The sequence below is a fragment of the Anomaloglossus baeobatrachus genome, chromosome 12 (assembly GCF_048569485.1).
Source record: "Anomaloglossus baeobatrachus isolate aAnoBae1 chromosome 12, aAnoBae1.hap1, whole genome shotgun sequence".
NCBI classification, from domain to species: Eukaryota; Metazoa; Chordata; class Amphibia; order Anura; family Aromobatidae; genus Anomaloglossus; species Anomaloglossus baeobatrachus.
The window spans coordinates 31,040,203-31,112,291 of NC_134364.1; the positions used below are offsets into that span (position 1 = coordinate 31,040,203).

General features: G+C 44.9%; 1 protein-coding gene across 1 annotated transcript; it reads left to right on the forward strand.

The window, feature by feature from the left end:
* Positions 1-2,818: 2,818 nt before the first annotated feature.
* Positions 2,819-60,032, forward strand: CFL2 (cofilin 2). The gene is made up of 4 exons (XM_075330734.1): positions 2,819-3,053; positions 47,886-48,193; positions 53,377-53,453; positions 58,267-60,032. Exons 1-4 carry the CDS (start codon positions 3,051-3,053, stop codon positions 58,380-58,382), a joined length of 504 nt encoding a protein of 167 aa, XP_075186849.1. The 5' UTR covers positions 2,819-3,050; the 3' UTR covers positions 58,383-60,032.
* Positions 60,033-72,089: the final 12,057 nt, after the last annotated feature.

A 72,089-nucleotide genomic window follows, 5' to 3' on the forward strand; every position in this document is an offset into this window, starting at 1 on the left:
CGGACGGTCGTGCGAGCCCGGGTCTGGTCACCACTCGAGCCGCAGCAGCGAACCCGGATCCGAGCGGCAGCGGCCCCCGCCCGAATATGTATACCAGAAGAGGAGGGCGTATAAGAAATTTGAGGACCTGTGGGCTCCGTGACTGGAAACCCCTAACCTGGCACCAACGATACTGACGTGGGCCAGAGCCTTGCTAGCGGGCCTGTTTTAGACTGTATTTATGAAATGGGACTTGTAAGACTACACAGACGGACCTTATGCGTTCTAGTCAGATAACATAAATGTTGCTGTTGGTTGTTGACCTACTCCTCGATTTATATACGAATATAGATGTACATCTTAATATATTTGCATGCTAAGCCGATTTGGGGAACTTACTGGGTGGGGGGAGTGAGATTGTTTTTCATTCGTTTATGTAATAGCATTCTATTTTCTGTACCAAGAATGTTTAATAAAAAATTATCTGATTTAAAAATGACTACAAGTGCACTGTGGGTGGGCCAAAGCATTTCGAAGAAGCCGTCCGATACATTGACACTCCCCCACTGCACTTCTATTCTGATTTACATATGGATCTACCCTAGATTACTCATGACAGGCACATCGGATACCATACCACAACTTCCATATATAAAACACTGACAGATTTCCTTTATATGGCGGTAAGTATCTAAAAAAGGTGTTGTTGAAAAAGCAGTTAAGGGTCTTTGTCTGAGATGTTTTAGTGAATCCTGTGTTCAGCAGGGGGTTGGACACAATGACCCTGGAGGTCCCTTTCAATTCTAACATTCTATGATTCCTTACTAGAGCTGGGCGGACTCGCAGAAAACCAGGACCTGGTTTCAGTCCGGAATCTGGTAATTAAAAATATTGGTGGAAGGGATAGGGGGATAGGAGTGCGCACGGTGTGGTCACCGAAGCTCCGTGTCATGGCGGCAAGCTGCTTCCAGGTCGCACATTCACTTCCGGAGATGTGCGCGCCTAGGTAGAGGTAAAAGTGTACAGGTTCCTTCCAGGGTATGACATAATTTGTCCCTTGCTTTGTTTAAAATGCAGCCCGGTTTAGCATAAACATTCTTTTACTAAATTCACGTGGGCTTGGAGTGATAGAAGCAGGGGTCTTGGTGGTAAGACTCCTAGATTTGGGGAGGGGGGGGATGAGCAGATGATGTGTACTGCTCTGCTCATCCAGGGCCACCTGCTGTATGCAGCAGGAGACTCAGGATGAGCTGCGTCCGCAATCATGTGTCCACCTCTGCATGCAGTAGGAGGCCCAGGATGTGCTGCACCCGCGATGATGTGTCCTCCTCCGCATGCAGCAGGAGGCCCAGGCCCAGGATGTTCTGCACCCACAATGATGTGTCACCCACTGCTCATACTGGGCCTCCTGATGTATGCAGCAGGTGGCTCAGGATGAGCTGTGTCCGCGATGATGTGTCCTCCTCTGTATGCAGCAGGAGGCCCAGGATGGTCTGCTACAATGATGTGTCCTCCTCTGTATGCAACAGGAGGCCCAGGATGTTCTGCGCCCGTGATTATGTGCCCCCCACTGCTCATCCTGGGCCTCCTGCTGCATGCAGCAGTAGGTTCAGGATGAGCTGCGCCCGCGATGACATGTCCGCCTCTGCTCATCCTGGGCCTCCTGCTGCATGTTTCAGGAGACTCCAGATGAGCTTTCCCCCAGCCTGTGTCTGACTGCAACCAATCACAGACTCCAGGACGGCCGGTGTGCGGGGAAAGCAGTCCAGGGAGGCCGCAGGAGCAGCATACAGCCATGCGGGAGTAGTTCACAGCTGCGCCGAGCCTCGGTAAGTATGAAGCGCTCACTTCATTCTTGTTTTCTTTACTTTTTCTTTCTTTTTTAATTTTTCGAGCGCTGTACCCGGATCAAACACCCAGAATTCCGGATTTTGACACCGTGCGGATCCGGAATTTTAAGGGGGCTTTACACGCAGCGATATCGCTGGTGAAAGCACCCGCCCCCGTTGTTTGTGCATCACGGGCAAATCGCTGCCCGTGGTGCACAATATCGTTAGGAGCCGTCACACGTACTTACCTGCTTAGCAACGTTGCTGATGCCGACGAACCGCCTCCTTTCTAAGGGTGCGGTTCGTGCAGCTTCACAGCGGCGTCACTAAGCGGCCGCCCAATAGAAGCAGAGGGGCGCAGATGAGCGGCCGTAACATCCCGCCCACCTCCTTCCTTCCTCATTGCCGGCGGCCGCAGGTAAGCTGTAGTTCGTCGTTCCCGAGGTGTCACACATAGCGATGTGTGCTGCCTCGGGAACGACGAACAACCTGCGTCCTCTACAATCAGCGATATTTTGAAAATGAATGACGTGTCAACGATGGACGATTTGGTAAGTATTTTCTATCGTTAACGGTCGTTCGTGCTTGTCTTACGCAACGACGTCGCTAACGATACCGGATGTGCGTCACGGAATCCGTGACCCCGGCGATATATCGTTAGATACGTCGTTGCGTGTAACGGGGCCTTTACAGTCCGGGTCCGACCATCACTATTCTTCACAAGTTTTTAGAAATCCCAATGCAGTGTCATACTTCCTTGTGGGTGCAATAAAACCAGTTGAACCACATAGGTTTGCATTCAAGAATGTGTGGGATGTTAAATGCTACAATTATTAGCTATTAGAGGAACATGCTTTTTCGACTATAACCTACCCATAAAGAGTTAAGCGTGTCTTGGTGTAGATGACCTAGGCACGGTGCAGCTGTCAGTACAGCATGTGTGCTATGAGCATGAGCAGGGCATTGAGTGACTGGCTGCCTGCGTTCTCCGATGACCCACCCTCCTCTGAACTATATTACACTTGTGTTCATCAGGCTAGCCTCTCTTTGCCTTTCTTACTCTTCTCTGAGGCTGTCCTTCTCCTGCGACCCTCTACGTTTCCCTTCTGCTCCCCTATCCTGGTCGTCTCTTCTTAGCACAGCTCTGATTCTGCCCTCCACATCATATACTCAAGTTCTTGGCAAGTTTGGAAAAAGTCGCAAACTCCGGATACACAGAGCACTCCTTAAGCAAAGCCCAGTATGGTAAGCAGCTCAACAATGACCCTTTTCTTTTATTTTTAGGATTGAAAAAAAATATATATATATTTGGCAGGATGATTCTTTGTCCATCTCTATTCTCTATTATTTCAATGCAATTTGTTGATCGGCTCAAAATGATTTTTACCTCTTTTGCTAGAAACATCCCACATGGAGAGGTGACGTGAAATGTACACATTCCCTCATGACATTCTGTGACATTTTCCGGGCCACCCCTCCCCCTGTCGTTAGTTAGTCCTGAACCCAGAATAGTTACTATTTGTTTCACTCGCCATTGATATCTGTTTGTTTTACCTTGTAATTCATGTTGTATTAAACAAACAGACGTTTAGGAAGTTCGCTTTTTAAATACAATGACTCAAAATGCGTGTGATCAAACTTTCCTGATTTACAAAGTAGCAGGGAATGTAAGAAAAGAGGATCGTTGTATGAGTGTAACGCTCACAATGACTACAGCATATGTGAGAACGCCTTAAAAGGTCAAGTAATGGAGAATAATCCTTACCATAGTTATTGTTTGACAGGTGGCGTAGACAGAGGGAGAGACACAGAGAGAGACAGAAAGAGAGAGAGGGAAAGAGGGAGAGAGAGAGAAAGAGAGAGAAGGGAAGGGATAGGGAAAGAGAGAGAAAAAAAAGAGGCAGAGAGAGACGGGGAGAGGGAAAGAGAATGAGAGAGCGAGAAAGAGAAGGGGAAAGAGAGAAGTAAAAATGGGAAAGAAGGAAAAGAGAATGAGAGAGCGAGAGAGAGGGGGAAAGAGAAGGAAAGAGGATGAAAGAGAGAGATAGAAAGAGAGAAGGAAAGGGATAGGGAAAGAGAGAGAAAAAAGAGGCAGAGAGAGACTGGGGGAGAGGGAAAGAGAATGAGAGAGCGAGAAAGAGAAGGAGAAAGAGAGAAGTAAAAAAGGGAAAGAAGGAAAGAGGGAAAAGAGAGCGCAAGAAAGAGAGAGAGGGAAAGAGAATGAGAGAGAGAGAGGGGGAAAGAGAAGGAAAAAGATGGAAAGAGAAAAGCAAACAGAGAAAAAGAGAGCAAGAAAGGGAGAGGGAAAAAGAGAGCAAAAGAAGAAGAGAGGAAAAAGCGCAAGAAAGGGAGAGAGGGAAAAAGGGAGTGAGCAAGAGAAGGAAAGAGGAAGAGAGAAAGAGAGGAAAAGAGAAGGAGAGGGAGGGAAAAAGACAGCAAAAAAGGGAAAGAGGAAAAGAGAAGGAAAAACAGAGCGAAGGCGAGAGGGACAGAGAGAAAGAGGGGAAAATGAGAAAGAGAAAGAAAGAGGGGATAAAGAGGGGGGAAAAGACAGCAAAAAAGGGAGAGAGGAAAAGAAAGGGAAAAACAGAGGGAAAGAGAAAGAGACGGAGAAAAGGAAAAAAGAGAGGGAAATAGAGAGAGAGGTAAAAAGAGAGGGAAAGAGATGGAAAGAGAGAGAAAGATGGAAATGGAAAAAGAAAGAGGGAGAGAGAAGGAATGAGAAAAAAAAAGAGAGAAAGAAGGGAAAGAGAGGAAGAGATAGAGAGAGCGAAAAGAGAGAGAGGGAGAAAGAGAGAGAGAGGCTGTTCAATTCATTTCTCCTGTGTATAAACTTTATAAGATTTGTGTATTGATAAATACTAAACAATATATTTATTGAGATACAAATATGTGTATTTATACCAGCATGGTGCTATATACTTACATGAATATCTGTGCATACCTACCATGTATAAGGAGAGGATATTAGATGACGATCTGCAGTAGAACAATGGATTTTCGTGCAGGACATATTGGTGAATTACATATACATAAATGTGCTCTCATTCTGTGACACCTATCGATGGTAAAAAGATCCCTTTCTGATCTAACAGAATCTTATATGCCTTGTTCATACAGAAGTTTACTTCTTAAAGACTTTTTCCATTAAAACACGTGGCAATAACGTGTGATTAGTACGGTCTGAGTGCTGGGACTTCAACCGGTCTTGAGAACAAAGTAACATTCACTTTGACTATTTCTGTGTCATTCATTTCAATGGAGTGGGATTTTGCAGACTTGAGCCCCTTGCCACCAAGTAATTAAAAAAAAAAATAATAAATAAATAAATAAAAAATAAAAAAAAAATTATATATATATATATATATTTTACATATATATAAATTTTTCACCATATATAAATACTTGCATTTTTATGGAATATTAAATAAGGGGGTTTTATTAGATTTTTTTTTATTTTTTTTTTTTAGTTTACCTCCCCCCATCTTCTTGCTTTTGTAACACATTTCTCATGTCCTCTATAGAAGACAATGGGAAAAAAACATTAAAATTCTACTTGTGTGCAGCCTTTGTGAGAACTAGAATGACCGCGATTTCTATTGAAACCTCATGTGTGATACATATTTAGTAATTGTTGGTTCTGAGAGTAATAGCATTCAATTCATGAACAACGTTGAGTGAGTACCTAACTAGTCATACTCGCTATGCTCATAACCGAGAACTGTCTAATACTCGCATATGCATTCCGAATAGCAAGTGCAATGCAAGTCAATGGGGAAAACTCGCAATGTAATGAGTAAGGCCAGAGTCACACTTGCGACTACTTTGCGTGTAACTCGCGCAAGTCTCGCATCACATCACCCGGCACGGCCGCACACTCTCCTGACAGGAGCGGGTCGGATGCATGTATCTCTATGCAGCTGAGACGCTCCTGTCTGGAGAGTGTGCGGCCGTGCCGGGTGATGTGATACGAGACTTGCGCGAGTTACACGCGAAGCACTTGCAAGCGTGACTCTGGCCTTACCCGAATTCCGCACTATTTGTGCAAGTAGTGGATAGTATGGCATTCAGGTTACTCTTTACATTGCGAGTATTCCCCATTGACTTGCATTGCACATGCTATTCGGAATGAAGACGTGAGTATTAGACAGTACTTGTTATGAGTATAGAGAGTACAAATAGTTAGATACTCGGTCAACTCTATTCATGGATGATGGGCGATTCAAGATGCAGGATATGTGACTAATGCAATGTGTGAATGATGACTGGCATTGCACATATTGTCAATGCAGCAAAATACAGCGGTAGAAAAAACGACCACAAAGTTATCCTGTGTGGATATAACCTATGGGTAAATATAGGATTCTATGTATAGCTGTGAGATTGAGAGTTCAAAAGTGTAAAGGCCCCATTACACGCAACGACGTATCTAACAATATATCGCCGGGGTCACGGATTCCGTGACGCACATCCGGCATCGTTAGCCATGTCGTTGCGTGTGACACCAACGAACGGCCGTTAACGATCAAAAATACTCACCTTATCGTTGATCGTTGACACGTCGTTCATTTTCAAAAAATCGTTGATTGTTGCAGGATGGAGGTTGTTCGTCGTTCCCGAGGCAGCACACATTGCTACGTGTGACACCTCGGGAACGACGAACTACAGCTTACCTGCGGCCGACGGCAATACGGAAGGAAGGAGGTGGGAGGGATGTTCGGCCCGCTCATCTCCGCCCCTCCGCTTCTATTGGGCGGCCGCTTAGTGACGCCGCTGTGACGCCGCACGAACCGCCCCCTTAGAAACGAGGCGGTTCGCCGGTAACAGCGACGTCGCTAGGCAGGTAAGTCTTGTGACGGCTCCAAACGATTTTGTGCGCCACGGGCAGCGATTTGCCTGTGACGCACAAACAACGGGGGCGGGTGCTTTCACCAGCGATCTCGCTGCATGTAAAGCACCCTTAAGTCATCCACAGAGATTTCCAAAAGATCTGCAAATACCTTTTTTTTTTTATATCAGCTTCATCCTTTCTTCTTAGGCCTCTGCTCTTTCTTGGGCTATGTTCACACGTTTTGGAAAATTTCTGCTGCGATATGGTTTCAAATCCACAACGAATGGTGAAATGGTGAAAGCCGCATTGAAATTTCACATGAAATCCGCACCATGCTTTGATTTTCAGGCGGATATTTTTCTGCGACGTGACACTCAGATTCTGAAAAACCCATTTGGGTCCTTGCTATGCCAGGACCCCATGTTATGGGATATATATTGAAAAATACATTTGTTTATTACTAAAAAGTATTTTTTTTTTCTTAACAGACCTAGTGGTAAAAACTCTTAAATGCTACATGGACCTATGGAACCATTACAAATATTGTTGTGTACATAGCACCTGTGTGTTGAAGGTTGATGCAACCATTGCTCCATGGCTACAAACAAAAGCCTTTGTGTAGCCATAAATTCTATTTTGTATGGTGATCATGTATTACTCCCCTCCCTTTCCCTTCTTGTTACTTTCTTACTTAGCAATGATCAGAGCAGGTTGGTGTTATTCATACAGGGCATGTTATATATTCCTGAAATATCAGTGCAGCAGAGGGATGATAAGGAGATACAGGCACATAGGCCGCAGCATACATGGAAAAAAGGGGGGGAAAGAAACACCCACTGGGCACTGAACCTGCAGCTCCTGAAGCATGGCAGAAAATCAGTTTTTAAAGATAAAAAGGCAGCACAAAAGAGAACATAAAGTACAGAATAGTGCAGCCAAGTCCACCACACATACACAATAATGTACAGTTAGGTCCAGAAATATTTGGACAGTGACACAATTTTCGCGAGTTGGGCTCTGCATGCCACCACATTGGATTTGAAATGAAATCTCTACAACAGAATTCAAGTGCAGATTGTAACGTTTAATTTGAAGGTTTGAACAAAAATATCTGATAGAAATTGTAGGAATTGTCACATTTCTTTACAAACACTCCACATTTTAGGAGGTCAAAAGTAATTGGACAAATAAACCAAACCCAAACAAAATATTTTTATTTTCAATATTTTGTTGCGAATCCTTTGGAGGCAATCACTGCCTTAAGTCTGGAACCCATGGACATCACCAAACGCTGGGTTTCCTCCTTCTTAATGCTTTGCCAGGCCTTTACAGCCGCAGCCTTCAGGTCTTGCTTGTTTGTGGGTCTTTCCGTCTTAAGTCTGGATTTGAGCAAGTGAAATGCATGCTCAATTGGGTTAAGATCTGGTGATTGACTTGGCCATTGCAGAATGTTCCACTTTTTTGCACTCATGAACTCCTGGGTAGCTTTGGCTGTATGCTTGGGGTCATTGTCCATCTGTACTATGAAGCGCCGTCCGATCAACTTTGCGGCATTTGGCTGAATCTGGGCTGAAAGTATATCCCGGTACACTTCAGAATTCATCCGGCTACTCTTGTCTGCTGTTATGTCATCAATAAACACAAGTAACCCAGTGCCATTGAAAGCCATGCATGCCCATGCCATCACGTTGCCTCCACCATGTTTTACAGAGGATGTGGTGTGCCTTGGATCATGTGCCGTTCCCTTTCTTCTCCAAACTTTTTTCTTCCCATCATTCTGGTACAGGTTGATCTTTACTCATCTGTCCATAGAATACTTTTCCAGAACTGAGCTGGCTTCATGAGGTGTTTTTCAGCAAATTTAACTCTGGCCTGTCTATTTTTGGAATTGATGAATGGTTTGCATCTAGATGTGAACCCTTTGTATTTACTTTCATGGAGTCTTCTCTTTACTGTTGACTTAGAGACAGATACACCTACTTCACTGAGAGTGTTCTGGACTTCAGTTGATGTTGTGAACGGGTTCTTCTTCACCAAAGAAAGTATGCGGCGATCATCCACCACTGTTGTCATCCGTGGACGCCCAGGCCTTTTTGAGTTCCCAAGCTCACCAGTCAATTCCTTTTTTTTCAGAATATACCCGACTGTTGATTTTGCTACTCCAAGCATGTCTGCTATCTCTCTGATGGATTTTTTTCTTTTTTTTCAGCCTCAGGATGTTCTGCTTCACCTCAATTGAGAGTTCCTTAGACCGCATGTTGTCTGGTCACAGCAACAGCTTCCAAATGCAAAACCACACACCTGTAATCAACCCCAGACCTTTTAACTACTTCATTGATTACAGGTTAACGAGGGAGACGCCTTCAGAGTTAATTGCAGCCCTTAGAGTCCCTTGTCCAATTACTTTTGGTCCCTTGAAAAAGAGGAGGCTATGCATTACAGAGCTACAGTTAGGTCCAGAAATATTTGGACAGTGACACAAGTTTTGTTATTTTAGCTGTTTACAAAAACATGTTCAGAAATACAATTCTATATATAATATGGGCTGAAAGTGCACACTCCCAGCTGCAATATGAGAGTTTTCACATCCAAATCGGAGAAAGGGTTTAGGAATCATAGCTCTGTAATGCATAGCCTCCTCTTTTTCAAGGGACCAAAAGTAATTGGACAAGGGACTCTAAGGGCTGCAATTAACTCTGAAGGCGTCTCCCTCGTTAACCTGTAATCAATGAACTAGTTAAAAGGTCTGGGGTTGATTACAGGTGTGTGGTTTTGCATTTGGAAGCTGTTGCTGTGACCAGACAACATGCGGTCTAAGGAACTCTCAATTGAGGTGAAGCAGAACATCCTGAGGCTGAAAAAAAAGAAAAAATCCATCAGAGAGATAGCAGACATGCTTGAAGTAGCAAAATCAACAGTCGGGTACATTCTGAGAAAAAAGGAATTGACTGGTGAGCTTGGGAACTCAAAAAGGCCTGGGCGTCCACGGATGACAACAGTGGTGGATGATCGCCGCATACTTTCTTTGGTGAAGAAGAACCCGTTCACAACATCAACTGAAGTCCAGAACACTCTCAGTGAAGTAGGTGTATCTGTCTCTAAGTCAACAGTAAAGAGAAGACTCCATGAAAGTAAATACAAAGGGTTCACATCTAGATGCAAACCATTCATCAATTCCAAAAATAGACAGGCCAGAGTTAAATTTGCTGAAAAACACCTCATGAAGCCAGCTCAGTTCTGGAAAAGTATTCTATGGACAAATGAGACAAAGATCAACCTGTACCAGAATGATGGGAAGAAAAAAGTTTGGAGAAGAAAGGGAACGGCACATGATCCAAGGCACACCACATCCTCTGTAAAACATGGTGGAGGCAACGTGATGGCATGGGCATGCATGGCTTTCAATGGCACTGGGTCACTTGTGTTTATTGATGACATAACAGCAGACAAGAGTAGCCGGATGAATTCTGAAGTGTACCGGGATATACTTTCAGCCCAGATTCAGCCAAATGCCGCAAAGTTGATCGAACGGCGCTTCATAGTACAGATGGACAATGACCCCAAGCATACAGCCAAAGCTACCCAGGAGTTCATGAGTGCAAAAAAGTGGAACATTCTGCAATGGCCAAGTCAATCACCAGATCTTAACCCAATTGAGCATGCATTTCACTTGCTCAAATCCAGACTTAAGACGGAAGAAGGGAATTTTGTTTACTTACCGTAAATTCCTTTTCTTCTAGCTCCAATTGGGAGACCCAGACAATTGGGTGTATAGCTATTGCCTCCGGAGGCCACACAAAGTATTACACTTAAAAGTGTAAGGCCCCTCCCCTTCTGGCTATACACCCCCAGTGGGATCACTGGCTCACCAGTTTTAGTGCCAAAGCAAGAAGGAGGAAAGCCAATAACTGGTTTAAAGACCAATTCAATCCGAGGAAACATCGGAGAACTGAACCATACCACATGAACAACATGTGTACCCGAAAAAACAGAAAAACCCCGAGAAAACAGGGCGGGTGCTGGGTCTCCCAATTGGAGCTAGAAGAAAAGGAATTTACGGTAAGTAAACAAAATTCCCTTCTTCTTTTTCGCTCCTAATTGGGAGACCCAGACAATTGGGACGTCCAAAAGCAGTCCCTGGGTGGGTAAAAGAATACCTCGTGATAGGGCCGTCAAACAGCCCTTTCCTACAGGTGGGCAATCGCCGCCTGAAGGACTTATCTACCTAGGCTGGCGTCTGCCGAAGCGTAGGTATGCACCTGAAAATGCTTGGTAAAAGTATGCAGACTCAATCAGGTAGGTGCCTGACACACCTGCTGAGCCGTAGCCTGGTGCCGTAATGCCCAGGATGCACCCACGGCTCTGATAGAATGGACCTTCAGCCTTGAGAGAACCAGAAGCCCAGTAGAACTGTAGGTTTCAAGAATTGGTTCCTCGATCCCCCGAGCCAGGGTGGATTCAGAAGCTTGCGACTGTTTACGCCGACCAGCGACAAGGACAAAGAGTGCATCCGGGTGGCGCAGGAGCGCCATGCGGGAAGTAGAACCTGAGTGCTCTCACCAGAACCAACAGATGCAAATCCTTCTGAAATTGATGGACTGGACGAGGACACAAAGAAGGTGAGGTGATATCCTGATTGATATGAAAGTGGGATACCACCTTAGGGAGAAATTCCGGAATCGGACGCAGAACTACCCTGTCCTGGTGAAGGACCAGGAAGGGAGATTTGTATGAGAGCGTTGCTAGCTCGGAAACTCTCCTAAGAGACGAGACCGTTACTAGAAGGCCACTTCCCGAGAAAAGCGGGAAGGGAGACCTCTTTCAAAGGCTCGAAAGGCGGCATCTGGAGAGCAATTAGAACCTTGTTCAGATCCCAGGGCTCTAACGGCCGCCTGTACGGAGTGCTGAGAAGACAAACTCCCCGTAGGAACGTGCGTACCTGAGGAAGTCGTTTCTGAAAAAATACAGATAGCGCTGAGACTTGTCCCTAAAGGGAACTGAGCGACAACCCTTTTTCCAACCTAGATTGCAGGAAGGAAGGAAACATAGACGATGCAACCGGCCAGGGAGAAACACCCTGCGCCGAGCACCGAGATAAGAATATCTTCCACGTCCTGTGGTCAATCTTGGTGGACGTTGGTATGCTAGCCTGTCTCATGGTGGCAACCACGTCCTGAGGTAATCCTGACGACACTAGGTTCCAGGACTCAAGCCACACCATCAGGTTGAGGGCCGTAGAATTCAAATGGAAGAATGGCCCTTGAGACAGCCAGTCTGATTGGTCTGGTAGTGCCCCCGGTTAGCCTACCGTGAGGCACCACAGAACCGGGAACCACAACATCCTCGGCCAATCTGTAGCGACGAGGATGGCGCGGCCGCAGTCGGTCCTGATCTAATGCAGCACTCTGGGCAACAATGCCAGAGGTGGCACATAAGGTAGCTGGAACTGCGACCAATGCTGAACTAAGGCGTCTGCCGCCAGAGCTCGATGATTGTGAAACCGTGCCATGAAGCTGGCACATTGTTGTTGTGCCGTGACGCCATTAGATCGACGTCCGGCCTCTGTCAGCGGCGCCAGATCTCCTGAAACCCGTCCGGGTGAAGAGACCATACCCTTTCGGCCACACCCCGGCGACTTAGGAAGTCAGCTTCCTAGTTTTCCACGCCTGGGATGTGAACTGTGGATATGGTGGATGCCGTGTCTTCCACCCACATCAGAACCTGCCGGACTTCCTGGAAGGCTTGCCGGTTGCGCGTTCTTCCTTGGTGGTTGATGTATGCCACCGCTGTGGAGTTGTCCGACTGAAGTCGGATTTGCTTGCTTTCCAGCTGCTGTTGGAAGGTTTGTAGGGCAAGATACACTGCTCTGTGTTCAAGAACATTGATCTGAAGGGTGGACTCTTGCTGAGTCCACGTACCCTGAGCGCTGTGGTGGAGAAAAACTGCTCCCCACCCTGATAGACTCGCGTCTGTCGTAACTATCGCCCAGGATGGGGATAGGAAGGACCTTCTTTTTGACCATGAGGTGGGAAGAAGCCACCACCGTAGAGATTCCTTGGCCGCCTGAGAAAGAAAGACGACTCTGTTGAGGGAGGTCGACTCCCCGTCCCATTGGCGGAGAATGTCACATTGTAGTGGACGCAGATGAAACTGCGCGAAAAGAACTGCCTCTATTGCTACCATCTTACGTAGGAAGTGCATGAGGCGTCTTAATGTGTGCGACTGGTTCTTAAAGAAGAGATTGCAGCCCGTAGTGAATGCTGTTTGTCTAGCGGAAGCTTCACTATCGCTGAGAGAGTATGAAACTCCATGCCTAGATATGTTAGCGATAGGGTCGGGGTCGGATCTGACTTTAAAAAGTTGATGATCCACCCAAAACTCTAGAGAGTCTCCAGCGCAACGTTCGGGCAGTGTCGGCATGTTTCCTAAGAGAGTGCCTTGACAAGTAGATCGTCTAAATATGGGATCACAGAGTGACCCTGAGAGTGCAGGACTGTGACTACTGCTGCCCTGACCTTGGCGAAGACCAGTGGGACTGTCGCTAGCCGGAAGGTAGAGCTACGAACAGAAGGTGTTCGTCTCCTATAATATCGCCAAGGCGGGAGAGCCTGCTACCGACCGAGGATGTGGAGAGAGGAGGCCGCAAGTCATGAGGAAGCCGCCTTGGAAGCGGGTTTTCAGACTGTCTCTTTTTTGGGCGTGACTGAGCCCGCCAAGAATCTGAGCTCCTCTGATCCTTTTGAGTCCACATTGGACGAGGAAAAATGGGACCTGCCCGAGCTTCGAAAAGACCGAAACCCCGACTGCCTCCTGCTCTGTTGGGGTTTGTTGTGTCCGGGCTGAGGAAAGGATGAATCCTTACCCCTGGACTGTTTAATGGTTACATCCAAACGCTCACCAAACAGTCGGTCAGCAGAAAAAGGCAACTGGTTAAGCACCCTTTTTTGGAAGCAGAATCTGCCTTCCATTCACTTAACGAGCAGACCAGGCTCTGCTTAAAAACACGGAGTAGCGGAGGCTACTGCCGCACGGTTCGCAGAGTCTAGGGCAACCTGAATCGCGTAAGAAACAAATGCAGACATTTGAGAGGTTAAGGATGCCACCTGCGGCACAGATGTACGTGTAACCGTGTCAATCTGTGTAAGACAAGCTGAAATAGCTTGGAGTGCCCCAAGGGTGAGAATGCTGGAGCCAACGGTGCGCCGACAGCCTCATAGATGGATTTAGACCAGAGATCCATCTGTCTGTCAGTGGCATCTTTAAGTGCAGCTCCATCTCCCACTGCAACTATGGATCTAGCTACAAGCCTGGAGATTGGAGGATGCCGCTTGGGACACTGGGTCCAGTCCTTGACCACGTCAGGGGGCAGGGATAACGTGTATCCTAAGCCGTTTGGAGAAGCGCATATCTGGATAAGTGTGGTGTTCCTGGACTGCCTCTCTGAAGGCAGAGTGGTCCAGAAAAATACGTGAAGCTGACTCCTCCACTGGAGGAGCTGGGTGAGAAATAACCAACATTCTATTGATGGACGCTATAAGATTATTCACTATGGCGTCACCATTAGGTGTATCCAGATTGAGAGCGGTCTCAGGATCAGAATCCTGAGCCGCTACTTCCGCCTCATTACACAGAGAGTCCTTCTGCTAGGACCCTGATGAAACCGAGGGCCGCTCATAGTGAGCCCGCTTAGGCTGTCTGGGACTGACGTCTGTGCAGAGCCGTGACTCTGGGATGCGTGTGACATTCCCGGAGCTGTTAGTTGTTCACACTGAGGGGGGCCATGGATCAATGATTCAACAGTGCCCATATTGTGAGAGACATGTCCGGACTGCTAGGCTTCTAGTATCATAGCCATAGTCTCAGAAAATCTGTCAGTAAATACTGCAGACACCGTCCTCATCCTCTGGCCATTAGCAGAGACTCCGGCTGAGTTGGATACAATGGGGGTCTATGTAACCTGCCGGCCGTATAGCCGTACATGCTGTACCGGCTGCATAGAAAAACATGTGGTTCTGCACCTTTGTTTTACACAGAGAATATGCTGATAACTCCTCCGCACAATCCAGGAGGGTATATAGAACGTGCGACCAAACAGTGCAATGTATATAGTACAAGCATATCTATAAGTGCACTTCTGCACTAGTGGGGTTAGCACCACAGGTGCTGCTTAACGCCTGTTGCAGCGATTGTGTGACTATCAGAATGCCAGGGTCTTCCACACTTGTCTCTGTATCGTACAGAAACTGACACTAATGGCTGCCGGCGTCCTGTGTAGAGAAGGAAGCCGTGGGCGTGCCTGAGAAAGTGCGGGAATCCGGTTTCACAGTGCACACAGTGAGAGGGGTGGAGTATGCAAAACATACTCCAGCTCTCAGCGCTGCTGTGCTATGCAGCGTCACGCCCCTACCCTGACTGTCAGGCCTGTGGGCGGTAACGAAGGGAGACTAGGCCCAGAAGCCGGGGACTCGAGTTAATAAGCGCGGCCGGCATATCAGTGCTGGCCGGCGCGGAAGTTCCCGGCGCACCACAAATCCCAGCGGCGCCTTAAATAAAAACGGCAGCGGCGGTTAGCGCGGTAGTCACCCAATACACTAACACACCCAGCAACGCTGTGGTGTGCGATGGCACTAGTGCGGACAGCGCCGCTGTCCCTGGCGCACTAACACACCCAGCAGTGCTGCCGTGTGTCTGCGCGGTCCCCACAGGGACACAGAGTACCTCCATGTAGCAGGGCCATGTCCCTGAAGATACTCCGCTCCATGTCCAGCAGATACCAGGGGCTGTGGATGGAGCACGGCCTCAGTGCCTGGAGACCGATAGAATCCCACTTCACCCAGAGCCCTGTAAAAAGGGATGGGGAAGGAAGCAGCATGTGGGCTCCAGCCTCCGTACCCGCAATGGGTACCTCAACCTTAACAAACACCTCCGACATGAAGTGGGGTGAGAAGGGAGCATGCTGGGGGCCCTCGTATGGGCCCTCTTTTCTTCCATCCGACATAGTCAGCAGCTGCTGCTGACTAAACAGTGGAGCTATGCGTGGATGTGTTGCCTCCTTCGCACAAAGCACAAAACTGGTGAGCCAGTGATCCCACTGGGGGTGTATAGCCAGAAGGGGAGGGGCCTTACACTTTTAAGTGTAATACTTTGTGTGGCCTCCGGAGGCAATAGCTATACACCCAATTGTCTGGGTCTCCCAATTAGGAGCGAAAAAGAAAGACCCACAAACAAGCAAGACCTGAAGGCTGCGGCTGTAAAGGCCTGGCAAAGCATTAAGAAGGAGGAAACCCAGCGTTTGGTGATGTCCATGGGTTCCAGACTTAAGGCAGTGATTGCCTCCAAAGGATTCACAACAAAATATTGAAAATAAAAATATTTTTTTTGGGTTTGGTTTATTTGTCCAATTACTTTTGACCTCCTAAAATGTGGAGTGTTTGTAAAGAAATGTGACAATTCCTACAATTTCTATCAGATAGTTTTGTTCAAACCTTCAAATTAAACGTTACAATCTGCACTTGAATTCTGTTGTAGAGATTTCATTTCAAATCCAATGTGGTGGCATGCAGAGCCCAACTCGCGAAAATTGTGTCACTGTCCAAATATTTCTGGACCTAACTGTATGATTCCTAAACCCTTTCTCCGATTTGGATGTGAAAACTCTCATATTGCAGCTGGGAGTGTGCACTTTCAGCCCATATTATATATATAATTGTATTTCTGAACATGTTTTTGTAAACAGCTAAAATAACAAAACTTGTGTCACTGTCCAAATATTTCTGGCCCTGACTGTATATAGTGTGTCCACCCATATCCTGTCCACCGCCATTAACTTGAGAACGGTGGCAGCTATAGGCATAGAGGTGGTGTCTAGGTATAGTAAAGTAGCCATGCACTGCGCAATGAAACCACCTATAGCGCCACCTGGTGGAAAACAACGGAGTTAGCATTTTTATCTCGAAAACGAAACGAGATACAGAAAAAAAGTGAATTACAAAGTCGTAGGGCATCATCAATTCAATACGAATCGACACCTTGTATACAGAAATGCTATGATTAGAACGTGTAAAACTCACAAGGCGGCGGACGTGAAGCGATACCTCATGGAGAGCTTCCTACAAGTCATTGGGTATGGTGGCTGTGTGGAGTGGCCTCCACGCTCACCTGACCTGACCCCAATGGACTTTTTTGTGTGAGGTCACATCAAACAGCAGGTGTATGCGACCCCTCCACCAGGAAGGTCTCCATGAGGTATCGCTTCATGTCCGCAGCCTTGTGAATTTTATATGTTCTAATCATAGCATTTCTGTATGCAAGGTGTCGATTCGTATTGAATTGATGATGCCCTCCAACTTTGTAATTCCCTTTTTTTCTGTATCTCGTTCCGTTTTTGAGATAAAAATGCTAACTTCATTATTTTCCACCAGGTGGCGCTATAGGTTGTTTCATTGCGTAGCGCATGGCTACTTTACTATACCTAGACACCACTTCTATGCCTATAGCTGCCACCGTTCTCAAGTTAATGGTGGTGGACAGGATATGGGTGGACACACTGTATTTGTATGTTTTAGCTTCTAAAAACTGATTTTCTGCCATGCCTCAGGAGCTGCAGGTTCAGTGCTTAGTGGGTGTTTCGTTCCCTCTTTGTTTGATGTATGATGAGGTCTATGTGCCTGTATCTCCTTATCATTAGAAATGAGTGAACCTAAGGTTCGAGTTTCGAACCGAAAACCAACTTAATAAAATCAAGGTTCAAATACTTTACATGTGAACTTCACTCTCGCAAGCATCACTGTGCTCAGGTCGCTTGGTGCTCAGTCCTGTGCAAGCCGCTTGCAGTGTTTGAACGGGGGTAACATCAGCACGATTACAAGTAGTGTGCAACCCAAAAAAATTGTTTAAAAAAGACCTCCCACCCTCCCCCAGATGTGATCTGCTAATGGCTGGCTGTTTGTTCGGGTCAAGCTCGAGACAGTGGAGGCTTGGCTCCTTGGCTTCTGGCGAACCGAACCTTCATGGAACCGCTCATGTCTACTTATCATCCCTCTATAACCATGACATGTCCCCTGTTATAAAATAAGCTTGCCTTATGGTTGCTAAAATTTAGGGTTAGTTCCCCCACCACACCCAAAATCTTACCAGCAGGGCCGGATTATAGGCGGGGCAGACGGGGCTTCAGCCCAGGGGCCCCCACCACAAAAGCCTCTAAGGGGGCCCCCACCACCATCTGTGTGTCCGCCATTTTATTAATGTCGCAGTGGTTCAAGACCGCACTGTACCTTTAAGGTATTTCAATCCCGGCCATCACTGTACTGCAGACACGCCCACTGCACGCTGTGTGGGCTGCGTGTGCCAGGATGACGTCACCGCGCTGCTGTTTCTTCCTGCCGTAGAGGAGCTTGTGGGTGGGAGGACCGGAGGTCTCAGTGGATCCCGGTAAGTATGATGTTATTAATCATGGTGCCGGCCGGGCAGGAGACTGCAGTGAGGAGGGAGCAGACGCCGCTGATAACTCCAGACCGGATTCCATAGTGTCAGCGGCCACTCTGCTATCAGTGTGAGATATTGCAGGAGTGTGAGCTGCTGCAGATCAGGTCGGGCTGTCAGTGCCGGGTCATCGGCCTGATCCCTCCCCTGCAATAACTCACACTGATCTCCAGCACAGACATCACTACCCAGATCCTGCACTGATCACATCTGAGCCTGCAGCACACATTACACTATATGGCCCATATTAGATATAGAATATGTTACATCCTGTCCTGTAGGCCCAGGTGTGATCAGTGCAGGGGATTGTATATCTGTGCACATGGTATACCACATCCAGCGTACAGAGAGAGTAGTGTGATACACTGTGTACACACATCAGATGGTATATAATAATGTGTATATTGTATAACCTCTGATGTCTGTATCACAGTATATTGTGTACCAGTCATGTATTCTCCTGTACACTGTACAGGGGCGTACCTTTGGGGGGCATGCGGCATATGTTCCCCTGCACGGCAATCAGGGGGGCACCATTAAAAAGTGTGAGGCAGCAGTATGGTGGGAGAAAATTGTAAGTGGAGAGTATTGGTGGAGAAAAGTGTGAGGGGCATAGAATAGAGACTGGTTAGTGGGGAACATAAGCAGTATAGAGAAGGGTCAGCATGGTGGCCAGTGTGAGGGCACAGTATGGAGGGCACAGCATGCTGAGGAGGGGGAATGTGAGACTGAGGTGCAGTATAGTGACTGTATAGTGAAGGAGGTAGGCAGTATAGAGAAGGGGCAGCATGGTGGCCAGTGTGAGGGCACAGTATGGAGGGCACAGTATGCTGAGGAGGGGGAATGTGAGACTGACGTGCGGTATAGTGACTGTATAGTGAAGGAGGTAGGCAGTATAGAGAAGGGTCAGCATGGTGGCCAGTGTGAGGGCACAGTATGGAGGGCACAGCATGCTGAGGAGGGGGAATGTGAGACTGAGGTGCGGTATAGTGACTGTATAGTGAAGGAGGTAGGCAGTATAGAGAAGGGGCGGCATGGTGGGCAGTGTGAGGGCACAGTATGGAGGGCACAGTATGCTGAGGAGGGGGAATGTGAGACTGAGGTGCGGTATAGTGACTGTATAGTGAAGGAGGTAGGCAGTATAGAGAAGGGGCGGCATGGTGGGCAGTGTGAGGGCACAGTATGGAGGGCACAGTATGCTGAGGAGGGGGAATGTGAGACTGAGGTGCGGTATAGTGACTGTATAGTGAAGGAGGTAGGCAGTATAGAGAAGGGTCAGCATGGTGGGCAGTGTAAGGGCACAGTATGGAGGCACAGTATGCTGAGGAGGGGGAATGTGAGACTGAGGTGCGGTATAGTGACTGTATAGTGAAGCAGGTAGGCAGTATAGAGAAGGGGCGGCATGGTGGGCAGTGTGAGGGCACAGTATGGAGGGCACAGTATGCTGAAGAGGGGGAATGTGAGACTGAGGTGCAGTATAGTGATTTTGGTACTGAGGGTGAGGGCAGTATAGAGAGGGGATAGCATGGGGGACATTGTGAGGGCACAGCTCAGGAGGGGGAGTGTGAGGAGGGGGCACAGTATAGACATTTGGAAGTATAGTGGGTACACAATGTAGAGGACGGTGTGAAGAGGGGGCCCAGTACTGAAAGAAGAGGCCATGTACCATAAGAATGACATTGTGTGGGTCATTTTGTGCAGGGAGCACAGTGAGGGGCAATTATTTATTCAGGCGCACAGCGTAGGTCATATATTTATATTTAGGAGCATTATAATCATTCTGCTATTTATTTTAAGGGCATAATGTCGAGATGTGCTGCGGAAAACCCGGGAAGTCTGCAGAGAGGAGCTGTGGAAGTGAAAAGTCATCATGACGTCTGGACAAGATGGAGAAGAAAGAATAAGATGACTCCGATCAGGGAAGATGTCACCTACAAGGTACCTGGATGTAACTGTATGTGTGTGATACCCAAAGCTTCTCATCAGGACTGTGGTTCCTGTATGGTCCAAAGTCTGATGAATACTGATAACAACTCCCAGCATTTTCTCACAATTGTTAAGGACATACTGGGAGTTGTTAATTCATGTGATACCAATGTATATGGGGATGTGACATTACAATATATTGTTGTAGTAAATTTGGTACTGTAGTCATGTATTGGTGGTTCTGGTGATATATTCGTTTACTGATGAGGGTGCTAGTGATGTATTTTGGTATTGCTTTTGGTTCTGGTGCTGTACACCGTGTGCAGAATTATTAGGCATTTTGTATTTTAGAGGATTTTTTTTATTATTGATCAACAACTATGTTCTCAATTAGCCCAAAAGACTCATAAATATCAAATCTTAATATTTTTGGAAGTTGGAGTGGTTTTTTTTTAGATTTGGCTATCTTAGGAGGATATCTGTCTGTGCAGGTAACTATTACTGTGCAGAATTATTAGGCAACTTAATAAAAAGCAAATATATTCCCATCTCACTTGTTTATTTTCACCAGGTAAACCAATATAACTGCACAAAATTTAGAAATAAACATTTCTGACATGCAAAAACAAAACCCCAAAAAATGAGTGCCCAATATAGCCCCCTTTCTTTCTGATGACACTCAGCAGCCACCATCCATAGATTCTGTCAGTGCTTGATCTGTTTACGATCCACATTGCGTGCAGCAGCCACCGCAGCCTCCAGACACTGCTCCCAGAGGTGGACTGTTTTCCCTTCCTGTAGATCTCACATTTTATGCGGGACCACAGGTTCTCTATGGGGTTCAGATCAGGTGAACAAGGGGGCCATGTCATTATTTTTTCATCTTTTAGACCTTTACTGGCCAGCCACGCTGTGGAGTAGTTGGATTAATGTGATGGAGCATTGTCCTGCATGAAAATCATGTTTTTCTTGAACGATACCGACTTCTTCCTGTACCACTGCTTGAAGAAGTTGTCTTCCAGAAACTGGCAGTAGGTCTGGGAGTTGAGCTTCACTCCATCCTCAACAAGAAAAGGTCCCACAAGTTGATCTTTGCTGATCCCAGCCCATACCAGTGCCCACCTCCACCTTGCTGGCGTCTGAGTCGGAGTGGAGCTCTCTGCCCTTTACTGATCCAGCCTCAGCCCATCCATCTGCCCATCAAGAGTCACTCTCATTTCATCAGTCCATAAAACCTTTGAAAAATCAGTCTTCAGATATTTCTTGGCCCAGTCTTGAGGTTTTATCTTATGTTTCTTGGTCAGAGGTGGTGGTTTTCCGCCTTCCTTACCTTGGCCATGTCCCTGAGTATGGCACACCTTGTGCTTTTTGATACTCTAGTAATGTTGCAGCTCTGAAATATGTCCAAACTGGTGGCAAATGACATCTTGGCAGCTTCATGCTTGATTTTTCTCAGTTTATGGGCAGTTATTTTGCGCCTTTTTTGCCCAACACACTTCTTGCGACACTGTTGGCTATTTGCCATGAAACGCTTGATTGTTCGGTGATCACGCTTCAAAGGTTTGGCAATTTCAAGACTGCTGCTTCCCTCTGCAAGACATCGCACAATTTTGGACTTTTCAGAGCCCGTCACATCTCTCTTTTGACCCATTCTGCCAAAGGAAAAAGAAGTTGCCTAATAATTAAGCACCCCTTATATAGGGTGTTGATGTCATTACACCGCACCCCTCCTCATTACAGAGATGCACATCACCTGATTTACTTAATTAGTAGTTGGCTCTCAGCCTATACAGCTTGGAGTAGGACAACATGTATAAAAGTATCATGTGAGCAAAATACTCATTTGTCTAATAATTCTGCACACAGTGTATTTATGTACATTTTACTGATTCTGATCCTGTACACATGTAGCAAGCCATGATTTGTAAAATTACATGACCGCAAGGGTTTCTACATTATGTTAGTAGCATTAAAGGGGTTGTCCAGGTTTGTGATGAAAGTTTCTATGTGACTGCAGACTTTTGAATCCTCAGTGTGCACACTGCACACTGTCAGGACTCTCCGATGCCAGCAGTGAGAGCTTGAGGGCATGTAACTATTGAGTGAGGCTGCAGACGTCTAATTTGAATGTGGCCGGAAGTAAGCAAATCGTATACTTGCAGTCCCATGACTACTTGCTCATGGCACGGGAAAATCATGACAGTGTGCAGTCCGCAAGCTGTGAGAATTCAGAAGTCTGCAGTCATATAACTACAAATTTTCCTTGTCGACCTGGACAACCCCTTTAATAATAAAAGTAAGCCCCGTAGCATGCCCAATCCAACAATCTGTAATATACTCAATGTAAGGATTCAGCTCTGCTTGCTAATTTTAGAAGTGGTCACATGACCACTTGCAGGTCATTTTAATACTTTGAGTCACAATTAGCTTCTCTTCCTGCTTCTCTTTATGGGCTGTAGTATTTCACTGAACATCGAGAGAATTAGGAAGAGCAGCTCATCGGCACGTGTGAAAATGGCGTATGAGTGGTCACATGACAACTACTCAAACCGCATAAGCCGTGTATAGAAGGGGGCGCCAAACTGAACTCCTACTCCATGGACAGGAAAACCTAGATCCACCTCTGATACTGTGTATGGCATACCGTGTACAGACATCAGCTGCTATGTACTACTCCGGAGACAATACAATAGAGAGCACATTGTGATTTTCAGCAACCATTGCTGCCAGTGAGAAGTTTCCCTTTCTGTATTTTTACTATTACTTGGCTGTCTTAACATTGGGATCAATAAAAAAAATGTGAGTAACTTTATTTTCTGTGTATAAGTGTAAATCTGAATGTGGCAGAACAGGATAAGATCCATGCTCAGTGGATTTATATCTAAATGCAGGGCCGGCGTCAGCACCCGGCATACCCGGGCAAATGCCGGGGCCCTGGAGAGCCGGGGGGGCCCACTCGGCCTCGTCAGCTCTGGTGCACCTTGGCCGGGGCCCACTCTCCTTAGTTCTGCGGTCCCCGGGCCGAGTTCCGGGGACCGCAGTCCTCGGCAGGAATCTGCGGCGCCGTCTCTTTAAGGCGCGCAGACTTCCTGGTTTGAACTTCATCTGTGGGCGGAGCTACCGACCGGCATCCTGCTCAGTCCCACAGATGAGAGTTGCAGTGCCAGCCAGCGACCCCCAGCACAGCGTGTCCCTCCGGCGCTGTGTGGGCCCCCTCTCCACTGTGACCTGAGCGGTATGTGCCCTCCCCAACCCCGATTTATGCCCCCCCCGGAGCCGCGCGTGTCTGTCTCTGTCTGTATATAGCAGAGCTATGTGTGTATGTGTATAGCAGAGCTATGTGTGTATGTATATAGCAGAGCTATGTGTGTATGTATATAGCAGAGCTATGTGTGTATGTATATAGCAGAGCTATGTGTGTATGTATATAGCAGAGCTATGTGTGTATGTATATAGCAGAGCTATGTGTGTATGTATATAGCAGAGCTATGTGTGTATGTATATAGCAGAGCTATGTGTGTATGTATATAGCAGAGCTAGGTGTGTATGTATATAGCAGAGCTAGGTGTGTATGTATATAGCAGAGCTATGTGTGCATGTATATAGCAGAGCTATGTGTGTATGTATATAGCAGAGCTAGGTGTGTATGTATATAGCAGAGCTATGTGTGTATGTATATAGCAGAGCTATGTGTGTATGTATATAGCAGAGCTATGTGTGTATGTATATAGCAGAGTTATGTGTGTATGTATATAGCAGAGCTATGTGTGTATGTAGCAGAGTTATGTGTGTATGTATATAGCAGAGCTATGTGTGTATGTATATAGCAGAGTTATGTGTGTATGTATATAGCAGAGCTATGTGTGTATGTATATAGCAGAGCTATGTGTGTATGTAGCAGAGTTATGTGTGTATGTATATAGCAGAGCTATGTGTGTATGTATATAGCAGAGCTAGGTGTGTATGTATATAGCAGAGCTAGGTGTGTATGTAGCAGAGCTATGTGTGTATGTATGTGGCAGAGCTATGTGTGTATGTATATAGCAGAGCTATGTGTGTATGTATATAGCAGAGCTATGTGTGTATGTATATAGCAGAGCTATGTGTGCATGTATATAGCAGAGCTATGTGTGTATGTATATAGCAGAGCTATGTGTGTATGTATATAGCAGAGCTATGTGTGTATGTATATAGCAGAGCTATGTGTGTATGTAGCAGAGTTATGTGTGTATGTATATAGCAGAGCTATGTGTGTATGTATATAGCAGAGCTATGTGTGCATGTATATAGCAGAGCTATGTGTGTATGTATATAGCAGAGCTATGTGTGTATGTATATAGCAGAGCTAGGTGTGTATGTATATAGCAGAGCTATGTGTGCATGTACATAGCAGAGCTATGTGTGTATGTATATAGCAGAGCTATGTGTGTATGTATATAGCAGAGCTAGGTGTGTATGTATATAGCAGAGCTATGTGTGTATGTATATAGCAGAGCTATGTGTGTATGTATATAGCAGAGCTATGTGTGCATGTACATAGCAGAGCTATGTGTGTATGTATATAGCAGAGCTATGTGTGTATGTATATAGCAGAGCTAGGTGTGTATGTATATAGCAGAGCTATGTGTGTATGTATATAGCAGAGCTATGTGTGTATGTATATAGCAGAGCTATGTGTGTATGTATATAGCAGAGCTAGGTGTGTATGTATATAGCAGAGCTATGTGTGTATGTATATAGCAGAGCTATGTGTGTATGTATATAGCAGAGCTATGTGTGTATGTATATAGCAGAGCTAGGTGTGTATGTATGTATATAGCAGAGCTATGTGTGTATGTATATAGCAGAGCTATGTGTGTATGTATATAGCAGAGCTAGGTGTGTATGTATGTAGCAGAGCTATGTGTGTATGTATATAGCAGAGCTATGTGTGTATGTATATAGCAGAGCTATGTGTGTATGTATATAGCAGAGCTATGTGTGTATGTATATAGCAGAGCTAGGTGTGTATGTATGTATATAGCAGAGCTATGTGTGTATGTATATAGCAGAGCTAGGTGTGTATGTATGTATATAGCAGAGCTAGGTGTGTATGTATGTATATAGCAGAGCTATGTGTGTATGTATATAGCAGAGCTATGTGTGTATGTATATAGCAGAGCTAGGTGTGTATGTATATAGCAGAGCTAGGTGTGTATGTATATAGCAGAGCTATGTGTGCATGTATATAGCAGAGCTAGGTGTGTATGTATATAGCAGAGCTATGTGTGTATGTATATAGCAGAGCTATGTGTGTATGTATATAGCAGAGCTATGTGTGTATGTATGTGGCAGAGCTAGGTGTGTATGTATATAGCAGAGCTATGTGTGTATGTATATAGCAGAGCTAGGTGTGTATGTATATAGCAGAGCTATGTGTGTATGTATATAGCAGAGCTAGGTGTGTATGTATATAGCAGAGCTATGTGTGTATGTATATAGCAGAGCTAGGTGTGTATGTATATAGCAGAGCTATGTGTGTATGTATATAGCAGAGCTAGGTGTGTATGTATATAGCAGAGCTAGGTGTGTATGTATGTAGCAGCGCTGTGTCTGTATGTATGCAGCATAGCAGTGTGTGTCTCTGTATGTATACATGTATGATGTGTATCTATGTATGTCAGTGTATATGACTGTATAGATGTGTCAGTTCTATATGTATTTTTGTGAGTTTGTCGTTAAATATGTATATGTATGTGTACGTATGTGTGTCTGCGTGTGGATGGGGCCCACTGGGACTCTTCCGCCCGGGGCCCACAAAAACCTGGAGCCGGCCCTGTCTAAATGCTACAGTTCGTGCTCTACTGTTATGGCTAAAAATGTTAACGTTATGGGGCCCCCACCAGATTTTCTGCCCAGGGGCCCCCACCAACCTTAATCTGGCCCTGCTTACCAGTGGTTTCTCCAGGCCTTTTCCTATAAGATCCTTACACGCATAGTCATCTGAGAAAATACCCACCACCCCATATGGAACCTGTAATATATACCAGAGGAAAGATTCAAGGTAACAAATGATTTGTAATAAGAGATGAATGACAGGATTCAGGAACCAAATATAAGTGATTATCATGGTCCAGTTACATCATATCCAAACACTTCAGCTACATTTCTTGAGAAGTGATAAATGACTTTCAGACGTTTTCAGACCGTGTGATTACTTTATTTATTATTGAATGTTCTCAGTGAGAAGAACAAAATTATAATCTTGTGATTCCTTTTAATGGCTAACTAAAATAAAGTGTTACAAAGCAAGCTTTCGAGACATCTCAGGTCCCTTCATCAGGCATGGTATGACAAAATATCTGAAGAAGCACAAATATATGCACAAACAGAGCAGAGGGATGGCATAATAAAAGACATTTAAATAAACACTGAGCTTAGAAAGTGAATCCTTAATTAGCTTTGATTATTGGTGTGAGAGTTTTATTGTCCCAATATCCATGTAGGATCAGAGGCATGGTGAGTCTCTGGAATGACTCCTCAGATTTTGTAATAGGTCATAAATCTTCCTGACAAGTCGAGCCCTGTGTCCACAGAGTTAAACATTTTAATGAATTTGTATTCCCAGACCCTGTGATGGCTCTGTAATCTGAAGTTGCCTTTTAATATGACAACTTTCATATGGTTTATGTTGTGTCCTGAAGCACAGAAATGTTTGGCCACAGGTAAATGGATTTTTTTGTCTGTAATTGTGTGGCAGTACTTTATTTAGTGACACTAGTTTTTATACATTGAGAAAAATGTACCATCCTCTCAATGCCAGTTTTCTGGCACTAAAAAAGTCAAAAGATTTGACGCAAGTTTTATTTGAGAAGTTTGCAACATTTTGCCATTAAATGCAAGCCCCAATATTTTTCTAAAACGTGGATGAAGTTAGCAAAAGAATCGGGACTGTCGACATATAATCATTCCTGGAAGCATGAGAAGTTCTTTTAGTCAAGATACAGAAGTCTGAAGAAAGTCCAGCAGCACAGGATACAGTGCCTTGAAAAAGTATTCATACTCCGTGAACTTTTCCACGTTTTTTTCACGCTAGACCCACAAATGTAAATGCAGGTCATTGGGATTTTATGAGATATAACAACCCTAAGTAACAAGTCTTTGTGAAGTGTAAAAGGAAATGATATAGTTTTCTAAATATTTTAAAAATATAAATCTGAAAATGTTGACGTGCATTTATATTCAGACCCTGAGTCAATACTTTGTAACACCACCTTTCGCTGCAGTTACTGCGACAAGTCTTTTGGCGTACGTCTCTACCAGCTTTGCACACCTAGAGGCTGACATTTTTGCCCGTTATTCTTTGCACACTCGCTCAGTGAGATTGGACGGAGACGTCTGGGAGCAGCAATTGTAAAGTCTTGGCACAGATTTTCAAAGGGATTTCGGTCTGGACTGTGACTGGACCATTCACACACATGAATATATGTAGCGCCCCTGAGACACTCAGTGCCCTACTAGGTACTGCATCCTCACCAGGATGCAGGACCTATCCCCAGGACCTGGAACACCAGTGCCAGCAACACCCACACACACCAAAATTCCAGTTTCCACTCCACACCAGTGGTTATTGGCTAGTCAGACACAAGAGGATGGCCACCTAGAGGGCGGAGCTAGACCAGGGGAAGTAGACAGCCTGGTGGGAGGGGACATACAGTTAGTCAGTAGGGGAGAGGGAAGTGTAAAGACGTGCCTAGAGCTGGGTCGTGTAATGGTGATCTGGGGGCACAGGAGAGTGGTCACCAGGGCGGGTACACCCGAGTACCGCTGGGACCAGAGCACCGACGGGGCACAGGTCCCTAGGTCAGACGCCAGTTTCATACCGTCTGGCAAATATCTGCACAGTGAGGGGACCTCCACGGACCTTACTGACCTACAGATCCGGGGGCACCAGCAGTAAAGCGAGGATCAGGGTCGGAACACAGACCAGCCCTACAGGTCCACACTGCTTGCCGTACGGACAAAGAGACTGCCACACAAAAGGACAGTTGAGCCCCAGACTGCTCCACGCTACGGGACCCAACCACACTGGGGGTGCCGGGGACAGGGCAACCGAGTCATCAACTGGCACTGGAAATACAGGGACCTGAACCAGCTGTCCATGGGTCAAGAGTGAGTAGAGACTGTTACCTACAACCCACGGTGTGGCCTCCCTTATTAACGGCGAAAGACTCTGCACACATCTCCCCGGGTTCAGCCCTACCTGCGGAGGGCCTAGTACCATAGCTGCCATTACCACCAGCCCTAGGAGTAACCTATCCAGCAGCGGGGGTTTCCCTATATTACCCGCATCCCACAGGTGGCGTCACACTAATGACTTTAATCTCCCCTGTAAATATTCCCCATTAAAAAGCAACCAGGGCACGTGACCGGGCAACGGCGACCAAAGTTACATTCCCCAGTTATACACTGCCCGGGACAGAGTACCCCATTGCCTGGGCGACACATATGCTCTGCTCTAAACCAACCATTTTAGCTCTGCAGGACGTTTAGGGTCATTGTACTGCTGGAAGGTGAACCTACACTCCAGCCTCAAGTCTTTTGTAACCCCTAACAGGTTTTCCTCCAGGATTGTCCTCTATTTAGCTCCATCAATCTTCACATCAACTCTGACCAGCTTCCCTGTCCCTGCTGAAGAAAAGCCTCCCCACAGCATGATGTGGCCTCCACCTTGTGTGACAGTGAGGATGGTGTTTTCAGGGTGATATGCAGTGTTAGTTTTCCGCCACACATAGTGTTCTGTATTTAGCCCAAAAGGTTCTACTTAGGGTCTTATATGAACAGAACACCTTGCTCCACATGCTCGCTGTGTCCCCTACATAGATTTTTGCAAGTGGCAATGGGACTTCTAATGACCTGCTTTTAAAAATGGTGCTTTTTATGCCTCTCTGCCATAAAAGCCAGACTTGTGGATTATACGAATAATTGTCCTGTGGACAGATTGTCCCACCTGAGCTGTCGATCTCTGCAGCTCCTCTAGAGTAACCATGGGCCTCTTGGCGGCTTCTCTAATTAGTGCTCACCTTGCCTGGAGTGTCAGTTTCGATGGACGGCCGTGTCTTTGTGACTGTAAACATACAAAGAAATAGTGGCTGCATTTGATGTGCAACACGGTAAAAAATATTAAAGGGAATCTGTCACTGGGTTTTTGTTCCCCGATCTGAGAGCAGCATGATGTAGAGACAGAGACCCTGATTCCAGTGATCTGTCACTTACTGAGCTGTTTGCTGTCATTTTGATAAAATCACTGTTTTCTCTGCTGCCGATCTAGCAGTTATACAGAGCTCATAAATATGCTGGACTACCTGGCAGCATGCTAAGTAGTCCTGTAATGATAATCTCCTGCTGATTAATCAAACTACACTAAGCAACTCAGTAAGTGACACATTTCTGGAATCAGGATCTCTGCCTCTACATCATGCTGCTCTCAGGTTAGGTGGCAAAAACCTGATGACAGATTGCCTTTAACTTGCTCTCCAAAAATCAGTGCAATTGGAAAAAAAGAACTGTATGTCTGAAATGCATTGCCTTTTGGAATGCAATTCAATATAATATTTTACTATGTTGAAGAAACTATTAAAGTTGCTATGTTTTTGCACGTTTGCTCATGCTGCTGCGCTTTCTTCAAAATTATTGTATTATACATCATATCAATTTCCAATAGGAGGTGGTGAAAGCACAATTGATGCGTAGTGCACACAAATATTAATGATGTTTAAAGCTGCCCAGTGTCATCTTGTTTTTTTTCCTTCTCCCGCGTTCTTACCCTAAAGGCCGCTTTACACACTGCGACATCGCTCAAGCGATCTCGTTGGGGTCACAGAATTTGTGACATAAATCCGGCCGCTGTAGCGATGTCGTTGCGTGTGACACCTATGAGCGATTTTGAATCATCGCAAAAACAGTCAAAATCGCTCATCGGTGACATGCTCCACCAATTCTCGAATATCACTGCTGCTTGGTGTACAAAGTTGTTCATCGCTCCTGCGGCATCACACATCGCTATGTGTGACACCGCAGGAACGAGGAACCTCACCTTACCTGTGGCCGGCTGCAATGAGGAAGGAAGGAGGTGGGCGGGATGTTACGTCCCGCTCATCTCCGCCCCTCCGCTTCTATTGGGCGGCGGTTCGGTGATGCTGCTGTGACGTCGCTGTGACGCTGAACGAACCGCCCCCTTAGAAAGGAGGCGGTTCGCCAGTCACAGCGACGTCGCAGAGCAGGTATGTGCGTGTGATGCTACCGTAGCGATAATGTTCGCTACGGCAGCGATCACACGATATCGCATGTACGATGGGGGCGGGTGCTTTCGCGCTCGACATCGCTAGCAATTGCTAGAGATGTCGTAGCGTGTAAAGTGGCCTTTAGACATCAAACTGTGAGCACCAGCCAAACTGCATACAGTAACTGTACCAGGGACCGTGTATTTGATAAAATTGCCAGCCCTACATCTTACATACAATTATTAGAAATAGTATAATAATACCAGCTGTAGTGTATCAGTACAATAGAAGTGAAAACTGTGCAAATAGAGACAGTGGTCAGATATTAGTTTCATGCATTGTCTAAATGTCAATGCAATACACAAAGAAAATACAGTGACAGATGATAGATAATAGTGCCACACTCTGCCGGGCATTCTGCCATCAGCCGCACACACATCCAGATGTGTGAAAAAGTGACCCGCCAACCAGACATTTAAGCACACGTACTCGCTTACATAGTGGTGGCTCAGTTCAAATTGATTCTTTGATTTTGCAGGTAAGCAACCAAGTTATATGGCCATTATTAGGCTGAGGCCACACGGGGATTACTGCATGTCCTCGCATAACACTCGGCTCACGCTCGCAGCGGGAGCCGAGTGTCATGCGACTGTGGTTCAATCGTGTGATCAGACCACAGCTGCAGAGGAGGGGGCGGCGCTGAGGAGGGGCGGGAGGGATTTATCTCCCTCTCTCCTCCGTTGCCGGCTATTGCCATTCTCGCCCTGCACTCGCAGTACACCAGTGTTCTTCGAGTGCAGTGCGATTTTTCTCTCGCCCCATAGACTTGAATGGGTGCGAGTGAAACAGGATCGCATTGCACCCGCAGCATGCTACGAATGTTTTCTCGGTCCGATTAGGGCTTAGATTAGGGCTTAGAAAATAATCGCTCATGGGAGTAGGCCCATAAAGCAATATTGGTCCGAGTGGAATGCGATTTTTGATTGCATTCCACTCGCTCCAATTTTCTTGCTGAGTGGCCTAGGCTTTATAGTTGAAAACCTCCCAGACATGTGGTTATCGCTACATAAGTCCGTACCCTTATTCGGTTTTATAAGTGAACACTTGTGTAATGCTTAGGGTTGCAAGTGGGGCGTAGACCCACTGGGACACAGCACACAAAATACCTGAGGGGCTTGACTATGGCTCACACCAGTTTTTCACCAGAGCCTCTGATGGTGAGGGTGGATTTGCGCTGCAGGTAGAAACCAGGTGCCACTCAGGAAGACTCGGTGCTGCAACAGCTGGTTCCAGGGGTATGGACACAGACAGTCTCTGATGATGCAGGTGTAGCCGCTATAGCAGACTTAGGCGATAGGGTACGATGCAGCAGCGGCTGGTATAGCAGGTTCGGCTGGCATGGATAGATGCAGCAGTAGCGAATACGTCATGTACTGGAACACAGAAAGGTATTAGCAATATGGAACACAGTACTAAACAGCAGGAGCAGCAGCACTTAGGGACCTGACATCCAGCAACGTATAGACCATGTTGCCCAGGCACCTCCTTTACGGGGATGGTGCCTTAAATACCCAGTACTTCTCAGTCATAGGCTGAGAGGGACTTCTGGGATAGGGCACACTAGACCTTTAAGAAAAGGTGCCCATGCGCATGCCCTAAGAGCTTGTGCGGCGTGTGCAGGCCCCAGGAGATGTCAGTAGGAACCGCAGACGTAGTAGCTACCATTGAGTGGCTTGGAGTGTGTATCGGCGTCCCCACCAGGGGAGGGGAGAAAGACAGTGTGGGGATGCCAGTAATGGTGTTACAACTTGTAAGAAGGAGCTTAGGCCGGGTACACATAACTGGCTTTTCGCCGGTTTGACGGATGCGGCGCACGCCAGTACAGTATGATACAGTACAGTGGCAGCGCCGCAACTTCCGGGTCACGTGCTCCGGTCACATGACAGCCTGTGACCGGCGCTTGTTGCGCTGCCAGTGTACTGTATACACTGTACTGGCGTGCACCGCATTCGTCAAACCGGCGAAAAGCCAGATGTGTGAGAGCGCCCTTACTTGTCTAAAAACCCAAACCCACTCAGTCACCCGGACTCCCAGGACTAGGTGTCCTCTCACTACGGCTGCATTCATGTGACACATCCACCTAGCGCTCTCAATTTTTTGTCGGACAGAACACAGACCATAGAGTTTCACTGATTCATACACACATTCTTTTTAAAAACAAATCCGTGACTCCAGTACGTGAGACTCCTATTCTCGATTGTTTTGTGGAACAGATTTGTCCATTAAAGTATATGAGGATTGGTATAAAAAAAATGCCATACTGAAGACAGACCTTATACTGGAGAGCTACATCTGAATTACATCAGTTTTTAATGGCAATCTGTCTGGTGAAATACGCTATTAACCTGCAGATATAGGGTTAATCTGCAGGGTAATAGCGTTCTGCACCTGCCCATTGCCTGCACTTAGAGCCCCACTGCCGAGAGGAAATTAACTCTTTTGCTTCAGGCAGCGGTCGGCTTCCACTCATAGGGGTGATACAGGATCAGTATACAGTGAGTGGCTGTACCACACCCTCGGCAGTGACTAACAGCTGAGGCTAATGCTGAGCTCCAATGATGAGCGGCTGCCATTCAGTAAGGAGGGCAGTTACAGCCACAGAGCGGTGACTGAACCTGCGCTGCTGCCACTCCTATGATTTAACTGAGCCTGCGCCGCTGCCGCTCCTATGATTTAACTCAGCCTGCGCCGGTGCCGCTCCTATGATTTAACTGAGCCTGCGCCGCTGCCGCTCCTATGATTTACCTGAGCCTGCGCCAGTGCCGCTCCTATGATTTAACTGAGCCTGCGCCAGTGCCGCGCCTATTATTTAACTGCGCCGCTGCCGCTCCTATGATTTAACTGAGCCTGCGCCGGTGCTGCTCCTATGATTTAACTGAGCCTGCGCCACTGCCGCTCCTATGATTTAACTGAGCCTGCGCCAATACCGCTCCTATGATTTAACTGAGCCTGCGCCAATGCCGCTCCTATGATTTAACTGAGCCTGCGCCAGTGCCGCTCCTATGATTTAACTGAGCCTGCGCCAGTGCCGCTCCTATGATTTAACTGAGCCTGCGCCGGTGCCGCTCCTATGATTTTAACTGAACCTGCGCCGGTGCCGCTCCTATGATTTAACTGAACCTGCGCCGTTGCCGCACCAATGATTGGTAGCTGAATGTGGAAGGGAAGAATACAATTCTTTTCCTACCGGCAGGGGGGCTCTAAGTGCAGGCACTGGGTAGATTCAGAACGCTAATAACCTGTAGATTAACCTGCCAGTTAATAGCATTTTTTTTAACATAACAGATTCTCTTTAACTGCTTCATTGTTAAAGGGTATGTCCACTACTTTGACATTGATGGCCCATGCTTAGAGGTACTTTGCACGCTGCGACCTCGCTAGCCGATGCTTGCGATGCCGAGTGCGATAGTCCCCGCCCCCGTCGCAGCTGCGATATCTTGTGATAGTTGCCGTAGTGAACATTATCGCTACGGCAGCTTCACACTCACTTAACCTGCCCTGCGACGTTGCTCTGGCCGGCGACCCTCCTCCTTCCTAAGGGGGTGAGTCGTGCGGCGTCACAGCGACGTCACACGGCAGGCGGCCAATAGAAGCGGAGGGGCGGAGACGAGTGGGATGTAAACATCCCGCCCACCTCCTTCCTCATTGCAGGCGGGACGCCGGTAAGGAGATGTTCCTCGCTCCTTTGGCTTCATACACAGCGATGTGTGCTGCCGCAGGAACGAGGAACAACATCGTACCTGTCGCTCCAGCGAAATTATGGAAATGACCGACACTACACAGATCACCGATTTTCGACGCTTTTGCGATCGTTTATCGGTGCTTCTAGGCTTTACACGTTGCGACGTTGTTACCGGCGCCGAATGTGCGTCACTTTCTATTTGACCCCGACGATATCGCAGTAGTGATGTCGCAACGTGCAAAGTACCACTTAGGATAGGTCATCAATGTCTGATTGGCTGGGGTCCGACACGCCACACCCCCGCTGATTAGCTGTTCTCTGTCCTGGCGGCTGGAAATGCTCAGTTCTAGAGCTGCTCCGTCTTTTGATATCGGCTGCGGCCGGGTACTGCATATCCGCCTCCCATTCTAATCAATAGGAGGCGGTTGTGCAGTAACAAGCCGTGGCCACTATCAGAAGACGGAGCAGTAGCAGATCAGAGAATTTCTGTATGCCTGCTGTAGCCACAGGGGACCGTGAAGAGCTGATCGGCGGGTGCGGCGTGTCGAACCCCGGCCAATCAGATATTGATGACCTATCCTAAAAATAGGCCATCAATGTCAAAGTAGTCGACAACCCCTTTAAGAGGTGATGAAAAACTTTATCCAATCACCCAGACACAGTAGCTCACTTATTCACAGAGGATCCCAAAGATATCCAGACAAAAAGAGCATGAAATTGCATAGGCAAAGAGTGGAAAGACTGCAGCGGCACAGGGCTACTGTGCTTACAAGCCGCAGCATGACCGCAGCGTGTAATCTTTAGTATCCAGGTAGTCCACATTACGTTATCTTACATCTATTTATTGGTCTTCCTTTGTATGGTTTTGTGCATGATTAATTCATAAGTAATATTGGATTTACAAAATAAATTATAATCTGAGGTCTTCTGGAGTCTGACATTAATAACTTTTTAAAGTAATGAAAATTTCTCTGAATGTTTGGGCCAATATGAAATAATACTGTAGATAGTAATTTAAGATTATCTTGAGGTAAAAAAAAAATATACAGTACAGACCAAAGGTTTGGACACACCTTCTCATTCAAAGAGTTTTCTTTATTTTAATGACTCTGAAAATTGTAGATTCACATTGAAGGCATCAAAACTATGAATTAACACATGTGGAATGAAATACTTAAAGTGTGAAACTGAAAATTATTTATTATTATTATTTATTCATTTATATAGCGCTATTAATTCCACAGCGCTTTACATACAATTGCAACACTGTCCACACTGGGGCTCACAATCTAAATTCTTTATCAGTATGTTTTTTGGAGTGTGGGAGGAAACCGGAAAACCTGGTGGAAACCCACGCAAACACGGGGAGAACATACAAACTCCTTGCAGATGGTGTCCTTTGAGGGACTTGAACCCAGAACCCCAGCGCTGCAAGACTGCAGTGCTAACCACTGAGCCACCGTGTCGCCCAAAATATGTCTTCTATTCTAGGTTCTTCAAAGTAGCCACCTTTTGCTTTGTTTACTGCTTTGCACACTCTTGGCATTCTCTTGATAAGCTTCAAGAGGTAGTCACCGGAAATGGTTTTCACTTCACCGGTGTGCCCTGTCAGGTTTAATAAGTGGGATTTCTTGCCTTATAAATAGGGTTGGGACCATCATTTGTGTTGTGCAGAAGTCTGGTGGATACACAGCTGATAGTCCTACTGAATAGACTGTTGAATTTATATTATGGCAAGAAAAAAAGCAGCTAAGTAAAGAAAAACGAGTGGCCATCATTACTTTAAGAAATGAAGGTCAGTCAGTCCAAAAAATTGGGAAAACTTTGAAAGTGTCCACAAGTGCAGTGGCAAAAACCCATCAAACGCTACAATGAAACTGGCTCACATATGTGCCGCCCCAGGAAAGGAAAACCAAGAGTCACCTCTGCTGCGGAGGATAAGTTTATCTGAGTCACCAGCCTCAGAAATGGCAGGTTAACAGCAGCTCAGAGCTCAGATTAGAGACCAGGTCAATGCCAGACAGAGTTCTAGCAGCAGGCACATCTCTATAACAACTGTTAAGAGGAGACTTTGTGCAGCAGGCCTTCATGGTAAAATAGCTTCTAGGAAACCACTGCTAAGGACAGCCAACAAGCAGAAGAGACTTGTTTGGGCTAAAGAACACAAGGAATGGACATTAGACCAGTGGAAATCTGTGCTTTGGTCTGATGAGTCCAAATATGAGATCTTTGGATCCAACTACCGTGTCTTTGTGCGACGCAGAAAAGGTGAACGGATGGACTCTAGATGCCTGGTTCCCATGGTGAAGCATGGAGGAGGATGTGTGATGGTGTGGGGGGGCTTTGCTGGTGACACTGTTGGGGATTTATTCAAAATTGAAGGCATACAGAACCAGCATGGCTACCACAGCATCTTGCAGCGGCGTGCTATTCCATCCGGTTTGCGTTTAGTTGGACCAACATTTATTTTTCAACAGGACAATGGCCCCAAACACACCTCCAGGCTGTGTAAGGGCTATTTGACTAAGAAGGAGAGTGATGGGATGCTATGTCAGATGACCTGGCCTCCACAGTCACCAGACCTGAACCCAATCGAAATGGTTTGGGGTGAGCTGGACCGCAGAGTGAAGGCAAAAGGGCCAATAAGTGCTAAGCATCTCTGGGAACTCCTTCAAGACTGTTGGAAGACCATTTCCGGTGACTACCTCTTGAAGCTCATCAAGAGAATGCCAAGAGTGTGCAAAGCAGTAATCAAAGCAAAAGATGGCTACTTTGAAGAACCTAGAATATAAGACATGTTTTCTGTTGTTTCACACTTTTTTGTGAAGTATTTTATTCCACATGTTTTAATTCATAGTTTTGATGCCTTCAATGTGAATCTACAATTATCAGAGTCCTGAAAATAAAGAAAACTCTTCGAATGAGAAGGTGTGTTTAAACTTTTGGGTACTGTGTGTGTGTGTGTGTGTGTGTGTGTATATAATATATATATATATATATATATATATATATATATATATATATATATATATATATATATATTTATTTATTTTATATATATATATATATATATATATATATATATAAATAAAATATTAAAAAGCTGCAAAAATCGGACATGGAAACCCTGAAAAATACAGTGTCTCACATTACTTTTCTAGAAATCAGGAGCAATGCACATACTCTTTAGCATCAGCATACAAGCTCAAACTAACACTACGTCCGTGCACATAGCTGCAAATATATGCTCGGAGCTTCCATGCACACCCCTGCCCTACACACCCACACATTTCACTGGTCTTGATGGCTACTGGGCTGATATAGAAATGGCCATTTTTGTATTCTAAATATCTCAATTTTTTCTTATATTGCTTTAAGCAGTAATGCATATGTGCCACCCCTGCAGCAGTCGAACTGCTCGGATCCGGGGTCGCTGTGGCTCGAGGGTCTCCGGGACCTGGGGGCTTGTGGCCACTTCGTAGTGTAAAAGGGGGGAATATTTACAAGGGAGAGTTCGTTACGCCACCCGTGGTTCGTGGTAAGGGGAGTACCGCCGCTGCCGATTGGAGTACCTGGGGGAGATGGAGTGGGGCAGCCAGATGATGTGCCCTCCACGGGTAGGGGAGACCCTGGATCCCTAGAGAATAGGTTGAGGGTAGCGTGGTGCGGGCTGTGTGGGCAGGCAGGACGCAGGGAGAGCAGTGTACTCAGACTGTGCGGATATTGGTGCAACCATTAAGTAGACTCTGACACAAAAGTAAACCAAGTCTCTGGGTGCTGCTGCCACTCCGGGGAGCCCGTCCGGGAATCCGTCCCCACTGGTATTGTTAGTGGTCCGGAGCCTGCCTCCATGCACAATTGTAGAAGTTCCTAAGTGACCCTTCAGCCTGAAGCTGTCAGGTCCCGCTCCCTATCTTAGAATAGTGGAGCTGTGCTCTCGATGGCTGACACTTAGGGCTTTCCAGCTTATGCGACCTACAGAAATCCCATCTCCCTCGTTGTGATGGTGCCTTCAATCTCTGAGCTCTTGGGGAAAGTTCATAAAGAGACTATCCTCCACAGGTGAATTACCAGGTTGCGTGAAGCTACTCCCTAATCTAGGGTCCTGTACCCTGCCGTGCACAGTACCGGTCCGGTTACTGGACTTTCCGGTGCCGACCGTTCTCCAAAACTAAGTCTTGGCACCCTTCTCCGATACCCTGTGACCAGGTCTCAGACTCCTCTGGTCCCAGAACACCGTCTGCGACCTAACCAAAGTCTCACAGGGAGCTACAACTCCCCCAGCTCCTCACTCTCTGAGGGCTACTTCTAAACTGACTATCTCCCTCCCACCAGTCTGCCTGACCACTAGGCATGTGGCCCTTTTCCAGCTAGACCACCCACTGGTGTGCCTGACAGGGTGTGGTGTGAGGTGTGGTTAGGATTTGAGTGCTGATGGGAACAATACCAGAGTTAGGATCCCAGAATGATGGAGGATGAGTTCTGCACCATAAGAGAAAGCAGTGCAGTTCCCTGTGACACGCTGATAAGGTCAGGGGCGTCACACATATTCTTATATTCATGGTTTACATGCTTTGGCATTTCAAAGTGCAACTGTATTTTTCAGTCTTAATAAAATGACTGCACGGTCTAGTCGCTGAGGTAAATTATATAAATAAAACAAAAGAACATTTAAAAAAAAAAATGCAAAAAAAAAAAAATGCAAAAAAAATCAAAATAGGTACAAATAATTTTAGAATTGATGTTTTGGTCACACTGCTGCCAAAAAAATTGAACAAAAAGTTGTATGTACCCCAAAATGTGATCAATGAAAAGTACAATCCGAGACAAAAAAGATAAAAAAATGCCCCAACTAGATTGGTAGCTCAATAATCATAATGAAATTGTGATTGTCCTGATGAGGGAGCTTCACTCCGAAACGCGTTGAATAAATCACATTCTGGCAAACAATCACTTTCTTCACATGGCAGCGTGGGCGGTTCAACATCATTTTCACTGTCAGCCAAGGGCCTACCAGAAACACTGCCTCTGGGGGCCCGCTGTTCAGCTATCCTCATTCACACATTTATCTGTACTTCTATGTAATAAAGCACTAGGTAGTTTGTTGCATGAATGATGAGATGTAGTTTTTTCTGTACATAATAATGTAATGGGGCCAAATACTGCTCATATTGGGGGGAAGAGGCTTGAGGGCGCTTTACACTAAACGACATCGCTAACGAGATGTCGTTGGGGTCACGGAATTCGTGACACACATCCGGCCTCGTTTACGACGTCGTTGCGTGTGAAACGCAGGGACGACTGTTAACTATCAAAATTACTTACCATATCATTGATCGTTGACGCGTCGTTCCATTCCCGATTATCATTGCTGTTGCAGGATGCAGGTTGTTCGTCGTTCCTGTGGCAGCACACATCGCTACGTGTGACACCGCAGGAACGAGGAACAACCTCGTACCTGCGGCTGCCCGCAATGAGGAAGGAAGGAGGTGGGCGGGATGTTCGTCCCGCTCATCTCCGCCCCTCCGCTTTTATTGGGCAGCTGCTTAGTGACGTCGCTGTGACGCCGAACGAACCGCCCCCTTAGAAAGGAGGCGGTTCGCCGGCCACAGCGACGTCGCTAGGCAGGTAAGTATGTGTGATGGGTGTTAGCGATGTTGTGTGCCACGGGCAGTGATTTGCCCGTGACGCACAACCGACGGGGGCGGGTACGCACACTAGCGATATCGCTTGCGATATCGCAGCATGTAAATTGGCCTTTACTCCAGCATAGGAGCCCACCGGGGAATTCCCCTGTCTTCTTGTGGGTAATCTGAGCCTGACTCTCAGTGATGGGAATATTGAACATAAAACAAACACAATCAAATCTTTCAAAATTTTGAAAAAGGCGTACTTCTTATTTTAAAATTCTTGAAGAGGTTGTTCAATTTTGTTTTGCTTTTTTTAACCCTAGACAATCTATTTAAAACTTGGAAAACACCTTTAATATTAATCTCAGTATAGATGCCCTATGACTAATAGGGATAATCCCTCCAGATATAGAAAATGAAATAATGAATGAGTGCTCGAGAATGTCACTCTGGAGCTGGGAGCTGTCATCTACCGAACAGGGCAAAATCTCACGAAGAAAAACAAATTATTTGTTTCTTTTCCAGACAATCTGGAATCAGGCATCTAAACCTACAGCGCAAATTGTTGTCTCAAAAAGGTCAGCAAAGAATAAGAGCCTCTAAAATTAGAATATCAAACACTACAAGTTGTTCTTCTGGTTCAGTTTTTGAATGGTTACAGGATTTGTTTGACAACCAATATGGCCAACACTACTAATCTCACAAGGGTTGTCGCTTAGCCTTCCCAAAGCCCAGTACTTCTGGCATGTCCATGTGACGCCCTGGCACCGCCAGGTGGTTACACACAAAGTAGACCCCCACAACACCGTCCCTCATAGGGTTACACCGAGCCGACAAAACCCTAGTCACCCCCGCCAGGGTAGGAAAGGCACACCAGTGGGCGGGACCAGATGGAAGGAAAACGCCCACCTAGGGGTCTAGAGAATCCGGGGTGGGAAAAGAGAGAGTTGGGAGTTCAGAGTTGAGAGTAGAGAGCTCTGAGTTCGGAGTAGGAGTGAGACAGAGGAGAAAGTGAAGTGAAGTTCAAGTGGAAGCCAGAGAGGAAAGGCGTCGGGGTTGGAGCCCTGGCGTGCTGGCTAGGTGACAGACGGTGGTCCATGTCTGTCAGAAGACGGGAAGACGGCTGCTGGAGAGCTGAGGTGGACTGGGACAGGGTAGGACCCCGCCGGTACCGACACCGGACAACCGACCCGGAAACCGTGCACAGAGGGGGTACCTGGACCCTGAAGCAAGGACCGGAACCAACGGCTTTGTTAATTCACCAGTTGAGGACAGGATTATAGGTCCTGTCCCACCCAAAGTCCCAAAACAGCAGACCAGCAGCCCACCGCGGGGGATAGGGCATCCGCCAGGGCCCCTTTAGATCTCACGGGTCAGCGCCTGCGGGCAAGGCTCCCACCCGTAGTTCTGGGAGCGGACTCTCGTGTTCCACACCGGGAAGTCCAAAGAGAACTAAACCGTGCAGAGGAAAGTGACACAGACCATCACCCCGGGTGAAGGACCAGAATACACCTGGCCGCGGCGGCCGGCCACTGGCACCTTGGTTTACCGCTGGACTTGTGTGATTTCTTTGACTGTGAGTACACTAACATCCCCTGGTCCGACCGGGCGCGCCAGCCCCTGCAGCCACCATCCGCAGCACAGTGACACTGGGCCCCGGGGTATCCACCCCTACCCACGGAGGGTTAAAAACAACTAGCTGCCATCCCAATGCCAGCGGGTGCTCCCTAGTAGCAGCAGTGGTACCCCATCTTACCACACGCCGTGGGTAGCGTCACGGACTATATAGAAAATCCCACATACAACCAAACCCCCTTTTTATTTGAAGTGTCCGCGAGACCCCTGGGTCCGGAGATCCCTCGAGCCACACCACGGATCCGGATCCAAGCAGCCCGGCTTTTGGCGTGGGGGCGGCACATACAGACAAATAATTTCTGGTCAACGCAGTGTCTCTAATTCTATTATTCCAATCAGTTATAATTACTACAAGTGCAAGATCTGATACATGACGGTCCATCTGGGCTCTGTTATTATCCCATTTTTCAGAATGGCAAGAAACTCTGCGAGACACTTTTTCTTACATTCTAAAAACGAACACGCAACGGATCCAGGCTGCTACAAAATCCAGGCTGTGCAGGAGTTTACATATTGTTGGCCACCCTACATAGTTTATTCAAGCAAGTTACTGCACAATGAAAGGGATAAACCAGGAAAGAATTCACTGTGATAAAACGGTGGGAGACGATCTGAGTGACGAGACGACACCTGCCTGCTGTGATTTCTAACAGTGGGTAGATTCGAATGCAGAAAACTTTCCTGCACAAATTTATGCCACTGAAAATATGATTTGGGTTTGTTTTGAATCAAGCGCATGGATTTCTGCAAGTTCCATTTACTTAAACTGGACGGTCGCACAATTTCCTGCAACAAAAGCAGTAGAAGTAACAAAAATCTGAGAAAATAAAGTAATGAATGGATGTGATTCAGGCTACATAAGTTTTGTTTGCAGTTTCTCACATGAGGCTACTTCTTTACCATCAACGTTCTATCAAAGGCTCAAGTGACAAGGTCTGTGATGTACATCATGTAAATGTGTCTATCTATGATACATGCTGCACATAAATTACAGTAGATCAGGGATGGGCCCACAGTCCACATCCAGCCCTCTGCATATTCCAGTCCGGCCTGTGCAGACCAATGTCAAAGCTATCCCCAACCCCAAGATGCAGACAGGAGTAAATACATTAGTGGAGTACAGAGCCGCCGACTCCTTTTTCCACTAATCAGCATGTGAGACAGCAGACGCGAAGATGTCATATCATCATGTGTGCTGTAGTAGAGTCAGTGCACCAGAGACTGGTTTAGAGCGTCAGGGGAAAGGGAGCAAGGTGAATATGTGTTGATTTTTTTTCATATGTGCATGTATATTGTAGGCTATGTAGGGGCTCATGCTGTATTTAGGAGGCTATGTGTGGGCTCATACTGTATATACACCATGTTCCAAATTACTATGCAAATTGGATTTAAGTGTCATAGCGATTAATTTTTTTTTTTTTCTTCAATGAAACTCATTGATGGTCTTGTGTCTCAGGGTTCTTTTGGATCACTGTAATCAATCTCAGATACCTGTGAATTAGTTTGCCAGGTGAGCCCAATAAAAGGAAAACTGGATGCTCCACAATATTAGGCCCGTTTCACACGTCAGTGAAAAACACTGACGTTTTTCACTGGCGTGTAAAACACGCACTTGTCCCTCCGTGTGCCGTGAATCACGGCACACGTGGGTTGTCTAAGTGCAATCCGGGCTCCGTTCTCCGTGGCCCGTGATTGCACTTAGAAATCAACTCACCTGTGCCCGCTCCCGCTCTCCATGGTGCTGATCGCTCCCGCGGTGCAGCATCCAGCCGGCGCTGACCCCCGCAGCAGCTGCTTCCGGGTCGGCTGTGTCGTGCATCATGAATATGCAGGACAGTAATGAGCCGGCTCAGAAGCAGCAGGCAGCAGAGGCTGCACAGAGCGTCGCTGGAGCCTGGTGAGTAAAAATGATTTTTATTTTAGAAGCACGTTTTTTTCTGGCACGTGTTTCACGGACCACACCACTGCGTGGTCCGTGGGACATCAGTGATGCCAGAAAAAAATGGACATGTCTCCGTGCGGCAATCACGGACACGCGGGTACGCCGCACGGAGACACGTGCAGTGAAAAATCACTGATGTGTGAGCAGACCCATTCATTATAATGGGTCTGCGTATGTCAGTGATTCTGGTACGTTTAAAAAAAAAAGCACAAACGTCCCAGAATCACTGACGTGTGAAAGGGGCCTTAAGCAGGCCACAGTTTTCAAGTAACATGGGAAATAAAAAGGATCTCTCTGCTGCCAACAAGCATCAAATAGTGCAATGCCTTGGACAAGGGAAGAAAACATTAGATATTTCATGAAAACGTAAGCGTGATCATCGTACTGTGAAGAGATTTGTGGCTGATTTTGAGAACATACGTGTTCGTGCTGATAAAGGCAGAATGAGGAAGGTTTCTGCCAGGCAAGTTCATTGGATTTAAGGCCGCTTTACATGCAACGATATCGCATGTACGATGGGGGCGTGTGCTATTGCGCTGGACATTTAAATCCAATTTGCATAGTAATTTGGAACATGGTGTATATACAGTATGAGCCCACACATACCCTCCTAAATACAAGCCGATGCTAGGGATGTCGCAGCGTGTAAAGCCCCCCTTAGATTGCACACAGGTGGACTTCCTTTCACTAAGCATGTGACTTAAGAAGACAATTGCTTGCACCAGAAATGTTTAAGGGATTCGTAGCAAAAAGGGGTGAATACATCTGCACATGGAAAATTTTATTTATTTTATCCCATAAATTTAATTTTTGCCTATATTTTTCTCACTTCTCCATCATAATGTAACAAAATAGGTAAAAAGCCTTGGGGGGGTGAATAGTTTCACAAGGTACTCTATATCAATGGGCTGTGGGGAGGCTCATACTGTGTATAGGGGGATGTCAGCATACTTTTATTCTGCTTAATATTAATATAACATAGTAATTATAATTGTAACTAGCATCTTAATATTAATATTGAGCAGAATTAATTTAATGTCTATTGGTTCATCCCTCCAAAATCAGTCACAGTCTCTCATGTGGCCCCTGAGGAAAATGAATTGCCACCCCAGCAATAGAAGAGATAATTGCAGGTGAAATAAGTATTGAACACGTTGAGAATTTTCTAAGGAAAATTATTTCTGAAGGTGCCATTGACATGAATTTCTCTCCAGATGTCAGTAACAACCCATCCAATCAACAAAAAATAAAATAAAAAAATAATCAAACGATTGATGTTCATAAATTAAGTTATGTGTAATAATGAGAAATGAAAGGAAAAAAAGTATTGCATTAGCTTACTGACATATATTTAATACTTCATACAAAAGCCTTTGTTGGTGATGACAGTTTCAAGATGACTCCTATACTGAGAAACTGGTGGCATGCATTGCTCAGGTTGATTTTGGGCCATTCTTCCATACAAACACGCTTCAAATCCTGAAGGTTTTGTGGGCCCCTTTTATGAACTGCGATTTTTAGTTCCTTCTACAAATTTTCTAATGGATTCAGGTCCGGTGATCGGCTTGGCCAATCTAGCAGCTTTATTTTCTTTAAGATCAATTGAGAGTTTCTTTGGCTGTGTGTTTGGGATCATTGACTTGCTGAAATATCCACCCTTGTTTCATCTTCATCATTCTGGTAGATGGCAGCAGATTTTTATCAAGAATGTCTCAGTACATTTCTCCATTAACCCTTCCTTGAAGGGTGCTTGAAAACAGCCCCACACCATGATGTTCCCACCACCAAACTTCAATGTTGGTATTGTGTTTTTGGTGTGGAACCCTTTTGCATGCAAAAAGATCAATTTCAGTCTCACCTGACCAGACTATATTATCCCATTATTTCACAGGTTTGTCTAAATGTTGCTGAGCAAACCTTGACGAGCTTGAACCTGCTTTTTGTTCAGCAATTGAGTCTGGTGTGGCGAGCGTCCATACAGCCCATGGAGGTTGAGTGCATTACTTATTGTTTTCTAAAAAACAATTGTACCTGCTGATTTCTGTAGCTCTCCACAGGTTTTCCTTGGCTCTTGGACAACTCTTCTGATAATTTTTTTCACTCCTCTGTGTTAAATCTTGAGGGGAGCACTTGTTTGTGCCCGGTTTATGGTGAAATGATGTTGTTTCCACTTGCGGATTATGGCACTAACAGGGTTCACTAGGACGTTCTGTAGTTTTGAAATTATGTAACCAATGCCATCAGTAAGTTTTGCAACAATAAGGTTGTGAAGGCCTTGAGAAAGCTCACTGGTTTTACCCATCATGAGTTGTTTCTTGAGTGGTAACTTGTAGCGAGACACCTTTTTATACACCATCAGTTAAACAGGCTGATATTTTTCACTAATTGGCAGGATTGCTTTCTAATTACTGTTAAGGGTGCTTTACACGCTGCAACATCGCTAACGATATATTGTCAGGGTCACTGTGTTTGTGACGCACATCTGGCATCGTTAGTGACATCCCAGCATGTGACAGCTAGGAGCGACGATCAACGATCGGAAAAACGTCAAAAATCGTTGATCGTTGACACGTCGCGCTTTCGCAATATCGTTGGTGGTGCATGCCGCTGGTTGTTTGTCGTTCCTGCGGCATCACACATCGCTATGTGTGACACCGCAGGAACGACAAACATCTCCTTACCTGCGTCCACCGGCAATGAGGAAGAAAGGAGGCAGGCGGGATATGCCGCCCACTCATCTCCGCCCCTCCACTTCTATTGGACGGCTGCCGTGTGACGTCACTGTGACGCCGCACGAACCACCCCCTTAGAAAGGAGGCGGTTCGCCAGCCACAGCAATGTCGCAGGGAAGGTAAATCTATGTGATGGGTGTAAGCGATGTTTTGCGCCACGGGGAGCGATTTGCCCGTGACGTACAACAGACGGGGACGGGTACGCTCGCTAGCGATATCGATATCGCAGCGTATAAAGTGCCCTTTAGATTTAAGGTGGTGCCATGACTTTTCATGGCTTTTTTCACCCCCTCGTTCTGTATTTGTTCAATATCTTTGTTCCTGGGCCATTTCTCATTATTATACATAACTTAATTTATGGACATCTATGGTTTGAGGTTTTTGCCTGTGTGGATTGGATGGATTGTTACTAACATTTGTTGAGAATTTCTTGTCAATAGCACTTTTCTTTTAGAAATATATTTACTTAGAAAATAGGTGACGTGTTCAATACTTATTTCACTCTCTGTATTTCAACATTTTACAAAATTCCAACTACAGCACAGAAACAAATAGACATGTCATATGAGCTACTCTAATCTTATCCATGTGTTAGAAGTGTGTTTGGATTTTCATTTGGCAATGGTCGTCAAGGCAAGAGAGCGTGGATTGTACGCTAGTATGTCAGCCAAAGTTAAACAAACATGAAATATAACATTTGCTGTCGGCTGATTGACTGGAGGGCCAGCAGATTAAGATGATGTGTAAAGAAACTAAAATAAAACTGGAACTAAACGATCAAAGCATAAAATATGTGGCCAACAAAAAACTGCAAGTCAAACACTCCAGCAAAACACAACTAGAGAAGTTCTATTCAGATAAATGTTTTGCTAGAGAGGTATTGCAGAAAATTATTGCTACTCTTCATTTAATTAAAAGTTTTGCAATTTTTTTCAATACATGTCTTGGATTGAGTCTTTAGCTTTTTCAAGATTTTTACTACAATTTAATGTGAATCTTTAATGGCCACATATTGCCTAAATAATGAAGGGCTTGACAATGGAATCACAAGACTGGCATACCTAGCAAGTAAATGACAACATGTATAAAGGACTATTCTGGTGGGTGACCAGGTACATACAAGTGCATCTCAATAAATTAGAATATCATCAAAAAGTTAATTAATTTCAGTAATTCAATACAAAAAGAGAAATGCATATATTATATAGAGTCATTACACACAGAGAGATCTATTCCAAGTGTTTATTTCTGTTAATATTGATGATTATGGTTTACAACCAATCAAAACCCAAAAGTCTTTATCTCAGAAAATTAAAATAATTACCACAAAAAACCTGCTAAGGCTTCCTAAGCATTTAAAATGGTCCCTTAGTCTGGTTCAGTAGGCTATACAATCACGGGGAAGACTGCTGACTTGACAGATGTCCATAAGGTAATCATTGACACACTCCACAAGGAGGGTAAGCCACAAAAGGTCATTGTTAAAGAAGCTGACTGTTCACAGAGTGCTGTATCCAAGCATATTAATGGAAAGTTGAGTGGAAGGAAAAAAGTGTGGTAGAAAAAGGTGCACAAGCAACCGGGATAACCGCAGCCTTGATAGAATTGTTAAGACAAGGCCACTTGTAACTCATAAATGCCTAATATTGCCTAATAATTTTTCATAATGTTGTTTTTATATAAAAAAATGTCTTTTTTAATAATGTCTTCAATAAAATAATCTTATTTATTGCTATCTACTCTAGTCACTTTATTGGTATTTTTGGATTCTAGAGTTAACATTATTGTGATTGGGCCATTAATTTGGTGTTCTAAAAACAATAAAACTTGAGTATAAGAAGGTTTTGTTATTTGAGCAAAGAGGAATTTTGACTTTGTATTTCTGTTTCTAAACAGGCATCTGGTGTCACAGTAAATGATGAAGTTATCAAAGTTTTCAATGAGATGAAGGTGAGAAAAGCTCAGTCTTCTGAAGAGATAAAGAAAAGGAAGAAGGCTGTACTGTTTTGCCTGAGCCCCGATAAACGTGAAATAATTGTGGAGGAGGCCAAGCAAATATTGGTGGGAGATATTGGAAATACAGTTGAGGACCCATACAGGACCTTTGTCAATCTTCTGCCTCTTGACGACTGTCGATACGGACTGTATGATGCTACTTATGAGACTCAGGAGTCCAAGAAAGAGGATCTTGTCTTCATCTTCTGGTACATTCCTTAAAATGATGTGGTAAACAACCGAGCAGATGCTGGGGTACATCCTTTTAACAACGCTATCTTAATTTGAGATCTTTTAGATTTAGTCATTGTTCAGAATTCGTCTTTGTCTCCATTCCCTCAACGGAGTCGTTCACATCAACTGGCCAAGTGGAGTCCATAACATGCCACTTTAGTATCTGGACCTGATGGCATTGTAATATCATTGTCTACAATGCCATTGTGTCTGGCTAAAAGGATGGACACCGCTGGAAAGTTGCATGTTTTAAACTCTCTTTAGCTAATTAAAGGGGTTGTCCACTACTTGGACAACCCCTTCTCATTCCTCATTTGCCCCCATATAAATATCAAAGCCTATACTTACGTCCGGCGCCGGCGCAGTTGCAGCGATGTTGAAATTCACGTTCCTCGGGCCCACGTGACATTATTATGACATGCGAGCCCCGTGACCAATCAGTGTTGGCTTCTTTCTCCCCACCTTCGGACTTTTAAGTAATTAACTTGAAGTGAAAGAGCCGACTGAAACTCACTTCTTGTTAATTACTTAAATGTCCGAAGGCGTGGAGGGAAGAAAACGGTGCTGATTGGACGCAGAGCTCGCATGTCATAAGAATATCACGTGGGCCCGAGGAGCACAAGTTTCAACATCGCTGGAACCGCACAGACACCAGAGGTGAGAATAGGCTTTATTTTTATGGGGGCGAACATGGGGAATAAGAATGGGTTGTCCAAGTAGTGGACAACCCCTTTAAAGTCAATGACGCTGTCAGGTTCACATTCAAATTTATGTGCAGCTCGACCACAAGTCAAATGACCACAAAGTGCAGCAGTCCCAGCCCAAGGAAGGCCCTAATCCATATGAAAAAAAAAAGTTTAAAAAAACTGAGAATCCTCAGTGGTTGATACCTTTTTATGGCTAACTGAAAATAAGATAATAAATAGCAAGCTTTCGAGACTACTCAGGTCTCTTCATCAGGCATGGTATGATGAAGAGACCTGAGTAGTCTCGAAAGCTTGCTATTTATTACCATCTTTTCAGTTAGCCATTAAAAGGTAATAAATAGCAAGCTTTCGAGACTGCTCAGGTCTCTTCATCATACCATGCCTGATGAAGAGACCTGAGTAGTCTCGAAAGCTTGCTATTAATACCTTATTTTCAGTTAGCCATAAAAAGGTATCAACCACTGAGGATTCTCAGTTTTTTTAAACATTTTTTTCTATCTATTGGCTAACAAAAAAAATATATATTTTATGTAATCCATATGATGCTGTTAGTTCAGGTCATTAGACTACTAAAATCTGACAGCACCTTGGCCATCTAAATAAAGTCTATCCTATTCTACCTATGCATATTTATATAAAATATTTTTAAGGCTATTTACCTTTACACAGAGCTATTGCAAATTACACAGTTTTTCTTTAAAACTCTTTATACATTTCAATAGGAGTACTTTTATCTTTTGAAAAATAGTTAGTTAAATTTCCGAAGACTAGCTAATAGGCCGGGAACACACAGGGACTAATGCGATCATCGCATGACACTCGGCTCGCGCAGGAGCCGAGTGTCATGCGAGTATCACTGCGACTGATGTCCGATTATGCTATCGGACCTCAGCTGCGGGGGATGGGCCGGCACTGAGGAGAGGCGGGCCAGTGCTGAGGAGGCGTGGGCCGGCTCTGAGGAGGGGCGGGCTGGCTTTGAGAAGGGGCGGGCCGGCGCTGAGGAGGGGCGGGCCGGCGCTGAGGAGGGGCGGGCCGGTGCTGAGGAGGGGTGGGCCGGCACTGAGGAGGGGCGGGCCGGCACTGAGGAGGGGCCGGCCAGCGCTGAAGAGAGGGAGGGATTTATCTCCCTTTCTCCTCCGTAGCCGGCTACTGCCATTCTCGCACTGCACTCGTGGTACACCGGTGCGATCTTTCTCTTGCCCCATAGACTTGAATGGGTGCGAGAGAAAGAGTCTCGCATTACAGTCGCAGCATGTTGCGATTGTTTTCTCGGTCCGGTTTTGGCCGAGAAAATAATCGCTCATGTGCGCTAACACATACGTTAATATTGGTCTGAGTGGAATGCAATGTTTTATCGCACTCCTCTCGGTCCGATTTTCATGCCGTGTATCTTAGGCCCTAGGGAGACAAACACAAGGAACCTCAATAGAAAAGATAATCGCTAAATATGAAACCTCACCAAATGACAGTACCAAGGCCAATCCTGGTGGCACACTCGATTAATACAAATCAAATAATTAGTTATATATTTTATTAGACTTGATTACAAAAAGCAACATCTCTTATAACCAAAAATGTTAGAAAAAATTGCTGTATAATGCATGTTAAAAAATATAATATATAAAAAATAGTCCTAGTCATGTAGTAATGTCATGCTGCCCTTGTTAGAGAAGTATAAAACTGCTGACAAGCACAGTCGTTCACTATCAAAATATACAATATCTATGCTTGTTAACTAAATTTCAACATATAATAAAGTTAGATAATATATAGCATTATATGAACCATATTTCTAAATCTGAAAAAAAACCTGAGAAGTCTTATAGCTAAAATGTAAAAGGAAATATGCACTTTGATAAGTTGCCATATTGGTCCATGTGGGATCATTTTTTACGTATCTTAGTAATTACATAATATTTAATAAAGTTTTACTATAATTGATCTAGCAATACTATAGCGGGCTTTACACGCTACGATATCGCTAGCAATTGCTAGCGATATCGAGCGTGTAAGTACTCGCCCCCGTCGCACATGCGATATCGTGTGTTCACTGCCGCAGCGAACATTATCGCTACGGCAGCGTCACATGCACTTACCTGGTCGGCGGCGTCGCTGTGACTACTGAACAATCCCTTCCTCAAGGGGGAGGGACGTTCAGCATCACAGCGACGTCACTAAGCGGCCGGCCAATCAAAGTGGAGGGGCGGAGATGAGCGGGACATAACATCCCGCCCACCTCCTTCCTTCCTCATTGCGGCCGGCGGCAGGTAAGGAGACGTTTCTCGCTCCTGCGGTGTCACACACAGCGATGTGTGCTGCCGCATGAGCGACGAACAACATGGATAAACAACCCTTACCGATTTTTGGTTTTGGGACGACCTCTCCATGGTGAACGATTTTCACCATTTTTGAGGTCGCTGATAAGTGTCACACGCTGCGATATCGTTAATAACGCCGGATGTGCGTCACGAACAACGTGACCCCGACGATAAAACATTAACGATATCGTAGCATGTAAAGCCCGCTTATAGGTTTACACAATGGAGTCTCCCTAGTCTTGAAGAGCAGCTACAATACTGCTGACCATAGAGCGGCTGAAATTGGGCAAATAAACTACATATTAAATGGGGTCCTAAATATCGGATATTCTACTATTTATAATAGGAAATTCCCTTCCCAGGACACCCCTCTGTTATCCAGACTTTCGATAACATTCAGAAATCATCACACTATACAGAGTTGATAACGGGAATCTATTAGCTTGGAAATAATGTGCAATCTATGGGCAGCATGTTATAGAGCAGAAGTGGAGCAGATTGATACACAGGTTTGTGGGGTGGGGGGGGGAAATCGGTAAAACTTAAATTTTCTTCCTATTAGGATCCTTGCTGTTTCTGGGCTTAGGAGTCAAGAAGGCGGCCTTACTCAGTGATTGAGAGCCTTCCCAGTAGACGAGTGCATGCATAGATAGGTGTCAATCACGAATAGGATGTGGTGGGTCCTGACATGCGGGGCTGCTGGTCTCCTCCGCAGGAGAACGCAGCCCACTATCGGGGTTCGGGGCAGTTGCGGTCTCTCGCTTGTGTTCTCCCTGCGGAGGACGCTTGTGACTCCGCAGCACAGAATTGACATGCTTGTGGCTCGGGAAGCTGCACCACAGGTCAGTTTATGCTATAGGCCGTACACGCACAGTAGGCACGGGATTTCTAGAAATCCCATCCACTTTGCTTGTACTGTACAACGCAGCATTTTAGACGCATCAAAAACATGCTGCATCCAAATTCAAGGAAACACTGATCGGGGAGAAGGTACTCCAACAGGCATACATGAGGCTGTTGAATTTAGGTCAGGAGACCCACGGCCAGTCCATGCATCATAATATGTACTTAAGGTGTGATATATGGACATCTGAACTCTGTTTTATACTGAATCTTTTCTCTCAAACCTATATATCAATCTATTCCGCTCCATGTTCTATACAATGATACCTGCAAATTAGATGATTTGTTCAATGTGACAGGTTGCCATTAATTACAGAAGTTAGTTTTCAGAATTTTGTAAACTAGCTTTGGACTGAAACCAATTTTGAGGACTAAAGGCCCTGTTACACGCAACGACATATCTATCGATATGTCGTCGGGTCACGGATTTCGTGACGCACATCCGGCCTCGTTAGCCACGTCGTTGCATGTGAAACGTATGAGCGACCGCTAACGATCAAAAATACTCACCATATCATTGATTGTTGACACATCGTTCTAATCCCAAATATTGATGCTGGTTCAGGACTCAGGTTGTTCGTCATTCCTGAGGCAGCACACATCGCTACGTGTGACACCCCAGGAACGATGAACAACACCGTACCTGCGTCCTCCAGCAATGAGGTAGGCGTCACTTTCATGCGGCTGCTCTCCGCCCCTCCGCTTCTATTGGCCGCCTGCTGTGTGACGTCGCTGTGACGCTGCACGAACCGCCCCCCTTACAAAGGAGGCGGTTTGCCAGCCACAGCGACGTCGCTAGGCAGGTAAGTCCGTGTGATGGGGACTAACGATATTGTGCGCCACGGGCAGCGATTTGCCCGTGACGCACAAACGACGGGGGCGGGTGCTTTCACGAGCAACATCGCTAGCGATGTCGCTGCGTGTAAAGCCCCCTTTACTCGACAGCTGCATGAATAATTGATTGCTCATGAAATAACACCAAATAGTTATAAAGCACCGCAGCATTTGATCTATTTTACTGCCAGATCCTTATGGGATCAAATATTGCTGAATCTAATAGTAGGATTGTGTTAGTGGAGTAGCCCCATTATAAAAGCCAGTGGCCCATGAAACTATGTGCAGAAAACTGAATGCTTTATTTAAGAAAACAAGTATTTCGATAAATATGTTGCCCAAAATATTGTTCTATGCCATACTGTCAAGGATTTATGTTTTTATATTGTTTCCTAGGGCGCCTGACAATGCACCTCTAAAAAGCAAGATGATATATGCCAGTTCAAAAGATGCGATTAAGAAGAAGTTCACAGGTATGTACTACAGTATTTCCTACACATGTGTATCGGGCCATGGTTAATATAGTAAGAACATAGTACTTTTTCAGTAGGCACTCGCGCTGCAGGGTGAAAATGGGCTTCGAATTGATGCCACACCTGGATCATGTTACTTAAATGTCGCTAAGATTGACAGTGGCCTTTAAGTGGTTTAACAGCAGTGATTGCTACCCGCTGTATATTGTGCGGACTCAATGTGCGCCTTACATGTACCATAGATGTCTGGAAGAGGTTAAAATCTATAGAACATTATTAACAAATCAACATACAGAGCATTTTTGTTCCTGGAGTTTTGATGGCGTTTTTGAGGTTCGCTGCTGATTTAAAAAAAAATAAAAAATAATGCAGTATGCTCTAGGTATAGTGTATTTTTCCTATAACCTTTAAATTACTTGGAAAAATTACAAAAAAAAATAATACAAATATAATAATAATAATAAAAAAAATGCATGTACACAAACTCTTAAATTGAAGCCTAATGCCGGCATCACACGGCACGATATATCGGGCGATATGTCATCGTGGTCACATCGTTAGTGACGCACATCCGGCATCATTAGAGATGTCGTAGCGTGTGACAGCTCCGAACGACTGTGATCGAGCAAAAATACTCACCTAATCGTTGTTCGTTGACACGTCGTTCATTTTCAAAATGTCGGTACTCCTTCTGTGCTCCGGTTGTTCATCGTTCCCGTGGCAGCACACGTCGCTCCGTGTGACACTCCGGGAACGATGAACTGCAGCTTACCTGCGTCCCGCCGGCTATGCGGAAGGAAAGAGGTGGGCGGGATGTTACGTCCCGCTCATCTCCGCCCCTCCGCTTCTATTGGCCGGCTGCCGTGTGACGTTGCTGTGACGCCGAACGTCCCTCCCACTTCAGGAAGAGGATGTTCGCCGCCCACAACGACGTCGCCCGGGAGGTTAGTGCGTGTGACGGGGGTTAACGACTTTGTGCGCCACAGGCAACTAATTGCCCGTGACGGACAAACGACGGGGGCGGGTACGATCGCTCGTGCGATCGCACGATAGATCGTCCCATGTGACGCCGGCATAACTGGCTCAATCTAAAAAAAAATGCATCCAAAAGTGCCACAAAAATGTGTGATTCCATCTTAAATTGATGTTTCAAATAGAAAACAAACAAAAAGCAAACCTGTTGTAAGAAAACTATCACAGGGAATATTAGGCTAGTTTCACACTTGCGTTCTGCGCATTCCGTCACTATGGAGAATAGCGCAGTCCGTTAACGCACTGCGCTATTCTACATAGACTTGTATGGATGACGCACTGTAACGCAAGTGTCTGCGTTGCATCCGCTGGACGACGCAGCGTCGTTATTTTGACGCTGTGTCGGGCGGATGGAACGCAGCATGTAACGTTTTTCTGCGCTTGGCAGAGTGTCAAAAAAACGCAACCTGCAGGAATCCGTTTGGCATCCGTTGTTTTTATAATGGACGCCTATGGTGGCGAATTCAGTTAGAATGCGTCATTTGACGGATTCCGTTAACGCATCCGTCTTTACACAACTGCGCATGCCCAGATGTCTAAAGTCAAGGAAAAAAACCTATAGCGGATTGCGTTATTTTGTACGATCCGTAGCATCCGTTGTGCCACTATATGCAACACATCCGTTGCATGCGTCACACAACGCAATGCTACGGATCCCGTCCAACGCAAGTGTGAAACTAGCCTTAGTTGACTTTTTGAAAATTAAATATGCAGGAACTACTCAGACAACCCATTGTGAGGCCCTTATATTTCCCCCCAAGTAATAAATAACACCTATACAAAGGTCTGGTACCGCCACGGTTCCAACGGTTTGGCACTGCTGCTCCCAGGGATCACATGACATAGTTTTATCACACGATCACTGTGGCCAAATAGTCCTGGTTTTACTGTCCCCTCCTCCAGGCAGGTCAGAATTCCAGAAAAAGTGAGAGATAAGCAGCAGTTCCTGCTTCTTCCGATTGTCAATTACATCCGAAGGAGATGAGATAGAAGCCAGCGCTGATTGACCTCAGGGATTGTGTGACAGATCAATGATATGTGATCCCCAGAAGAACTGGTGCCGACACTGCTGGAACAGCTCTGGCACCAGAGCTTAGTATAAGTATTGTTATTTTACTGGGGAGTAGTTAGCAACCGCTTTAAGGTAAAACACTATAAAAAAGGGTCTGGGTCTTGTTTTTGTTGAGGGGTCTGGCTCTAGGTTTTGTTGAGGGGTTTGGCTCTAGGTTTTGTTGAGGGGTTTGGCTCTAGCTTTTGTTGAAGGGCCTGGCTCTAGGTTTTGTTGAGGGGCCTGGCTCTAGGTTTTGTTGAAGGGTCTGGCTCTAGGTTTTGTTGAAGGGCCTGGCTCTAGTTTTTACTGAAGGGTATGGCTTTAGGTTTTTGTTGAGAGGTCTGATTCAAGGTTTTGTTGAAGGACCTGGCTCTAGTTTTTGTTGAAGGGTCTGGCTATAGTTTTTACTGAAGGGTCTGACTCTAGTTTTTGTTGAAGGGTCTGCCTATAGTTTTTATTGAAGGGTCTGACTCTAGTTTTTGTTGAAGGGTCTGCCTATAGTTTTTATTGAAGGGTCTGACTCTAGTTTTTGTTGAAGGGTCTGCCTATAGTTTTTACTGAAGGGTCTGACTCTAGTTTTTGTTGAAGGGTCTGGCTATAGTTTTTACTGAAGGGTCTGGCTCTAGTTTTTATTGAAGGGTCTGGCTCTAGTTTTTACTGAAGGGTCTGGCTCTAGTTTTTACTGAAGGGTCTGGCTATAGTTTTTGTTGAAGGGTCTGGCTATAGTTTTTACTGAAGGGTCTGGCTCTAGTTTTTGTTGAAGGGTCTAGCTCTAGTTTTTATTGAAGGGTCTGGCTCTAGTTTTTACTGAAGGGTCTGGCTCTAGTTTTTATTGAAGGGTCTGGCTCTAGTTTTTATTGAAGGGTCTGGCTCTAGTTTTTACTGAAGGGTCTGGCTCTAGTTTTTACTGAAGGGTCTGGCTCTAGTTTTTACTGAAGGGTCTGGCTCTAGTTTTTACTGAAGGGTCTGGCTCTAGTTTTTACTGAAGGGTCTGGCTCTAGTTTTTATTGAAGGGTCTGGCTCTAGTTTTTATTGAAGGGTCTGGCTCTAGTTTTTATTGAAGGGTCTGGCTCTAGTTTTTACTGAAGGGTCTAGCTCTAGTTTTTATTGAAGGGTCTGGCTCTAGTTTTTCTGGCTATAGTTTTTACTGAAAGGTCTGGCTATAGTTTGTATTGAAGGGTCTGGCTATAGTTTTTATTGAAGGGTCTGGCTCTAGTTTTTGTTGAAGTTTTTCCATAAGAGACAATGTTAGTGACAAATTCTACAATGTATTTACATTAAATAAATGTTGCATTATTTTCTTATATGAAAAGGGAATCTGTCAGCAGGTTTTCACTCTGGAATATAAGAGCAGAATGTAGGGGGCAGATACCTTTATTTAAGCAATATGTCACTTACTTGCCTGCTTGGTACAGTTTTGATAAAATACCTGTTTTTTCCGTTGTAGATGTAGCATCGCTATGACTGCTGCGCTGCCCCTGATTGGCAGCTTCCTGTGTACACTGTACAGCATTAGCAAGCTGTCAATCAGTGTTGGGGCGGGGTAACATAGATAAACTGGACTGGCTAGCATAATACATAGTCCTCTAAAGATAATCCTGCTGATAAAACTCTGATTGTAATGTAACTACAGCAAGCTGCTAAGCACTAGAGATATTCCTGGAATCAGGCTCTGCCCCTACATTACAGTGCTCTTAGATTAAATAGCAAAAACCTGCTGACAGATTCCCTTTAAAGCACCAATCCAGAGTTTTATTTTACTTCACTGCTGGAGTTGTGCTTTTTACCTGCCCCCTGTCTTATACTATCCTTCTGGCATCTTCATCTTCTATTGCCGCAACTCCTGCCGGCTGCTCCAATGTTTCATGGAGTGCGCTGCAGGTCACAACTCAATACAACTCTATGAGAGTCTTGTTCTGGACTTGGTCTGGCTCTCATAGACTTGTATTGGGACCTTGTGATGTAACTTATGACTTATAAACAGTCAAAACTTGAGGTCATAAGACTAGAGCAACTCCAAAAAAAAATGAAAACGCCAGAGGTAGAGTATAAGATCGGTGGCAGGGGACTAAAGTGGGCTTTACACACAGCGATATCGCTAACAATGTCGCTGGTGAAAGCACCTGCCCCCATCGGTTGTGTGTCGCGGGCAAATCGCTGCCCGTGGCGCACAACATCGCTAGGACCCATCACACCATACTTACCTGCCTAGTGACGTCGCTGTGGCCGGCAAACCGCCTCCTTTCTAAGGGGGCAGTTCGTTCAGCGTCACAGCGGCATCACTAAGCGGCCGCCCAATAGAAGCGGAGGGGCGGAGATGAGCGGGCCGAACATCCCGCCCACCTCCTTCCTTCCTCATTGCCGGCGGCCACAGATACGGTGATGTTCCTCGTTCCTGCGGTGTCACACATAGCGATGTGTGCTGCCGCAGGAACGACAAACAACATGCGTCCTGCAACAGCAACGATATTCGGGAAAGGAACGACGCGTCAACGATCAACGATTAGGTAAGTAATTTTGATTGTTAACGGTCGTTCCAGTGTTTCACACGCAATGACGTCGCTAACGAGGCCGGATGTGCGTCACGAATTCCATGACCCCGACGACATCTCGTTAGCGATGTCGTTGCGTGTAAAGCGCGCTTAAGCTCCACTCCAGAGAATGTCAAAATTCTCTGTATATTATTTGTATTTTATGGATTCTTATCTCCTTATATATTTTGTATTTTAGGTATCAAACATGAGTGGCAAGTGAATGGCATGGATGACATTAAAGACCGATCTACCCTGGCAGATAAACTAGGAGGAAATGTGGTTACTTCATTGGAAGGTGTTCCTTTAAAATGAAATCGATTCCTGCATTTTGGAAGCTTACAGTATTTAAGTAGCAATTCCTGTTATGACCATAGGAAGTTTTTTTTAATTTATTGATTTTAATTTTTTTTCCATTTCCTTTTACCTCTATGAACTGAATAAACCATTTTTGGTGCTTGAGAAATGAAGTGAAGAACTAACAAAAGTACAAAAAGGTTACATTACCATAGCCAAAACGAAGGTTTGATCGCACGGCCTTAGACGTGATCCTGCTATACGATCATTTCAATTCATTTTTTTATTTCCTAAAAGTGACCTAAACCTAATATGCATGATAAAAAGTAGGTTTATCTGCCTTAAAAATTAATGGTATCTTTTTTTTAACAGCCTATCATCTTTTGACTCTGAATTAAGAGATCAAATTCTTGCTGCCACCACCGGGAACACTTTGGAGATCAAAGGGGTTTGTCCTATAAACAACATTTATCAGCGAGGATCAATGAAAAATGATGAAAAATGCATAATTGCGAAAGGTGTGGCTGCTACGACCCCCATTAATCTTGAAAACAGGACCCCAACTTCCAAGTGGAAATGGAGCAGTAGTGAGCATGTGGGACCATAGAGCAGCGGTTGCACATGCTCAGTAATGCTTCATTCACACCTATGAATTTTAGACCCCCACTGTTATGTTTAGTAGGGGTTCTAGTACCTCCAGCAATTATATATTTATTATCTTTCTTGTGGATATATGTGGTTTATGAGAAAACCCTTTTAATGCACTTTTTAGCACTGAGCTCAGTACATCACAGTATAAACCTAACCCCCCTATAGTACATGCCACAAAATCATATCTCCAAAAATCTATTAAAAAAAAATAAAGCAGCCAACCTCTTTAAGGAAAGTATAATGTTCCTAGTTATATTTTGTAAAAAAAAAAAAAATACTCTGATGGAGTATCCTGATTTTTTTTTTTTTAATTTGTCTTTTTATTTACTTATTTATTTTTTTTTAAAGGGATCCAATCACCAGGATTTTCGTATATAAACTAAAGCCAGTGCTATACTGGCACTATCAGGCTGATTCTATACATAGAAAACAGGAGAACAAGGAGTATATCATGCAAAATATATTTTTATTCAAATGTATTAATATTTTGATCAATTTTGAGTTACAATAAGAGAGATTCAAACATACATATGACCAAAGGACAGTGAACATGTAACATTCAAGGTCATAACTACTAGTTTGTTAATGGGGGTGGGGGTTATGAGTATCAATAAATAAGCCACTAAAATTCCCTACAAAAAAGTGCACGTGCAAATTTCAAAGGATGAAAGGGAATCCCAGGGGAGTACCTATATTGTATAACTGGGTGGGCATGAATCAATGGAAAATACTTCTTTGAATGGATTACAAAGTCACGTATCAAAAGCCCCCACATATAGGTAGCAGAACCCAGGGAGAATGAGCATATAAGAAGAAATCAGATACCACCCCCCCAGTAGGAAAGACCCCCAACGTACGTTTCACAAGTTTCTTAACATGGGGTACAGAAGAAATCAACCAGCTTCATCAGGGGAGTCTATACATACCTGTAGTGGTCAGCTTGGATGTTTAGGTTTTGAAATCCAAGGAAGTAAAGTTTTTAAATTAGCTGCTTGTTGAGTGGCAGTTAAAATGAAGCAGATAATATATTCATAGTTATCCCCTCCCCCTGTAAGAATTAGCATAAGTATTATACAAATAATTCACTTTGTCTGTTGCAGGACCTGTGTGAGGTCATACCCATGTGACCTGGTATCCAGCTTTGGTGGCTGAGGCCCCGCCCCTTCTGGTCACATGGGTATGACCTCACACAGGTCCTGCAAAAGACAAAGTGAGTCGCTTGTATAATGCTTATGCTAATTCTAACAGGGGGAGGAGATAACTATGAATATATGATCTGCTTCAGTGCAACTGTCACTCAACAAGCAGCTCATTTTATAAACTTTACTTTCTTGGGTTTCAAAACCTACACATCTGAGCTGACCACTAAAGGTATGTATAGAATCAGCCTGATAGCGCCAGTATAGCACTGGGCTTAGGTTATATACAAAAACCCTAGTGATTGGTTCCCTTTAAGCCAAAGCAGAACAAGTCCCATATAATAGACAATCTATTGATGTCAATGAGCACGTGGCATTGCTTAATTGTTCCTAAGGTAGAGTTTTGTGAAAACTGAACACTTGCTGCAGAGTTGCAGGGTACCCTGTGTGTAATCTGGTTATTAATGGGGGGAGGGTGGGGTCGGGCTAAAAAAAAAATGAATTGTCCAAAACAGGCCACCTTGTTTTTAACAATGAACCCTGATGTTTAACGCTTTATATATTGTTACTTAAAAATAAATATTATATGTTCAACTGATCCTGAGTTAATGAACTGTCATAGATGTTATAATCCAGAGCTGCATTCACAATTCTGCTGGGATCTATTAAAAACGATCGACAAGTTTGTCAACAGAGATATCTGTAACGGCATGAAAAGGTGAGCAAACACTAAAAATGAAGACACGTCTCTGTATAATAATTACAAACAAAGAGGCCAATTTCATCAAACCAATTTCAACAGAACTCTGGCAAAAATTGCTTTAAAAAGTCGCAAGATTAAAAAAAAAAAAAAAAAAAAAATGAAATTTGCAATTTTACTCTTTGTAGAAGTTGAGAGCAACTCAGTGTTAATTATATTTTACAAGGACTGCCATGCTCATGTAGCATAGCTCTTTCAATATATGCCAGAAATTCTAAAAAAAAATAGCATCATTATGAATTGAGGGGTGGGAGAGGACGTTATCAGAGTCTTATAATGAGTTGGGGGGGTTAGAAGAGGATTTTATCAGGTACTTAGCAAAATTTGGACCTGGTCTCCCACCTATAGTACATGCCAGTCTGCATGGATACTTGTAGCATTCTAGATCCTATAAAAACACGTGTTCACCCCCTATATAGTGATGTCCCCCTTTCTAAGTCCATTCCTGGTATAATGTTCCTCATCCTGAGCCCCTTCCTGATATAATGTCCCACGTTCTGCGACTTTTACAGTAATAAAGTGCCCCATACTGGGTCCCTTCCTGTAATAGTGTCTTCCAACTTGGCCTTGTTCTTTGTATAATATGCCACATCCTGTTCCCCTTCCTGGTAAAATGTGTGCCATCCTGGTCCTCTTCCCGGTATAATGTACCTCATCCTTGTCCCCTTTTTGGTACAATGTACTCCATCCTGCTCCCCTTCCTAGTATAATATGTGCCATCCTGTCTCCTTCCTGGTATAAACTGCTTCACCAAGGTTCCCTTACTAATATAATATGCCCAATCCCGATCCCCTTCTTGGTATAATGTGTCCAATCTTGGTTCCTTTTCTGTATATTGTGCCTATCTTGGTTCCTTTTCTGTATATTGTACCCCATCCTGGTCCCCTTACTGGTATGTGCCCCATCCTGGTATAATGTGCCCCATCCTGGATCCCTCCCTGGTATAATGTGCCTCATGCGGGTATAATATGCCCCATCCTGGGTCTATCTCTAGTATAATGTGCCCCATCCTGGGTCCATTTCCTAGTATAATGTGCCCCATCCTGGGTCCATCTCTAGTATAATGTGCCCCATCCTGGGTCCACTTCCTGGTTTAATGTGCCCCATCCTGGACCCATCTATGGGATAATGTGACCATTTTTGTCCAACATAAAAAGAAAAACCCAAGAATGATTCTACTCAACTTTCTCCGAGCCCACACTGCATCTTCTTCTACAGCCGGAGCAGGAGCCGGTAACTGACGTCGCCGTGCAAGCAACGTCAGTGCATGGCACTACAGTCAGAGGCACGCTGACGTCAGCTGCCAGCCTCTGATTGGCCAGTGGTGTTTAATGCAGCACAGGGAGCCGGAAGGTTTCCTGTGCAACAATACAATACAGTTGAATGTGCATCTGAGGACGCACATCCATCTGAAATAGTCGCTGGTGTCGATGGGCCCTCCTCCACCTCTGTGCCCCGATGCAGCTGCACCGATGATGTGTGTCCCAGTACTGCAAGTTTAAATAATTTTCCTTTATGGTGTAATATTGTGATCTATATTAGACCAAACATGTGCCTTTATATTTCTGGGCGACATGCATTCTCCTCCAGGTTTCAGTATTAGGTACAATGCCAAAAATGGTTTATAAAAGGTTTTCAATTGCAGACATCAGTTTATTAAACCAAAGCAATGTTTTGTGAAATATTATGCCAAAAGAAGAATAAAACATGTTTGATTATTACACAGAAGCCTTGTTGCAGGTTTATACTTTAATATCTATAGGTATTGATGACACATCAGAGGTGGCAGTGGATTTAGCAGCTCTGCTGACGTTGTAAAGTAATGGGTGGCCACTGACAGTAAATCTTGCCCAGTTATTTTTTTAGAAACAATATTCTCAACATTGAAACCAAAAAGGGGTCACCGGGAAGTGGCCTCATTAAGGCCGCTTTACACGCAACGACATCGCTAACAAGATGTCGTTGGGGTCACGGAATTTGTGACGCACATCCGGCGTCGTTAGCGACGTTGTTACGTGTGAAACGTACGAACGTCCGCTAACGATCAAAAATACTCACCTTATCGTTGATCGTTGACACGTCGTTCTAATCCCAAATATCGTTGATGGTGCTAGACGCAGGTTGTTCGTCGTTCCTGAGGCAGCACACATCGCTACATGTGGCACCCCAGGAACGACGAACAACACCTTACCTGTGTCCTCCGGCAACGATGTGGGCGTCACTTTCTTTCGGCTGCTCTCCGCCCCTCCGCTTCTATTGAACGGCTGCTGTGTGACGTCGCTGTGACGCCGCACGAACTGCACCCTTAGAAAGGAGGCGGTTCGCCGGCCACATCGACGTCGCTTGCAGGTAAGTCCGTGTGACGGGGACTAACGATATTGTGCACCACGGGCAGCGATTTGCCCGTGACGCACAAACGATGAGGGCGGGTGCTTTCGCTAGCGATGTCGCTGTGTGTCAAGTGGCCTTTAGGCCAACACCTCCGGCAGCATTACTCATATAATCATTAGACTAAAGAGGAGGACATAGAGTATATGTGCAAACATAGAAAATTATTTATTGAAAAACCGCAATAGAGGACACTATAAAAACAGATAAAACATCACCACAATGAATCATCTGGGGAGTACAAAATTACATAATGGTGGCACAACAGATTCTCAGAAAAAATATATATATCATATAATTCAAAATACCCAAAATACAAAAAAAAAATCAATCCTGAAATTGGATATTGTAAGGATATCAGGATAAATAGTTATACATCCGAAAATCGTGACCATGAATCTGAACAATAATTCCAGAGGAAGGATTGAATTCACAATCAGCACATACCAACTCATAATAAGAATGAAATTTGATCATAAATGCCAGTGGTGGACCAGAAAATCCATTAAAATTGCTTGTGGCTCTCCATCTTGAAAAAGCAGCCTCACCGTGCGAAACGCGCGTTGATGAAGTCCAGGTTCCTCTCTGGGGGGGGTCTACGGATTGAAGGTTTGACACTTTATGCTCTCTGCACCCCTCCTCTCAATGGAATGATTTGTAATTTGACTAGGAGACCTATGTATTTTTTTGCCGTTTTAATGGATTTTCTGGTCCATTACTGGCATTTATGATCAAATTTCATTCTTATTGAGAGTTGGTATGTGCTGATTGTGAATTCAATCCTTCCTCAGGAATTATTGTTCAGATTCATGGTAACGATTTTTGGATTTATAACTATTTATCCTGATATCCTTACAATATCCAATTTCAGGATTTATTTTTTTGTATTTTGGGTATTTTGAATTATATGATATACATTTTTTCTGAGAATCTGTTGTGCCACCTGTTATGATTCGGAACCATGGAAGATCACAATAGATCATTGGCAAAAAGGTGACAAGAGCATTGGCAACTAATCTGGCCGCCATCCCCTTACAAACCATCAACACTAGAAGTAGCTGAGGGGTGAACTAACATTCTATGCACCGCGAACCCAGCCGGAGAACTAGCTATCCTAAAGGAAGGGAGGATGAATAACTCTCTGCCTTAGAAATAGACCGCAAAAGGTATAGCAAGACCCCCACATTCAAAGACTATGGTGATATAGGAAAACACAATACACAGAAGGATGATAGGATTAGCAAAGGTGAGGCCCCACTGATTAAATAGGACAAGATAGGAAAGGGACTGATGGTGGCCAGAGAAAAACCCTACAAAAACCCAAATACCTGATAGTACAAAAAGGTCCTCAGATCGCACGATCTGCACTCCGTCCTATATCAGGCGCTCTTGTCAAACCAATGAACAGAAAACAGGAACAATTACAAATTCAAGAAGCAACAAACACATGGACTTATAGGAGCAAAACTCCAAACATAGCTGCAGGGAGCTTCCCAGCAAAGCAACAGAGGGAAGATTCCTGCATGCAAGTAAATTGACAATAACCACAATAATTTACAACCCAGATAAGAACAAAAGAACAAAAAACAACATAAGAAAGAACCAAGCACTTATCTGGGGTAGATGTGGTCAGAAGCAAGATGAAAAGGCTGGTAAGCTATAGAACAATGATCTATTGTGATCTTCCATAGTTCCGGATTATAACCAGCCACCATTACGTAATTTTGTACTCCCCAGATGATTCATTTTGGTGATGTTTTATCTGTTTTTATATTGTCCTCTATTGTGGTTTTTCAATAAATAATTTTCTATGTTTGGACATATACTCTATGTCCTCCTCTTTAGTCCAGTTAGTTTTTGACTGGAAGAGACGCAAGCAAATGACACATTTTTTTTGGACCAAATATTGTGACAATGATTGTCGCAGATCCGGATAATATACAAATACGCATTCTGAATTATTTTGTCCAGTGTAATTCTGGTTTCCGTGTTGGAAATCCAATGGTGGCTATGATATTGTTGAAAATCGCTTTTACCCCAAGAATTTAGTTGTCCTGCTCATATTATAGAGTAGAACAAAAGGGTTAAATGACATTCAAGTTATTAAAGAGCTATGTAATTAACTACAAGGTACATATGAAAGAGTCTACAATATGACTTCCTCATGTATTCTCTGTGACATGTCATTTAGGATGCAGGGCCATAAATCTGTTGGAACGTTAGCTTGCAATATGATACGGCTTGCAGGCCCTCATACACCACTTCTATTAATAGCGGATACATTCCTAATCTTGTCATCGCTGGACAGAAAAGGAAGAGCGGCCGCACTTAGTGTGCACTGTGTGACTAGAATTGTTTCAAACTTCCAATTTTAAAAGATGTGGAACTCCAAGTCAGGCTGAAATAATGGCTTACGTCATAGGGCAGCGGCTGTGACTGTTACCTATGACAAAGCATAATGTACCTTCCATTATTACATCGCTCCAGGGTCTTCAATGCAGGCAATGTATACGAGAAGCTCACACAAGTGGATTCCCTAGCCATTTTAGGGATGTAGTGGAATAGTAACCCTAAAGCTAGAGACATATAAAGGTTATACCACAGATTTGGTTGCACATTTGATGCAGTTCTTTGGAGCAAATGTCAAAAGTGAGCCCAGGAAAAATAGAGGCCCTTCCTTTATTTTCACCAGTCCTTCTGAATATACTCCACGCTTTGGTTTTAAAAGTTGTGTCACTAACTATATGTGTGGTCCCGGGATATAACACCGATTAAATGTGCTTTAGAAAGGATAGGAGCATTGCAGCGATAAGACTCCTCACTGGCAGCCAGATTGGTTTATTAGTCTCCACAAGGAGAAAAGCTTTCCCCTTAGACCCCACTATAGCTTCTGATACAGCCAGATCAGCTCTCATACTTAGCACTGACGAGAGGCAATCACACCGAAACACCGTGTCTGCAAATTGAGGTTCTGATCTGGCATCTAATATATAAAGCTGAATGTGTGTGTGTGTGTGTGTGTGTGTGTGTGTGTGTGTGTGTCCGGGATTGGCATCTGCACCGTCGCAGCTACAGCCACAAAATTTTGCACACTCACACTTCTGGACCCCGAGAGCGTCATAGGCTATGTTTCGAGGGGAAATTTTAACCCCACGCTTTACAGTTATTCGCCAAAAAACCTGCCTCCATTAAAGCGAATGGAGCTGGGAGCCACAGTGCAGCCAGAACTTCAGAAGAATGTGCAGCCACGCCCTTATATGGAATGTTGGCGTGTCACAATGCAGCCAGCGAAAGAGACAGACGCAGCCAGTGAAAGAGACAGACATAGACAGGGTAAGAAACAGACATAGACAAGGTAAGAGACAGACACAAAGAGACAGACACAGACAAAGAGACAGACTGACAGGGAAAGAGACAGACAGGGAAAGAGAGAGACAGGTTAAGAGACAGACACAGACAGGTAAAGAGACAGACACAAAGAGACAGACACAGGGAAACAGACAGACAGGGAAAGAGAGGGAAAGAGACAGACAGGGTAAGAGCCAGACAAAGACAGGTAAAGAGACAGACAAAGAGACAGACACAGGGAAAGAGACAGAAGGAAAGAGACAGACAGGGAAAGAGACAGACAGGGAAAGTGACAGAAGGAAAGAGACAGAAGGAAAGAGACAGACAGGGAAAGAGAGGGAAAGAGACAGACAGGGAAAGAGAGGGAAAGAGACAGACAGGGAAAGTGACAGAGATAGACAGACAGGCAAAGAGATTGAGACAGACTGAGAAAGAGACAGACAGACAGACAAAGAGATAGAGAAAGAGACAGAGAGATATATACAGAGGGGGAGATTGACAGAGACATTTTTGTTAATACATTCTATTTTGTTAACAGCAGTTATTAACCCGGGCGAAGCCGGGTAGTACAGCTAGGGGAAGACAGACAGAGAATGGGAGAGAAACAGAGAGACAGTTACTATCCCGGGCGTTAATACATTCTATCCCGAGAATGTTAATACATTCTATTTTGTTAACAACAGTTATTAACCCGCTACAGCTAGTAAACTATAAAGGGCGCTTTACACGCAGTGACATCGCTAGCGATGTCGCTCGTGAAAGCACCCACCCCTGTCGTTTGTGCGTCACTGGCAAATCGCTGCCCGTGGCGCACAATATCGCTAGTGTGAAGGTATCCCGGGCTATAGATTGTTTGTTCAAATGTAATAAGATTATATGTGTATGTAAATAATCAAAATATACAGTTAGGTCCAGAAATATTTGGACAGTGACACAATTTTCGCGAGTTGGGCTCTGCATGCCACCACATTGGATTTGAAATGAAATCTCTACAACAGAATTCAAGTGCAGATTGTAACGTTTAATTTGAAGGTTTGAACAAAAATATCTGATAGAAATTGTAGGAATTGTACACATTTCTTTACAAACACTCCACATTTTAGGAGGTCAAAAGTAATTGGACAAATAAACCAAACCCAAACAAAATATATTATTTTCAATATTTTGTTGCGAATCCTTTGGAGGCAATCACTGCCTTAAGTCTGGAACCCATGGACATCACCAAACGCTGGGTTTCCTCCTTCTTAATGCTTTGCCAGGCCTTTGCAGCCGCAGCCTTCAGGTCTTGCTTGTTTGTGGGTCTTTCCGTCTTAAGTCTGGATTTGAGCAAGTGAAATGCATGCTCAATTGGGTTAAGATCTGGTGATTGACTTGGCCATTGCAGAATGTTCCACTTTTTTGCACTCATGAACTCCTGGGTAGCTTTGGCTGTATGCTTGGGGTCATTGTCCATCTGTACTATGAAGCGCTGTCCGATCAACTTTGCGGCATTTGGCTGAATCTGGGCTGAAAGTATATCCCGGTACACTTCAGAATTCATCCGGCTACTCTTGTCTGCTGTTATGTCATCAATAAACACAAGTGACCCAGTGCCATTGAAAGCCATGCATGCCCATGCCATCACGTTGCCTCCACCATGTTTTACAAAGGATGTGGTGTGCCTTGGATCATGTGCCGTTCCCTTTCTTCTCCAAACTTTTTTCTTCCCATCATTCTGGTACAGGTTGATCTTGGTCTCATCTGTCCATAGAATACTTTTCCAGAACTGAGCTGGCTTCATGAGGTGTTTTTCAGTAAATTTAACTCTGGCCTGTCTATTTTTGGAATTGATGAATGGTTTGCATCTAGATGTGAACCCTTTGTATTTCCTTTCATGGAATCTTCTCTTTACTGTTGACTTAGAGACAGATACACCTACTTCACTGAGAGTGTTCTGGACTTCAGTTGATGTTGTGAACGGGTTCTTCTTCACCAAAGAAAGTATGCGGCGATCATCCACCACTGTTGTCATCCGTGGACGCCCAGGCCTTTTTGAGTTCCCAAGCTCACCAGTCAATTCCTTTTTTCTCAGAATGTACCCGACTGTTGATTTTGCTACTCCAAACATGTCTGCTATCTCTCTGATGGATTTTTTCTTTTTTTTCAGCCTCAGGATGTTCTGCTTCACCTCAATTGAGAGTTCCTTAGACCGCATGTTGTCTGGTCACAGCAACAACTTCCAAATGCAAAACCACACACCTGTAATCAACCCCAGACCTTTTAACTACTTCATTGATTACAGGTTAACGAGGGAGACGCCTTCAGAGTTAATTGCAGCCCTTAGAGTCCCTTGTCCAATTACTTTTGGTCCCTTGAAAAAGAGGAGGCTATGCATTACAGAGCTATGATTCCTAAACCCTTTCTCCGATTTGGATGTGAAAACTCTCATATTGTAGCTGGGAGTGTGCACTTTCAGCCCATATTATATATATATATAATTGTATTTCTGAACATGTTTTTGTAAACAGCTAAAATAACAAAACTTGTGTCACTGTCCAAATATTTCTGGACCTAACTGTAGATGTCATTGCATAATTATCTGTGTGTCTATATGGCAATTGCACATACGCCATAATATGATTCTAATCTGTATGGTCAAGAAAGAGTTAACCAAGGACAAGTGAACAGATGTATAAACAATGGACAGTGAAGCCCTTCTTAAGGTGGTGTCACACACAGCGACGACGACGTCGCTGCTAAGTCACCATTTTCTGTGACGTAGCAGCGACGTCCCGTCGCAGTCGCTGTGTGTGACATCCAGCAACGACCTGGCCCCTGCTGTGAGGTCGCCGGTCGTTGCTGAATGTCCTGCTTCATTTTTTGCTCGTTGCTCTCCCGCTGTGAAGCACACATCGCTGTGTGTGACAGCGAGAGAGCGTCGAACTGAAGCGAGCAGGGAGCCAGCGTCTAGCAGCCTGCGGTAAGCTGTAACCAAGGTAAACATCGGGTAACCAAGAAGCCCTTTCCTTGGTTACCCGATATTTACCTTAGTTACTAGCGTCTGCCGCTCTCACGCTGCCAGTGCCGGCTCCCTGCTCCCTGTGTACGTAGCTGGAGTACACATCAGGTAATTAACCCGATGTGTACTCTGGCTAGGAGTGCAGGGAACAGGGAGCCCGCACTGGCAGCGTGAGAGCGGTGGACGCTAGTAACTAAGGTAAATATCGGGTAACCAAGAGAAGTGCTTTCCTTGGTTACCCGATATTTACCTTAGTTACGCCTCCACGCGTCGCTGCTGGCTGGGGGCTGGTCACTGGTGAGATCTGCCTGTTTGACAGCTCACCAGCGACCATGTAACGACGCAGCAGCGATCCTGATAAGGTCAGATCGCTGGTCGTGATCGCTGCTGCGACGCTATGTGTGACACCACCCTTAGTGAAAGTCTTATCAGTAATTTCACACAAAGAAGGAATGTGTTAACTAGATAATCAAGCCAGAATAAATAATGAACAGATAGGTATTTCATAATATATTGGGAGAATTTTATAATTATGGTTTTCTCACAGTTGAATTTAGGGATGTAATGTGTGGGATCATCACTCTCTGTTTTTATTTCAAGGTCAAAGTCGAATGTTGTATGGTATAATCACAAATCTTTTGAATACACTGGGCAGTCACCTGTACTGGCTCAAAACATTGAACACGTCTCATTGTGATCATTGTCTGAGTTATTTAATATATCTGCGCAGATAGCTAATTTGGACTCGTCCTTTGGATTTGCCCTGAACAAAGACTCCCTTAGCAGTCTTACCTAAATTTCTCCCGTGACAGTAGTACCCGTCACACGTACTTACCTTCCTAGCGATGTCGCTGTGGCCGGCAAACAGCCTCTTTTCTAAGGGGGCGGTTCGTGCGGCGTCACAACGACGTCACACGGCAGGCGTCCAATAGAAGCGGAGGGGCGGAGAGCAGCCACATGAAAGACACGCCCACCTCGTTGCCGGAGGACACAGATACGGTGTTGTTCGTTCTTCCTGGGTTGTCACACATAGTGATGTGTGCTGCTTCAGGAACGACGAACAACCTGCGTCCAAAAGCAGCAACAATATTTTGGAAATGGATGACGTGTCAACAATCAACAATTTGGTAAGTATTTTGCATCAATAGCGGTCGCTCGTACGTGTCACACGTAACGACGTCGCTAACGAGGCCAGATGTGCGTCACGAATTCCGTGACCCCAACAACATCTCGTTAGCGATGTCGTTGCGTGTAATGGCGCCTTAAGTCATATGACAAGGCTCACTGGAGAGTCACTTTTGACTGTTAGGATTGCTACCTCCAATAGGTTGCACTAGAGTTAGTCACCTTCCTCCCTGAAGGGACAATTTAGATAGGACAGTAAATTATGATCATTTGATGGGCAGACGGAAAGCCCAAGAAGACTCTCCGATCTACAGAACCCAGGATGTCATAATGTAATGGTACGAAAGAAACAGTTTATAAAAAAAAAAAAAAATGACTTCATTATAATTTTGAAATTAACCAAGAGCTTGCAATCAAGCACAACATCTGGCCCCTGTTCAGCTAGGACACCCTGGTGTGAACAGGTAAATTAAAATGGTTATCTGCTGGGAAACAGAAACAAGATCTGGGGTCTGTGTATACAGAGCTTGGGAAGCATCACTTCTATCACCTCTAAAGTCAGCTCTGCTGAATTTCAAAGGCTAGCAACCAGTCTTCTCGGACCTGGCACACAGTTCTGAATATTTGGGTTCTTGTAGCAGGCATAATTATGGTAGAAATATGTTCAGCATCTTGATCTCGAAGGGAAGAACATGCATATTTTTACATAATTGTGCGACCTGAGTATCATTCCCAAACTAATTTGTCAGACTGATGATGCTATCCATGCCATGTATTTTCTCTATAGAAAGGTAAAATCGCAATAGGAATCATGACCAGGATATCTATCGCAAGGAACCTCCATGGGAAAAGAGATCCTGAAAGTTGGGGAACACATACAATTCTCAAAGCCCTAGCCATATCCCATAACCAGTTCCATATGAGGCCACAAAGGTGAGGTATGTGGGAGTGATTGCTCTTTAATAAATACATAAGTTTGAGTTTAGGCCTTGTTCAATGGAGGAAGATACAAGTCTGTGTAGGATTGTTCCATATTTTCTAATAGGAGAGCTTCTCTCCAAAAAGAGAAAAATGCCAACCCAGCGACCACAAGTCAAGTACTTTTCTTTTTTTTATCCCTTTTATTTTATGTAGCTATATTTTTGTCCTCGTTCGAACATCTTTTGTATATTTTTATAAACACTGCCAAGTTTTCAGATTAAATTTCCTCTTGCTCTATAAACCACATCCCTGAAGTCATACGCTCCCTGTAACAGGTGTCCAATCGGGCTGAATACATGATTGCTGGTGGCAGCTAGTAAATTTTCTTTGGTTAT

Bases quoted from the DNA above. Each gene is read 5' to 3' on its own strand.
- CFL2 (XM_075330734.1), top strand. The intron at 48,194-53,376 runs GTACATTCCTTA...ATTGTTTCCTAG, and splicing joins GATCTTGTCTTCATCTTCTG to GGCGCCTGACAATGCACCTC. The intron at 53,454-58,266 runs GTATGTACTACA...TTTGTATTTTAG, and splicing joins GATTAAGAAGAAGTTCACAG to GTATCAAACATGAGTGGCAA.